Source organism: Aristolochia californica, unplaced genomic scaffold (assembly GCF_029961685.1).
Source record: "Aristolochia californica isolate CCGP_79_NKW_82.1479 unplaced genomic scaffold, dmAriCali1.0.hap1 SCAF_6, whole genome shotgun sequence".
NCBI classification, from domain to species: domain Eukaryota; kingdom Viridiplantae; phylum Streptophyta; class Magnoliopsida; order Piperales; family Aristolochiaceae; genus Aristolochia; species Aristolochia californica.
Genome location: NW_027182257.1, coordinates 36231317 through 36303405, shown reverse-complemented (window position 1 = coordinate 36303405; position 72089 = coordinate 36231317). Strand labels below are relative to the sequence as shown.

General features: G+C 39.3%; 4 protein-coding genes and 1 long non-coding RNA gene across 6 annotated transcripts in view; 3 read left to right on the top strand and 2 right to left on the bottom strand.

Moving 5' to 3' along the window:
* Positions 1-1554, bottom strand: part of LOC137967230 (LRR receptor kinase BAK1-like) — a 3162-nt gene extending 1608 nt beyond the window's left edge. Inside the window, exons 1-3 of the mRNA XM_068813748.1 lie at positions 889-1554; positions 307-567; positions 1-28 (exon numbers count right to left, since the gene is read on the bottom strand). The exon at positions 1-28 is cut by the window's left edge and continues 836 nt beyond it. Of these exons, the coding sequence (XP_068669849.1) occupies positions 1-28; positions 307-567; positions 889-1318 (719 nt within the window). The 5' untranslated portion in view covers positions 1319-1554. The remainder of the gene's footprint in view (positions 29-306; positions 568-888) is intronic.
* An 18963-nt stretch (positions 1555-20517) lies between these two features.
* Positions 20518-21343, bottom strand: LOC137934678 (probable calcium-binding protein CML13). Its single transcript, XM_068779156.1, has one exon. The coding sequence runs from the start codon at positions 21237-21239 to the stop codon at positions 20796-20798; it is 444 nt and encodes a 147-aa protein (XP_068635257.1). The 5' UTR covers positions 21240-21343; the 3' UTR covers positions 20518-20795.
* Positions 21344-27074: 5731 nt separating this feature from the next.
* Positions 27075-29978, top strand: LOC137967113 (uncharacterized). Its single transcript, XR_011116491.1, has 3 exons — positions 27075-27204; positions 28071-28152; positions 29551-29978. It is a non-coding gene; the product is annotated as an uncharacterized lncRNA (long non-coding RNA).
* Positions 29979-30632: 654 nt separating this feature from the next.
* LOC137934440 (uncharacterized) lies at positions 30633-66100 on the top strand. Of its 2 annotated transcripts, none has more exons than XM_068778770.1 (8): positions 30633-30747; positions 31939-32064; positions 42577-42675; positions 58008-58150; positions 59188-59296; positions 59556-59663; positions 64910-65050; positions 65614-66100. In XM_068778770.1, the coding sequence occupies exons 1-8, from the start codon at positions 30697-30699 to the stop codon at positions 66040-66042; spliced, it is 1206 nt and encodes a 401-aa protein (XP_068634871.1). In that variant the 5' UTR covers positions 30633-30696; the 3' UTR covers positions 66043-66100. The 2 variants fall into 2 exon arrangements, with proteins under 2 accessions (XP_068634871.1, XP_068634870.1); XM_068778769.1 differs by having other exon boundaries at positions 30633-30768.
* Positions 66101-70271: 4171 nt separating this feature from the next.
* LOC137935555 (uncharacterized) lies at positions 70272-71317 on the top strand. Its single transcript, XM_068780209.1, has one exon. The coding sequence runs from the start codon at positions 70440-70442 to the stop codon at positions 71076-71078; it is 639 nt and encodes a 212-aa protein (XP_068636310.1). The 5' UTR covers positions 70272-70439; the 3' UTR covers positions 71079-71317.
* The last annotated feature ends 772 nt before the right edge of the window (positions 71318-72089 follow it).

The window sequence follows — 72089 nt, the reverse complement described above, 5'->3', positions numbered from 1 at the left end:
CGAAACCCACCACTTAATCGCTTCAACCCTGGAGAAGAACCAAAATGAACCATTTGTTTTCATTTAAGCTCAATCGAATGAAAAAAAAAAAAAAACAGAACAACAAAAACAAAAAATAAAAATTTCTATATGAAGAAGATTTAGCAAAAAAAAAAAAAAAAGCGAAAACGAAGAAGAAGAATGAGCAGCAATGGGTTTTTACTTCGTTAATCTCAGGCCATGAAAAGGTAATTACAAGATGCTGCTTTGGATTTCTGAGATTTGCTTAGAATCATTGCCAAGAAAAAATCGATGGAAGAAAATCACCTGAAGGTACATTGCCAGAAAGAGTATTGTTTCTAACATCCAAAACTTCCAGTACAGGAATTTCCGTCAGCTTTGTAGGAATCGAACTGAAGAGCTGATTAAAGCTCAAGTCCAACCTCCGCAGCATACTCAAGCCTCCCAAGCTGGCGGGAATGGCTCCGGTCAAATGATTAAACTGAAGAGCAAGAACAGTCAGCTTCTTCAAGAGACCCAACTGGGTAGGTATGCTTCCAGTTAATTGATTATAACAAAGCTGCAACACTGCAAGAAAAGACCCCAAAATTATCAGCTTTCTAGAGCTATGAACCTTGACCAGCCAATCATACTACATCATAAAAACTCATAAAAATCATTTCTTTGAGCAAAATAACCATTGGAAGTTATGAAACCTCATTAAGTTGCGAGAAAACCAGAAGTGGAAAAAGAAAAACGTTCTTTTTGAAGCTTCTGCTTCGTTCAACCACTACTCCGGATAGAAAAACTCAACCAGAACGCCATCGACAAAAACTAGCAACTTGAAAACGAATGCACCTATTAAAGCAAAAATCACCATCACCTCCACCATTTCCCCGCTTCACCCACCTTGCAGACTGGCCATATTGCCTATCTCTTCAGGTATAGCACCAGAAAAGTTGTTCACGTTAAGGTAAAGTTCGGTCACTTCAGAGAGATTGGCGATTTCCTTTGGTATTTCGCCCGTCAGAAAATTGTAATGCAAGTAGATCCCCGTCAAGCACTTGAGCCCGGAAATAACCGCCGGGACGGAGCCGTAAAGTCCTTTACCCTGCAAGGAGATGTTAGCAACCTTCCCGTGCTCATTACACGCCACCCCGTCAAAACCGCCGCTACATGGATCACCATCACTGGACCACGACGACAGAAACCGGCCATCCGGGTCCAACGATGCTTTCAAATCCATAAGAACTTTCAGCTCCGCACTTCCGCAAACGGGGCTGAGAAAGAATAACCCCCAGACGAAGAGAGAGAAGAAATAGACCCAAACTAAACCCATCCTCTACCCAAACTTACCTCCTCCGCCCTCTTCCAAGCTCTCCCCTACTTCCTCTTTCTAGTTAAGATTTTCGTAAACTTTTTCTCACTCGCTTTCCCACTCTTCCCCTCGTAGAGAGGTCGGCAGAGAGAGGCCGCTTTGGATTTTGAAAGGTCGATGATTCAAGAAAACAGGATATTGCAGCGAGGTGAAAGTAACCGGTCACTGCGGTGGCGCTCGAGTCCCGGAGAGGGAGAGAACCCAGACAAGCGATATTGCTTTCCGACACTCGGCCCCCATATACGATACCCAGTCGGAAAAGTCAAGTAAAACATAAGACCATCTCCGCCGTTGGATTCTTCCGAACTTCGTGGTAGCATCTGGTGGGCCCATACGTCCTTCCCCCTTGATCCCCTATCGTGACGTTTAATTGAAAATAGAAATTTCTGAGTCATCAGGGAGGTTTCTCTTAAATATAACTTTTATTTTAAAATTTAAATAGGGTATATATTTTAATGTAATAACTAAAACAATGAATGTGTCGTGGCAACACGATAATTTGAATATTTATCAATTTCTCGCGCCAACTTCCTCGATCTGAGCCGTCCATCTCGGCGGTCCCACTTTCATTCATCTCAGAGCCACTTTTTTAGACTTTATGGTCCGATTACGAATCCGCATCCAAATCGAACTTTTTATTATCGGATAAAACCGGATCCGGTCATGTTTGTCCCTTTTCGGTTTCCGAACCCCGAAAAGTTTCGCGTGGCAACGAAATCGATTATATAATTATTATTATTTTTTCTTTTTCAAATTTGAACTCGACGAGGCTCCCGACTCCCGAGTTTCTTTATTATTATAAATTATTATTAATTTGTGATTCCCGCCACGTGTCGGTTGATTTCAAGAGGTTTCTTGTTTCTGTGCTTGACAAGTCAAGGAGCCGCTGCCTTCTTCTTCCCTTCTCACATGGCTTCGACGGCTAGGATTGGGATTCCGGAAGTGGGGACGATGACGGCCGATTGGAGTTGTTATCCTCGGACTCAGCAGTGACAGTGGAGAAGTCTGGAGACTGCTCTGTTGCCATTGATTTCAGGTACAAAGAATTCAAACATGGGTGATGACCATGATTAGGTCATCAGATCTATAATGCTGTCGACGGCCTTGATTGAGTTTTTTGTGTAAAGATGGTAACTGAAAGCCATGGAATCATGTTTCTTTGCTGTTAGGTGAGGGAGTAGGAGGAGATGTGAACCGAAACTTTGAAAAGAAGCTCTTTTTCCTTTTGTCTTTTTGGTTCACTTTCTTCTTGTCTTTCCTCATCTTGCTCATTTTAAAAACTCTGGTCTTACTCCTGGTTTTCTCCTTTGACAAAATGCATGTTAGGTAGGTCAAGGTCACTCTCTCTGTACTTCACCCTGTTTTTCTTTCATGGAAAGGGTATTCTTTTCACTTTCATTGATCCACAGTGGAAAACCCCCCCACCATCTGTCCATTCAACTCTCACTCACTCTTGAAAGAAATGTAATGCTGCACTTTGATAACCAAAAGCTGTCTCACTTATCTGGAATCCAGGGCTTATCTAATAATTTGAATCGATTTTTTTTTTTTGTGAAAATTATTATGCATGGATCATAACATCACCCGGCTGTCACGGGAGAAGGTACGAGTTTAGATAATTTGGGTCAATTCCAGAATCCATTCTTGTCTACCAACAAGCAGAAATCTGCAATGCAGGGACCCCATGAAGAAACAAGAACCAGCATTCAATGCAAACACTTACATTTCATAAAAACGCCTTTTTGTCAATAAGTCCATTTAAAGGCGCAGATGACAGATGCATCTGTGATCAAAAGTTGTTAAATCAGGGTTCTAAAATTCCCACTAGGAGAGTTCTTTACAGTGCTGGAGAACCCACAGCAGAAATGGGGCCAAATACAGGTTGGCACCTCAATAAAAGTAACTCAATAGTTTGTCCTTGTCTTCTTTTCTTCTTTTTCTGAGAATTCGTGTCAGTCTCCTTTGGAGAGAGACGAAGGCATCCTTGCTTTTTAACTCCACTTTGTAGGGTATCATATGCTATCATCACACAAGAAGATTGAACAACTTTTACTGCAATGAATGGGAAAATAAATTGAGGGGAAGAAGCAAACAAGGTTAAAGATCTGACAGATCTGTTTTACTGGAATCCATTGTCTTCAACCTCTGATTTTCTGTTTCTTTATAATCCTTATGCTTTGATGAAACAAAAGACAGAGAGAAGAAAACATGTGAAGGAGTGAGACAGCTAAAATTGGAACTACAGAAACAGAAAAATAAAAGAAACAAGGGTCTGGTAAGAGATTAAAGACCTATTTAGAAGATAATTAAATAGCTAGCAGGAACTGATTCTCCACTGTGCCTTTTGTCTTTTTGCTGCAAAATATATAAACAAAGAGGAATCATATTTTATACCTTTCGCATCAGAGCATCGAAAAATCTGCTGCAATAAAGGGCCACAATGTGCTGGGAAAGAAGAAGATACGTCAATGAAAGCGAACGAGTACCACTGAAAAGGTTTGTGTTCTGCTTCTAATTTCTCCCATTATAAAAATGGTTCTCTGTAACTAAATTTTTCAAGGGATGAAATTTTCATCTTACCTTGGGGAGTGGGAGTGTGGGAGAAAAAGTTTAAACCATACCCCAACAGCAACACCGTACAGGACGGAGACCCAGAATAGCAGAGCACGAGTGTTGATCGGCGGAAGAGTTATAGTGAGTTACTCCGGCCATTCAAATTTCAATTTTCAAAATTGTTACGGGACAAAGAACGATGGAGTGTGAACGTTACAGAATGCCTCCAGGTTTCCAAAAAGCGCAGAATGCCGCAGATCATGAATGATATTAGATGGTGGCCGTTGTGGGTTGAGCCCATGTCAAGGAATCAAAGTACTTGACAGCGAGAGCCGTCCAGTTGGTTCATAAATAAGGAGATGACAGCACCCAATAATTGCGATTTTGAACTGGCTTACACCATCGATGGAAGCGCAGAGCTCTGCCTCACTATTTCTTTCTTTCTTCGTGGAAAAGCGGCTGGACTTTACGAATCTCTCTCGAACTAATCAACCTTAATGTCCGAAGAGCCCAGTCAGTACATGCGACTAGATCCATCGCGACATTGAAGGAGCATATTACTCATGGAAGAGAGCTCCTCTATAAGCCTCCCTCAATATTAACTCAGATATAGAAGACGATGATGTTGAAATGAAAGTGATTTGTGTTAAAGCTTAGGATTCTATTAGTAATTCTATGAATTACTCTCTCATTACTCAGTTCATTCGATTAAGCCCTTAGTCCAAGATGATCTCGTCTTCATTTGAATAATGTCAAGTAAGTACTCAAGCAAAAATGGTGGAATTTGGTTTCATACTTATTTTGCGAATCATCAACATGAATCAGGTGCAAGATGCGTTTATCCCCCCAATTTTGTTAAATGCAATAACACCTTTAATTAGTGAATAATTAATCGACAAACTTAATAAAGTTGAATAATGTAATTAAGTAGTTAATTAACTAATTCTTGTTTAAATAAACCAAATAACCTATTTAATGTTATATATAATTATCCGATAGGAACAAATACTAGTTAACTAATTAGAAATTAATGTATTAAATAATTGAATAATTCATAATTAGGCAAGAAAATAATTACCTAATCATTCATGCTAACTAATCAATTAACCTTTTTTAATGTAATAACTATCAAATATTTAATCGAACAAGTAGTAATTATTTAATTATTTAATTAATAGAATACATATTCTAATTATATAATCAACTAATTAATTTGCTAAGTAGGATCAATGGAGTAGGTGCAAACAACTAGAATGACATACTATTTGACCACAACAAATACTAGTTAATTAATTAGCAAGTAATGTATTAACTAATTGAATAATTACTAATTAGGTAAGAAAATAGTTACTTACTCGATCCTTTGTACTAATTAACCAATTAACATCTTTAATGTAATAACTAATTAATTAATTAACTTGTTAATTGAATTCACATTCTAATTATATTAATGACTTAATTTATTTAGTTAATTTACTTATTAGGATTAATTGAGTCGGTGTGAATAATCAAAATGACATATATTTTTATCGCAACTAATATTAGTTAATTAATTAGCATTTAATGTATTAACTAATTGAATAATTACTAATCAGGTAAGAAAATAATCACTTACCCGATCATTTGTGCTAATTAACCTATTAACCTATTTAATGTAATAACTAATCAATTATTTAATCGAACAAGTAGTAGTTACTTAATTAACTAATAAATCAAAAACATTCTAATTATATAATTATATAATTAATCAATTCTATTAATTTGCTTAGTAGGATTAGTGGAGTTTGTGCAAACAACCTGAATGACATACTATTTGATCGCAACTAATACCAATTAATTAATTAGTAATTAGTGTATTAACTAATTGAATAATTTCTAATTAGGTAAGAAAACAATTACTTACTAGATCATTTGTGCAAATTAACCAATTAATCTATTTAATGTAATAACTAATCAATTATTTAATTGAACAAGTAGTAATTATTTATTTAACTAATTGATTGAACCCACATTCTAATTATACAATTAGGTAATTAAATGGACTAATTAATTGATGCAATTAATTTTCTTAGTAGGATCAATGGTTTAGGTGCTTTTAATCTTGTTCAATCATGCTTCTACTCATGTTTAATTATGCTTTTAAGGATTACCTATTATGATTTTTAATTATAATGCTTGAGATATTGAAGTGTTATGGAATGTTTTACCTGCGACGTGGAGAAAATACCCATTGTGAAGGAGGAGGAATACGATGGGACCGTTGCATGGATTTTATTGTTTAGGGTTTATATCTTCTAAGAAAAGTAATCATTTACTAGATTCTGTGGCCTGAGTGTGGAGTATTTAGACAAGTTTGATCGGGCATAAGTAAAACCGGCATAATGACATAATGCATTAAAAAACAAGCATAAAAAATAACATGTAAACTATAAGTTTAAGAATAATGACATAATTTTCTGAATAACTATAACATAATTACAACATAACTATGTAAGAAGATAATTCAATATAGAATAACAAACTTTGACATAATGCAATAAAAAAAGAGTGTAATACTAATTTTAGTTTTTGCAATATGAAGCTAAAAAAAGGCACAATTTGAAACTAATTGTAGGAGTAACATGAAAATTTGTGGAAAATATGAAACCATAAATCATAACAATGTGCATTACTTGTAAAATGCTCGATCAATCTTCAACTTAGGTAGTTAGGTATTGATATATATTTACACCCTTTGGTGGACAAGTTGAAACAGTTGTGGTGGGAAGGTGTGCAGACTTTTGATACACGTACAAAATAGGTGTTTAAAATGCATGATGCACTTCCTTAGACTATAAATGACTTTCCAACTTACAAATCACTTTTTGATTGAAGTACCATGAAAAAGATACCATGTTCAATGTGTATGAGAGAAACACACTTAGTGCAATTGAAACATGAAATATATATATATATATATATTTAGACCCTCATTTTTCAATGTAATGGCCCATCTAGCAATTCATTTACCTCAAGAGGCACTATTATGTGGCCTAGTACAATATCAATGGATGTACTTGATCGAGAGGTTCCTTCGTAAATTGAAAACATCGGTACGGAATAGAGCTAGTCCAGATGGTTCAATTGCAGAAACATATATTGACAACAAAACTTTGAGCCTTTGCTCACTATGCTTGGATGGTGTTGAGACAAAATTTAAATGGATAGATTGGAATTATGATGGACTTGTCGATTGCCAGAAGGACAAATTCTTAGTGTTTGCACCCACTGCTTGTGAACTAACTGGAAGAAAAAAATTGAACCTTGACACGAAGTTGTATGACAAAATATTGTGGATGGTACTTAACAATTGTGATGAGATCAAACAATACTATGAACAATAGATATGTCTCAATCTTTTAGTTATTTAACATTATTGATAAATTGTGTTGCATATTTTATTATATAGTGTTTAAAAAAGGAGTGTACAATTAACCTGAACCAAAGACATGAGAAAGAGTTTATCGTTTGGATTAAAGAAAAGGTTAGTTGTGTTGATTAATGGGTTTTCGATTTATAGGTTTATTCAATATTTATGTTGTTATCTAATTTATTATAGGTCGAAACTCTAGTTGAAGGCTAGTGATATATTTTGTCTTGGAATAGGTCATATATCAAGTAACAACTACTTAAGTTGTATTGTTAATGGCATGCACATCCACACCGAGCAATTTGAGGTAAATCTTAGGACTCAAAAAAATGACATTATTGTAAAGGGATACTATGAATATAATTGCCTTGATTATTATGGGGTCGTCACTGATATACCCAAAATTTGGTACTTGGGTACTAATTTAGTTTATGTGCTAAAGTGTAAGTGGCTCGATATAAGCAATAGTAGGCATGGTATTAAGACAGAGGATAGGTTTATCTATGTTAATATATAATGTACTTGGTGGAATGATGACCCTTTTGCATTAGCGTTTCAAACTTAACACATGGAAGACCCAAAATATAGTAGTTTGTGGTGCGTAGTTCAGAATGTGGTTATGATAAATGTGTTTGATGTATTAGAGCAACATTTATCTATAACTGATGATATAATTGTGTACCAATATGAGTTGTCAAATACTAATCGCTATGTTTACCTTATGGACAATGATGTTGGTGACTTGATTAGATCAGGTGTTCCTTCATATTGTATTGGAGTGTCAATCGTTTCGGATGAAGTCAACTAAGAAGATGAGGAGGAGGTTGACAGAGAAGCGGAAGAAAATAATAAAGATATATGATGTTCTTAAACAACAATAAATCAAAAAAATTATTTCATAGGTCGACAATGTTAGTTGTTTATAAAATTATTTATTTCAAACATCATTAGTGTTATTCTTTTTACTACAAATAAAATTATTAATGTTATAAAAATACTCTATATGCAGGTTCATCTGATATCTTTTCTCCTCGTCTACCAAAGCTTTGACATGCCACTCTCTTTGCATCATCTAAGATGGTGTTGACACCACCCCCACCCCCATATGAGATACATGATAGTAACTTATGCGAGAGGGATGATCATGTACTAGAGATAGAGTACAAAAGTCAACTAAACCTCTCTCATTTATGATAAATTATATTTTGCCCATGAAAATTTATGTTGTGCATATAGATACATCTACATCATCTTCATCCACACCAATGGGTCCATCTACATCAGCTCCATTTTCATTCTCGCATACGAGGCGATAACGAGGCCAAGGGCTCCAGAGTTGATGAGCTGGTGGCAGACCTCGACGAGAGAAAGATCCTAGTGGAGTTCCGAGATAGACACATGAAGGCATTGGGACTCCATAATGTCATTTTCACTCATTAGGTGGGCTATGTATAGTGGACATTATGGAGGTGCAGGTGGAAAAATTCAAATCCTACACTGAGGACCAAATAGCATGTGCCTATACTTATATTCTGGTAAAATATTACAAATTTTTCAATTAGATTTTATTTTTAGTTTTTCTAATTTACAATGTTAACGTTGTTAATATTTTGTGTTTACAATGAGATGTCTTGCATGCTGTATCAGGTGTTGCATTTCGACGACACTAGAATGTTATGCATGGGTGGTATAAGTAGCGTAGAGGCCACTTCGAGGCACTGTCTACTCCTTATAGAGGGGTTTCCCTCAAGGACTGGTAGTGGCTATGCATGAATGTGTTTGAGGGAGAGAGGTTCAAGGTAATTAGATTTGTATGACTTTTTTAAAAGTCAAAATATTTTTTATATTTCTTATATCTAATTTTCATTTACAAAGACATTTCCAAGTAAATGTTGAAAACTTTAGAAAATAAAATGTTTGACATACAAGGGGAACAAAGTCTTTTGTGTGTATTTGATACATTGAATGTATGTTTAATTTGAAGTATATTTTATTTCAAATTTACTACTATTCTAATATATTTACATTCATGTTTCCCCATAAATATGTAGGGTAAAAATTTCTCTTATATCGAGCAATTTTGGCTTACTCATCAATCAGATGAAGGTGGGTGGACAGACAGAATTGAAGAACAATATGTAAGTACGACTTTCTTATAAATATTATATTTTATTTTAAGCTTGAATAGTTATAAATTAGCTCATATTATTAGTCATAGGAGGAGATGCAACGGCTGTTCCGAAAGGCATAAAAGGCTAGAGAGCTAGTTGATTAAAGTGCCATTGTGAGACTGGATCGTGGATTTCGGTCTGGATACATTAAGGAGTTGTGTTTATCTCAACCATCTCTACCAAGGATGGCTCGACCATCTTCATCCTAGCTGCCTACACATTTAGAGTAGAAGTTGTTGGTAACTAGGGAGGTGCTAACCAAAACCAAGGAGGAGCAAAAGAATAGATGAACAACTTAGAGATGCAGATGCAATGGTTCATTCAATAGATGTAGACACAGAGCTAACAACCACCAAATCCTGCTCCCACAAATAGACTTTAGTTTTTGTATTATTTTTGTTAATTTTTTATTTTTTATTTTTTAAACAATTTTATATGTTAAGTAAATTTTTTATATTTGATAATAATTTTTTTGCTTATATATTGTTTCTTTTATTTTTAATGTTTTATTTTTATGAATCATTAAAAAGGTATAAATAAATAAAAAATTTCTAAAAATAATTATTTATGCTAAAATATTTACTATGTTGTTCCTCACAAGTAACCTTAGATCAAGTACCCTACCACATAATGCCAACTTCTTTAGGCGGTCAGAAACACAATCTACTATTGCAACAATATGAAAGATCAGAATGCAGCAGTCTTAAGCTAAAGCAGGCTCATTACCAAATACTATAAAAGGTAAATCCCATACCACCAGTACAGATCCTCGTTAAGCATATGGCACCTATCTGTTCGCATCAGTCAAACTTCATCTTGCATAAAATCTGCCATCTTCAATCTTCTCTGGATGAACTAATTACTACGTACTATCTCATGATGGCCTTCTCTACTGAGCATCTTCTACCTTTTTTAACATGTTCACACTCTACATAAGGCAGAGGAAGATCAGAAAACCAACCAAGTTTTTACTATTCTCTAGGTCCACCATGGGGGGTTGGTGAAAAAACCCACACCAGAGAACTTATTCTGATCCTGATTCCCAACAAGTCATCCTGATCTACACTGTCAATCACTCAATATCTTTCTTTCTTTTTTGAAAACAATTAGAATAGAGATATCATCAAAGAAGCTCAAAAAAAGGAAAAATTACATCAAAAGAAGAGGAAGCTAACCACAAGCCAAAACAAAGCAAAACCAGAAATACAATCAAATGGGAAAGCTTTTGATAACAACAAGATGTTGCCTAGTAGCACCCTCCCTGGCCAAAGAATCAACCAGCCATCAGCACTACTGGCAGTGTGACACCAAGAGATAGACATGGAGCTGGATAAGTCAAATATTTCATCAAAATACAATAAAAATCTTCCTGGAGGGATTTTCTTCCCCCAAGCCCAACTAATTGCAACCAAGGAATCTCCCTATATCTACAAAGGGTATTGAGAAATTAGTTGAGTATAATCGAAGTTCCTGAAGAAGGGTTCTTAGTTCTGCCATTGTGGAATCGCGCAAGTCAAAAGGAGCAGAAAAAAACAAGTTTGGATGGTACCTGAAGAGTCTCTAAAAGCTGTCTTGATTGTCAAGGAAAGATGGAAGAGCAAAGCAGTAAACGAGCAGGCAAATGAAGACTGCGACGAGCGAAGAAGGCAAGACGACCGAGGTGAGAGAAGAAAATACGCAGATAGAGGAAAATGGAAGGATGGAGACGGAGGAAGATGGAAGGCGGAAACAGAAGAAGGATGGACCGACGAGGGAGAGATAGAAGTGAGGACAGATCGGCGTTTCAAAAATGGCAATGGGTCCTACAAGGCAAGATAGAAGCAGAGATTCTTGCCAAGAGAGAGGCTGCTCGATGGCACAATGAACGGTAATCTTGCAGAAGATGAAGGATGAACAGACGAGGGAGAGATAGAAGTGAGGGCAGATCGGAGTTTCAAAAATGGCAATGGGTCCTACAAGGCAAGATAGAAGCAGAGATTCTTGCCAAGAGAGAGGCTGCTCGATGGCACAATGAACGGTAATCTTGTAGAAGATGAAGGTTGGACTTTGGTTCAAAACAAAAAGACCAGGAAATCAGTAAACACTGGAGTTGATGGTGGACAAAATGGTTTTCTGTTTAGATACGGGAGAACAAGACTTATTATCGCTCAGAAACTCCACAACATAGGAGAAATTATTCGTATGACCATCCAGAACATGACGGTCCTTCATCAATATCGTGAAGATGGCATGCACTAACTTCACCAAGCAACTGAGGAACGTCTGCTCTGATCAGAGCTTTGGACTCGCAATATGGTCTCCTACCTCTCTACTGCTCAATACAGAGGTATGTGGGAATGTAAGATTTTGCAATGCTGTGGCAGAATCACAATGGCCAGAATTTATATTCGGCAGGGTTCATCTTACGATTGGCTAAATTGCCTCCCCCTCTTCAATGCAAACCCCACGTTCAACCCCCTAAATTCCTACACACCCCCTCAACCCCTACATACCCCCACAACCCAACCCAAACAACTTCTCACCACTTCAGCACCCTCCCCTCCCCTCCTCTCCATTGCAACACCGTCTACCAATCACCCCATCCAAGCTAGCACCACCATGGCTAGATCCTTGGACAAACCCAATTCACCATTTTCTTACACCCATAGACCCTATCTGACGGCTGTGAAAAGCTATCTCAAGGAATCGTTGCTCGATCATCGTCAATGGACTCCACTAGTGAGGATATTTGTCACTGGTTCTCATCCCACCACACCCTATCCCAAAAACCAACTTGTTCACTATTTGGTACCCAAACCTGGTTCACATGGCCAGCTAGTGAGGAAGATAAAAATCTGATACTAAACACCACAGTCCCGTCCCACTACCCTATCTCTGAATTGTAAGAATGGAACCAAATGGATTCGGAGGAGCGCTCGGGGCAATGGATTTGCATATTTGGAATTTCAATAGAGCTTTGGCAATGTTCAGTTATCAAGAGGAGGCTCAACTGTTTGGTCGTTTGGTAAAGCAAGACAATAATATGTCAAACTTGAGCAGGCTCAACTATTTTAGAGTTTTTATCACTCCCTTGGAGATTTGGAACGACGCCCAATTGGTCAAGAAGCTATATGTTGGATCCGAGTATTTTTGGGTCCACATTTTATTTGAGGAGATCGACATTTACTCAAAAAATATATGAACCAAGCAAGCGTCTACGCCAACATCAAAAGCAAGGAAGAAGACAAGTTGTTAATAAGTGTGACTTGGCTTGCCAGCCCGCCTTTAATTCAAAATCGAATCCTAATGACTTCCTTGCCTCAGCAACTAATGGCTCTCCATTTCAAATAACAAATCCTGACCCCACTGTTTCCAAGACCCCAGGCCTAACACCCTGTTCCCCCTTTTTCACATGGAAGAAGACTCTTCTTTCAACCCAACTTGATAGGTTTCTCTCATCTACAAGACAAATCTCCACCCACCCCAATACCCATACCTAACATGGAAAGAGAACTCGTCCAACTTGTCAACCTCCCAAATTATGAACCCAACTCTAGCTTCAATCTTCTATCTTGACCAACCCGATTGTGGTCTCATTGACCCTACATTTGACACTTGGCGCCCAGACACTATCAACCCTCAGCAAGACACCATCCACCTCACCTCCACTCCTACTCATAACTCCCCTTCAATTGCCCATTCTATCCATATCAAATCTGACAAAAATATAAACCCTAATCAGCCTCATCCTTCCGAAGATGACAATAACTCCCATGCTAGCAATCCAAACCTAACCCTTTCTTGTCGACAACCAACCCCTCACCCTTCCTCTAAAATCCCTTCTCCGAGCGCCTAGTTACTTTGGCGAACTACTAGAGTCCACTAGAAGAAGTTCTAGAAGGCGTGGCTATTTGGAAATTGTTGGCCCCAATCAACCAGCTTACCCCACCGCTTGTGAAACAGGCCACCTATGCATCCCGCTACCTGACACTAGATCTCAGCAATTGATTGATGCTCTACAAATAGAAAGACAGGTATGATGAGGAAACCTGGTCTCAAACCTAGCATGGGTCACGGGTGCTGTATCCCAAGTAAACTCTTGGGTGTGAATGAAATTCAAGAATTTAGGAAACAAACAAGAAAGTATCAATGATTATCCTATCATGGAATGTCAGAGGAATTGCTACCTGGAAGAAGACAACCTCCATTTGGGCTTTACTAAACTTGTATAAACTACAACTCATTATCCTCCAAGAAACCAAAATGCAAGACATAACCCCTGGCTTTTGTTCGGGACATATGGAGCTGCCCATCTCTTGAGTCAAGGGTAGCCAATGCCACTAATCATGTTGGGGGTGTCCCTGCAATGTGGGATGACAATTTAATCAAGGTGGAAGATGTTTGTCCTTGGCAACTTCTCAATTGGATTTAAATTAGTTGATCGCAGCAATGGAAGCAGCTGGAGCTCTGCTGGTGTTAACGGCCCTGCTCAATACAAACAATGGCCTGAATTCTGGGATGATCTTCTCTGCCTCACACAATATTGGTCCTTATCGAGGCTCCTCGTTGGCGACTTTAATGCCATCAAATATTGTTCTGAGAAATCTCCTCCTGCCCCTAGAATCACCTTCTTGATGAGAAGATTTTCAGATTTCATTGGGAGTTGTGATTCGGAAAAATTCCTCTATGGGGCATTGCATACACTTGGAGTAATGGTCAATGCTCCCCTCAAAGCTGGACAGAACTTTTGCCACATCGAATTGGCTTCAACACTACAAATATACCACTGGCTGTGTCCTGAGTAAAGGCTGTTCAGATCACTGGCCTATCCAGATTGATACTAACTTGGGCCAATGGGGATCTCCTCCATTCTGATTCAAATTCCACCCTGGTTAATGAACGGTGGAAAGAGCTGTCAATTATGGGCCTGTTGACTAGAGGCTGTCTCTCAAACTTAGAGATTAAAAAGCCAAATCAAGTGCTGGTCAACTAGCCATTGTGCAGCCACATCTACTCAGAAGAACTCTCTTATTGTTCAAATCTCTGACCTTGATGCCATGAAGAACAAAGGCCTCTATCCCCCTTGAATTTGCTAATAGAATTACTCTTTTTAATCAATTTCAAGAAATGACTCATGTTGAGTGCATCCATTGGAAACAATGTGCAAGGTTTAAATGGTTGACCGAGGGTGATGGTAATACCAAATTTTTCATGTTGTCGCCTCGCTCCACCGTCTATCTAACCAAGTCAGCTCTCTATGCATCAATGACGAGCTCACCTCGGATAGGTCCCGTATTACTAATGAATTGTTGAGCTTCTTCACAGATTTATATAGGGTGATAAAACAATACGCCTAGTGGTCTTCGACCTTCAATTCCAGCAATCTAAACCCTTATATAGCCAGCCTCCCGAAGGTTCCCTTCTTTGTACTTGATATCGAGAAAGCGGTCCTGGTTTATCTTCTGATCGGGCCCTGAGATCTAACAATTTCAATGGGGAGTTCTACAAGAAATACTGGCCTATGCTGAAACCGGACATCTGCGGAAAGGTGAAGAGTTTATTCTATAAGGGCATTAATGCTGCAATGGGGTTGTCCTTTATTGCCTTGATTCCTAAAAAGGACAGACCCAATGCACCTCTGATTTTCGCCCAAATAGTCTTGTTAACAGCACCTACAAGATAATTGTTCAACTCATTGCCATAGACTGAAGGTTGTCATCCCCATGGTTATTCACCATGGCCAAAGTGCTTCATCAAAGGCCATTGTGTAATGGAAACTGCTATAACTGCTCTTGAAGTCATGGATTCTTTCAAGCACATAAGAAAGCAAAGGATTTTACTCAAGGTTGACCTTGAGAAAGCTTTTGATCGTGTCAATAGGAACCTTTTGGAGCATATTATGGATATGATGGGATTCAACGAGCCTTGGAAGTCCTGGATCATGGCCTGCATTACATCTGCAAGATACTCTCTCCTCTTTAATGGAACGGTCTGTGGCTTCTTCACAGGATCTAGAGGCTGAAGGGGATCCCCTATCTCCACTACTTTCTGATATCGTCGCCGAAAACCTATCAGCCTTGGTTTACGCTGCTCGGAGAAGAATTGATTGCCCCAATTACTGACTCATCGAACATGGACATTCCCCTCCTCTAATTCCAACAACACCATATGCTTTTGGGAAGGCCCAATTAATCAAGTCAAGCGGCTGAAGGCTCTCATGGGGCCATCTTCGGGACAAAAGATAAATTGGTGAAAATCATCCATTCTTGGCTTTCACATAGATGAAAATGATCTGAAAGGGAGTATTGCTTATATGGGTTGTTTGGTAGCCACTATGCCCGCTACTTATCTTGGTCTTCCCCTCTTTGATAAGAGACCTGATAAGAGCCATTAGGTACCCATTGTGGAGAAAATGGAAGCCCATTTCGCAACTTGGAAAGGGAAAATCTTATCTAAAGTTGGAAGATTAACCTTGTTGAATTCTTGCATTGTTGGGCTCCCTCACTACTTCATGTCTTTCCTCTCCAGCGGCCTCTCTCACAAGTCACATTGAGGGGTTCAAGAAGAGATTCTTATGGTGTGGTGCTAATGTTGGTTCAAATAACACCTTGTGAACTGGAAGGATGCATGTCTCCTAAATCCTTTGTTGGGTTGGGAATTCGATCTATAAAGGAAATGAACCATTCCATTCCCCCTCGAGTGGTTTTGGCATTTCAACACAAAAAACCTCATGTGGAGGCAAGCATTAATAACCACGCCAAACTGGAACTCGAGAGGGTGGATGGAAGGAGTCCAAGCATTAGACCCGACTTTTATGGAGTTGCCTGCTCGAGCTCTAAACCACATGCCTTCTTGAACTTCAGGCAAATACTTGAGAATCCTTTTCCAAAGGGGGGGGATGATCATTGACAGCCCGAGGAGAGAGTGGGCATCCAAGAAGTGTTATCATACATGTACTTTGCCACCAGAACTTTCGTTCAAAGATTTCTTTTTCATTTACAAAACGTTGATCCATTTTGCCAGCAAAAAATCATTAACTTTGTTGATGCTTCTAATGGCCCAGCTCCCCCATCTCCCTGGGGAGGCACACCTCCTCCCATCTCACCAAATGGTATTTGGCAGTGTTTGATGAGCCTCTCCAAAGGAAACAACACTCCAAAGCTTCAACTTTCTTGGGGATGCTGGCCAAGCATTTTAAAAGTGACAAGTAATAAAGAGGAAGACCTGTTGGAATTGACTTGATTAGAGTTAATCGACCAGCTTTTGATAGGGAGCTTACCTTTCCACATCAAACTTTCAAAAACACTTGCTCACAAGACTTTGGAAGGTTGCTTTAGAGAGAGAGGCAGCCTTAACATGACTTACTAAATCAAATAATAAGTAAAAAATAAAAATAAAATAGGAAACTAAAAGAAGGGAACTTAAATAAGATCATTCCTCCTCCACGTGCTTAAAGTAGGAGACCACTTTCTTTTTTTCTTCTATGAATTGCTTCCACTTGTGAGACTTGCTCTTCATGAAACTTGCCTTAGATTTCATGAGACCAACTTCTTTAACATTTGCCCTTTTTTCTTCTTTGAATTGCTTCCACTTGTGAGACTTGCTCTTCATGAAACTTGCCTTAGATTTTGTGAGACCGACTTTTTTAACATTTGCCCTCAAGCTAGAATCTGTAACTTTAGCTTGCAAAGAAAATCGTCTTGATTTTCAACTTCGAATGTTCTTGTCTTCAATACTTTCAGCTGAAAATTCTTTATTTTTCATTCTCCTCTTTACTTGGATGTTTAAAAAACTTTTACCACAACTTGTGAAATTCTTCATTGTAAGCTCTACCAAATGCCTCTTTTTTATTATACTTCTCCCCCTCAAGTTGGATATTATTTTTTTCTTTTTCCAAGAGACACAACTTGCTTAGAACTAATACCAGTGGAGAAACATCATTCCTAACCAAACAACAAAGCTCCATACACTGGAGAAAAAATAGGTCCAAGTCAAAAAGTTCCACTCAATTTCAAAGGCAAACCAACCCATTTTTAAGGGCATTAGTAAGACTTATTCACTTTTTAAGGGTAGCTCAAGATTCACCACTTTTAAGAGTGAAGAATAAACTATTACAACTTGACTTAAGGTGGATGTTGAGCACACTCCAATTCTTTTCAGGTAGTAGGTCTATAGACATTGCTCTAAAGCAATAAAAATAACTAATTAATGAATTACTTGATGGAATTTAGGGTGCCAAACACTTTTAAAAACATAACTTAATCTACACACATACGTGAGGACTAACCAAGAGAGGGATTGATTAAGGATTGACTTAACCACATGGTTGACCAGTTGACTCAAGCAATTAACCAAAACCTAAACAGTATGGATCATAATACTACGAAATTTGAAACATGGTTCAACCATCAAATTTAATGAGGAAATAAAATACCAATGGCCAGAAAGCTTGACTAACTATAAAGTAACCAACAAGTGGGACCAAAAAAATAACCACAATTGACCAGCAATTTGACTGATATGTGAACCACACACTTGACAATTAAAAATGACACAACTTTATCAAGAATCAGCTAAAAACTTAAAAACCAATGAAACCAGTGGAATAATGAAGGAGACTCATATTCGATCAACTTCCAGAGACAATCAAATGTGCCTCTGCTTCAAACCTGGGAACACATGAATCATGTCTAGGTGACTTCTCAAGACTTTCTTTCAGCTTGGGGTCGTGACTTCCATACTGTCCTAGCAAATCTCTCTGAACCATTCTTTCTCTTCTTCTGTAAGACTACAAGCCGCACCAATGAGTTCATCAAGCAAAACTCTCTCGGCATCCATAGCTAATTCCACTCAGCAGAAATTCTGTGCATCGGGTCTACAGCTCAAATGCAGACTGCTACATTAAATGTGCACGTGGGTCTAAGAATCAGATGAGGTTTATCACGTCAGATGAGAAGTTGTCTTCAACCTCTAGCCGGGTCCAAAAAATGGATTTCACAGTACGATTAAATTCGAGGTTCTAGCAGATGACCACTTGTATTATCTCGGAGTTGGACCCTCACAAACGGAAAGATAAAGCCATCAATTACTCTTGCTTCAAAAAAGTGTGCCACAAGCATTCCTTTTGTCACAGAAATGAGTTAAGGAAAATTGCTGAGACCCACAACCCTTTATTTAGGATTAGTCATGAACATCCAAATAGGAATTTTTGTGAATAGATGTATGGCTGCCATGGCTGCTTGTCCTCTATGCTGTTTTATTGAACTCTAAACCAGATGTGGTGCTGAAGGATGTAAAGGGCTGGCTTTTATTGAGATCTAATAATGCTGCCAAGGACTATCGTTGCTTCCTCAAAAAGAATAGGGGAGTTGGTAAACTTTGCCCAACAAAACAGCACAGCTGCACAACAAATCAGCAGAGTTTTTGAAAGTAATGACAGGGTCAAACTACGGAGTTAATGCAGGCCAAGACAAAATAGAAATGAAGTATAAAAAATTTGATCACAGAACCAAAACCTATCCATTTGCAGCAGACATGGCCAACATTGTGTGAAGAAAACAGACAATAATAATTTTCTTTCAAAACATATTCAAAACAGGAGGAAATAAAGATGTTGCTCATAAGATTACAGGGACGATCAGAAAAAAGACAAGTAATTAAACAAAGAAGCAAAAACACTGAAAACAAAGACTAAAACCACGATTAAGGGGGAAGACTAACAATGAAGTAACTTATCTTCTTCTTCATTTTAGGACTATAGCCACTCTAATACCATGTTAAGTTTTAGAGGATGAGCATGCAAGAGAGACAGGAGACAGAGAGAGAGAGAGAGAGAGAAAAGAGAAAGAGAGAGCATGTTCAATAAAAATAAAAATAAAATGGGAAGAGAGAATGAGTGTATTGATGAACAAAAGGAGAGTTGCATTGCTTGCTCTTTTTATATAATCTCTGTATATAATAATTCTACAATCATACCTAAAAAACTACCCAAGTCCCAATTACACCCATGCATGACTTACTAAATCAAAAAAAATGTAAGAAATATAACTAAAGCAAAATAATTTAAACAAGATCATTCCTCCTTCACATGCTTCAAGTAGGAGACCACTTTCTTTTTTCTTCTTTGAGTTATTTCACTTTGGAATATAAATATATATATATATATATATATATATATATATATATATATATATATATATATATATAGAGAGAGAGAGAGAGAGAGAGAGAGAAAGAGTTAAGACAGCAAAATAGATGGTTGTAGAACCCGCTGTCTGCTTTTCTTTCTTCAACAAAAAAAAAAAAAAATGGTTGTAGGTAGCATGACCCAACATCCCCTTCACTACTTGTTGGAGCATCATGAACAACAACCAACCTTTTCAAGTTTTGGGTCTGACTGCTTATGTTGGTTTTGCGACTCCTATACAAACACACAGATCATGGCAGACAATCAAATAGAACATAGATTGTTCTTTATAGGACAGTGAAGTTAGGGACACTTCTCTTATAATTAAACCTAAATGAACCTGTAAAAGTTTCTTATGATATCCATCCACAAATATTTATAAGCACAAGTTGAACCAAAGCTTGTAAAACAAAGTAGAACACAAACAACTGAAGAAATCGATCAAACTGCATTCTGATGGTTAAAAACATATTACCATACTTGCTTGCTTCAAATCCTTGAACTCATTAGACACTTCAAAATGAGGCTTGACCAGCATTTAAACTATTTCTCTTCTGCTAGCATAATTAATACCTATTTAAACAAGACACTGACTCTCACAGCATACAATTTGAGAATACTTAACGCAAATCAAATGTTAAAATGATAAAGATTACTATAAATTTTTCTGCGGGCTCTATTGTGTCACCAATCAAAAGCTGAACAGATATTACTCATAAGTGGGCGATCCTATCAGTGGAAGTCTTGGAATTCTTTGAGATTGACGCAAATGTTCTGATCAACTCACCAATCCAACATACAGTGCAAGCAATAACTAGTATACAACTCACCGAAAACACCAGATTTGCAGCCAGATAGAAACTTTAGATGGCTGATCAATGTAAGTCAAGTCGTAGAAGTTAAATAATTTTAATTCCATTCAACATGTATTCACACAATTCCAAATATAAGAACCACAACAACACATCTGAAGTTTCTAACTGCCAGCTCTCACGAAAACCAGCAAAATCACCTTACTCAAAAGCCCAAAAAAACAGAGAATCAACCCCGACAAAGAAAAAATATCAAATGGAAAACAAAAGAGATAACAAAACATCAGAAGATTTAGGGTCCTGATAAAAAAAAAAAGTAGGCATTGGCTCATTTAGCCACCATTCTGGCGATAAAATCCTCATACCGAATCCTTCCATCGGAGCCCACATCGATTTCTCGGATCCACTCGTCAAACTCAGCGGGATCGAGCTTTTCACCAATACTAGTCATGACGTGGCGGAGGGTATCAACGGAGACGTACCCAGAAGAGTCCTTGTCGAGAACCTTGAAGGCGTCGCGGAGCTGGCGGTCAAAGGGCTCGGGCTTCATGTGCTTCTTCATGAGTTCGACGAAGCGGGGAAAATCAAAGGGCGCGGTGAGATTCTCCTGAGCAACGATCTCCTTGAGCTGCGCTTGAGTGGGATTACCGCCCAAAGACCGCATCAAGATGCCAAGCTCCGAAGCGGCGATTCGGCCGTCGGCGTCCGTGTCGAAGAGGGTGAAAGCCTCCTTCATGGAGGCGACCTGATCGTCCGTGAGCTCTTTCCCCATGGCTCTCTCTCTCTCTCTCTCTCTCTCTCTCTCTCTATCTCTATCTCTCTCGTTTGCTCAAGGGTGCCTTTTTTCTCTCCTTCCTTTCGAGGGAGAGGGAAGAGTATTTGTGCTCGGTTTTAAGAGGGGATTTCTTGTTCGTAATTGGTATATCTTAATCACGCGAGTAGGTGTCATATTTCTTAAAATTTGCTCCCAAGTCCCAAAAATTTGTTACACTTTGGGGGATTAGTCAACTTCAAGTCCGAGATAAAAATCAACTGCATGATACCCTTCATCAGTTGAAGTCGTTAGTGGAGCGCATATGACATTTCATCTGGATGTTAGGGATGAAGCGGTCCTTCATCTCCACGTTTTAAAATACTTTATCTCGTTTAAGACCATTTTTTATCTTCTTCGAGATGAAAGACGCGCACGATTTGGTTTTTTTTCCCCCCTCTCTCGCGCGTCCTCATTTCCCTTTTTTCCTCCATCTCTCGTTTCCCTGCGCCCCCGATGTCGCTGCTCCCTCTCTTCTCTCGAACTCTCATCTCTCAGTCTTCTCTCGGACTCACCCTCTCTCTCGCACCCCCTCTCTTGTCTCCGTGCCTCCCTCTCTTCTCTCGAACTCGCTCTCCATTTTTCTCTCTCGCTTCTCTCTCTCTCTCTCTTATCCCTCTCGACCTCCCTTCTTCTCTCTCTTCTCCCTCTCTTCTCCCTTTCAACCTCCCACTCCCTTCTCTCTTTGGCTATTCTTCTTTCCCCCAAAATACCTTTCGATTTCGTTCGATTTCCCCATTTCGATTTCGAAGATGAAGATGAAGATGAACTTGTCCACACTAACACCCTATTTTGAAGATTTCGAACATGAACTTGTCCACACTAACACCCATTTCGAAGATGAAGATTATGTAGATGCATGAGATGAAGATCAAATTTCCAGTTTATTGACTAACCCCCCTTTGCTCGTTATATAAGAATCTACCCACTAGGTTAAACTTGTTCAGACCAGGTGCAGGGTTGACCTTGTCCAAAAAACTTATAAATAAGGAAAAAGGTGTGATCATACCCATGGAGGTAGAGAAATTGTTGAGCCACCTAAATTTATTATCTCTTATCTTTTCCGAGTTTGGTTATTATTTTTATTAGAGTAATTTTCTTAGGTACCCTATTTCCAAAAATGACTCACTAGATGTCATAATTTCTTATATTGTCAAATCCCATATTTGCTCAATAGATTTTGTAATATTTGAGGGTAAATTAGTAATTTAAAAAATAAAATAATGTTTTTGGGTTTGTACTCATACATGAACCCATTGAATTGGATTGTTTATGGATAACAAAGGTGAAGTGAGGGCTCAATCTTATTTGGTTCCATTTATGGAAAATATGGATCTTGTTAATACTAGCTGAATATCAATCTTTGAGGTTCATGGAAAATGGGAGGACGACCCTTATCAAGCTATTATAATCGAATCATTGGAATCAAAAACTAAAAATTGGACAATGATTGAACATCCAACAAGCAAGGTGGAGGAGATTCCATATTTTGAGTTACTTTTAGTTATGTTTAAGATCATTCAATACTTATTAGAAAGCCTAAGTCAATCAATGAAGTGAAATTTTGAAGCTTGAATAAAGGTCAATTTAGTAATCTAGAGATAATATAAGAAGATCCATTGTTGCACAGTATCACATAGAAGGGGGTCAAGATGAGCTCCACACTCCCATCCCTTGTCGTCCATCCCTTGCATGACAAGGCTTTTCCATTGTCCAAAAAAAAAAAACAAAAAAAGGGGAAGGGTGATTTGGTTTCTCTCTTCTCAACAAGAGAAGAGATTCGATTTTAAGTAATTTAAAATTTTTCATTTAGATTTACTAACAATGTTAAATTAATAGTCTATAGATTTGAATCACAAGGCCATATTTGGAATTATGACATCTAATTGTTTACATTTGGATTGTATTTAAAAATTTTATCTGTGCTACTATTTGTATTGTTCTATTATTTATAAGTCATATCAGTCATAACAATTGGTGTAAAAGCTTATGATTTCATTTATAGAGAAATTTGATTGTAATTATTTTTGTGCACAAATATCTTTGTAATGGCTATAAAGAGTACAAGTAAGTTTGAGACATTGCAGTTTTATGGGTATATGTTTGCATTATAAAGTTAAGGATGCATGAAATGCTAGTGAAAAATGTTTGTATGTAAGCTCTCATGAGAAATGATAGATAGCCCATCAAAGGCGAAAAAAAAGAATTCAACAAAAAAAATAGGAAAAGTTGATATATCTTTTAGCTTTGGATGACTTGATTCTATTCAAACATGAAATCAAGACTATTGCAAAAGGATTTTGGGACAAGCTAAAGAACATGTACAAAAGAAAGTCCTTGGCACATCTTATAGCAACAACTATATAACCTAAAGATGAAGGCAACATCTTATAGAACATCTTAAAGAATTCAACACTCTTTTTCGTAAGTTGATATTGTTTAACATAAAAATTGAATACAAACTAAAGGTCAATATTCTTCTTTGTTCAATGTTTGAAACTTGGGATGGTTTGATGATGAGCTTGAATCACATAAACACTCTTGCAAATGGATTCCATTGTTGCAACATTTTTGTTAGAGGAAATCAAAAGAAAGTTTGGTGAAAGTTCCTCCAATGACAAAAATGTTGGCAAGGAGGCAAATTAACTAAAAGAATATGATGGTGATAAATGAAAACGTCTTAGCACATGAAATATTTCTAACTATGCAAAGCGGAGTTGTTGCAAGCAACTTGTCGTATTGTTACGTCCTCCCTTCTCTAATAATGCACTAATAAAACACGAGGGTATTAAGATGTAGAATAGTTCTCCTATTCTCTTTCGGTCTCTTAAGATTTTGAATTCAACTCCCCATCCTCCTTTTAATTTCTCTCTCCTTTGATTCCGGTTTATCTTGAGACAGGAAGTAGCTTGTATAATTTTTATTTTTTTATTTGGAACTTAACTCATATCTATTGATGACTAAAACCTCCCCCTCCCCACTAGTGGAACAAGGTTTTCCTTTCTATTCAAATTTGGAATGGATCCGGGTTCCTCACTACTCAACCAAGATAAAAATCTACGGGGGGGGGATGGTTAGTCAATAAACATAAAATTTAATCTTGATCTTCATTTCATGCATCTACATGAACTTCATCTTCGAAATGGGTGTTAGTGTGGACAAGTTCATGTCCACTGGAAAACAATTTTCAGTGTTAGTGCCCCCAAATGAGGAAAACGCAGAAAATAAGAAAATTAGTAACTTGTAAAGTATACTTAATTAAAATATAATACTTAAATATTAAATTAGGTAAAATAAACATTATTACTACACGAAAAACTAATTTAATGTATAACTAAAATATATTAATGTACTAATTAATTTAATTATATATTATATTAGTTAAAGATTACTGTTTATTATACATTAATACAATAATTAGAGTCAATTAACTGTGCATATGATTAATCATAAAAAAAAAATAACGTTAAAAATAACATAAACGAATATAATACATTTAGTTATTAATTTATTGATAATATATGGTATTCTTTAACTTAAAAAAGTCATGATTAAATAGGAAAAATCTATCAAATACTAACTTTAACGCACTATATATTTTTACATATTATTAATTAAAATTATTTTTCCTTTAAATTTTAAACCATTGATTTTATTAATTATAAAAATGAGTTAAATAAACCAAGTGCTTGAGTTAACAATATTTTAATTACCACTATTAAATTACTAATACAATAGAGTAAATAAAAAATAAATATAATTAATAAATAAAAAAGTATTATATTAATAACATAAGATGGATTTTTACATGGTATTAATTAATAATATATTTTGACAAAATTTTAAATAATTAATTAATCAAATGCATACTTTAATTATATTTTATTTACCAGCGACTTAAATATGAAGTTTAATATAGTAATAAAATTTAACAAAATCGAAATGGGCAAAATCGAACGAAATTGGAAGGTATTTTGGGGAAAAAAGTGAATAGAGAGAGAGAAAAGGGAATGGGAGGCTGAAAGGGAGAAGAGAGAGAAGAAAGGGAGGTCAAGAGGGATCAGAGAGAGGGAGAAGCGAGAGAGAAAAACGGAGAGCGAGTCCAAGAGAAGAGAGGGAGGCACGAAGACGAGAGAGGGGGTGTGAGAGAGAGGGCGAGCTCAAGAGAAGACCGAGAAACGGAGGCCGGAGAAGAGAGGGAGCAGAGACGGAGAGGAGAGTCCGAGAGAAGAGAGCGAGAGAGGGGGGTGCGGGAGAGAGGGAGAAAAAAGTGAAAATGAAAAGAGAGCGAGAGACGGGGGTGCGGGGAGAGAGAGGGGAAAAAAATAAACGTTGCGGGTTTGAACCCCCTCGTTTCCTTCATTCGGATGATTGACAAAAAGGGTCGAAAACCGTATTCCATTTTTTATAACGTAGAGATGATGTTCCGCTTCATCTCCAACATCCAGATGATATGAAGTCTGATCCTCCACTAACGACGTAAATTGATGAACGACGTAATGTGGCTGATCTTCATCTTACCCTTCAAGTTGACAAACACCCACCTACCCCCCCCCCCCCCCCCGGGGGGGGGATAAAAAAGAAGGTAAAATGTTAGTCTCATTAAAAACAGATTACAAATTGAAGAATAGTGGAAAAGATGTCTCAAAGTCTTGATCACTAGGTAATCTAGAGGAAGAAAGTGTTTGACATATTGTGGGGGGGGGGGGGGGGGGGGGAGGAGCAAAATAAGGCTGAATCCAAATTCCCCATTTTTTGCTATAGTGAATGAATTGATGTGATTCACTTGAAGTGTAATTCATTGTACTAACTCCTTCATCTAATGAATTAAGTAATGCAGGAGTAATTTGTTGGGTATACGACCAAAGTCCCACATTTGTTACAAGTGGGGAAGATCTTGAATATATAAGTGTGGGCATTATCTCCATTGGTATGAGGCCTTTTGGGGTAAAACCCAAGAGCAAATCCATGAAGGTTTAGTCCCAAAGTGGACAATATCATACCAATGTAGAGATATGTTGTGTCTATAATCCTTACAAATGGTATTAGAGCTATGCCCCAGAGTTAGCCATGGTGGATGAATCCTCTAAATACCGAACGAAGGTGGTGGACCTAGAATTAGATTGTAAAGGGATCCGTAGATGTGTTCTATTAGACAGGTGGTGTGCTCCAGATTCTTCATGGACGTGTCCTGGTCCCAACATGGTAAAGAAGAGTTGATCTGGATAGAGTATGCTCTCGAGACAAGTGGTACTCCATGTAAGACATGTGCTTCTAACGCATTGGAGTGGAAAATCTGGGTTGGTAGAGAGTGGACGGATGGATGATTGTTTGAGGGGAGGCTCGGTGGTCCTTTGTTCGAGTGGAGGATTGTTGGGTATACAACAAAAGTCTCCCGTTGGTTAGAAGTAGTGAAGATCTTGGATATATAAGTGTGGACACTATCTCTATTGGTATGAGACCTTTTGGGGTAAAACCCAAGAACAAATCTATGAGAGTTTAGACCTAAAGTGGACAATTTCATACCAGTATGGAGATAGGTTGTGTCCATAGTCCTTACATAATTCATCTCTCTTGCGTCAAATTGATAACCCCCCGTTAGAAAACAAAGATAGTTTGGACTAGAAAGGTCAAATATGTTAATTCATTGGATACTTGATTTTGCCGCCTGATTTCCACTACAATTTCCATGACGGTGGAGTGTCTGGACTTTTCGCCGTTGCGTAGATTTTATGTTCAGCGGGAAATTCCTTATGAGTGATCTTGATGTGGCTACCTTAAAAACAAGAGAGAAAAGAGGCGGTTGAGAAAGAAAGAAAGAAAGGAATTCGCGTAGAGTTACAGAGAGAGAATGCCGATGAAGATTCGTTTGGCAAGGATGAGTTCGGCGAGGGACAGAGGGATAGAGTTCAAAAGCAAATCTTCGGTAAGTTCGAAGCAGGTCAAGGTCCGAGAGGAAAAGGGGAAGAACCAGATAAAATTCTCCCCTCTTTCTCTTGATTTTCTTTTCTTTGCTAATTCTATCTTTTATAGAGACAAAATCTTTTAACGAAGAGAGAAACTAGCTTTCTTTCTGAGTCTCTCCACGATTCTGCGCTTCCAAACAAGAGAAATGGCTTCTTCTTCAGGATTCTTTCTCTCTTGTTTTCTCTTTTTCTTTTTCTGTGCTGTCAAACGCAGCCTCCATGTTCAGCATTTTCTTCTTTGTGTGTATGATTTTCTCTATATAAGTTAGCGGTTATATTTTAGAGAACATAATTCAAATTTATTTTCTGGGTTGGGTTATACATAGAGGGAGATTGCAGACCAATGTGGTCTGTATAAGGCTCCGGCAATGATGGATGATATTGATGTCGATGATGTAGAGAGAGGTTGATCGATCTTGGATGATCAGATTGACAAGTCTCTTTGTTTCTCTCTCTCTCTCTCTCTCTCTCTCTCTCTCTCTTTTCTGATTGACGGGTACACAAGGACACTAGGCTGCATACGCCAATGAGAATCGAACCCAGGACCTTATATAATTTCATTCTTGTCTTTTCTAATTTCTCTTTCTGACTATTATGAGCTTCTCTTTCTACCGATTATTTTTCTCTTCTGAATCACTTGGTCACATTCAAAAATATTACCTGCTTACACAAAGATTTAATTTCTGGCTTAAAAAATAATTAGTTCCTGACTTGAAAAAGAATTAATTTCTTGGAAATATACTCAAGAGAATCTGTTACACTTTTTCATCATGTTTGGTATACAGTGCAATTCTTGATCTAGCTGAGTAATTCTGTGTAATTTCAGGGGTATTGAGTGATTTCAATTGATTTACCTAGGGTATGGAGCCATCTACAGGGGATTCAAGCATTCGATGATACTATTGATGGTGATCATTTAAGGAACTCACTTTTCTGATTAGTTAATTTGGTGCTGCTTTCTTTGTTCTATTGTTATTTGTTTATTTTTGTCATCTGCTTTGTGATCAATATTTATCTTTCTTACAGAGTGACCTACTCCATTTTTTTTTTTCAAATAAGAACAGAAGTAAACATAATTCATGTCTACACTTAGTAAACATACACTTGGCATGAACCTTTGAAGTTTTCATTTTCTATTTGGATTTCATGTCTACGGCAAATTTTGACTGATTGCTAACCTCATCACCATTCTAGTGAAACTTATACAGGTGCAGTGTTAGATTATTAATCTACTAATTATAATTCTCTTGCCCATGTTTTGGTAAAACCCTTGCAAGTTCTTTCTTTCTTTCCCTCTCTCTTTATTCCTTTGATTGCATATCCTTGAAGATTATGTGTTACATAATCTTACAGTAAATGAGCTTAACTATCATTTCAATTATGTAAATGAGCTTACAGTCATGTACTTTTAAAATAGTCGAGGAAGGTATAACTAACTAAAACAGGGAGCAGTTCATCACATCTTTCACATCTTTTTCATTGTTTGTTGATAGGGCCACATCTTTCCTTGATATGGCTTATTCAGTTTCCTTAGGCTCATAGTAGTGCCTGCCTCAAGAAACCTTGAATGGACAAATTTCTGTACTTGTGGTAACCATTTGGTCTCACGAAACTTTCTTGCCTAGGGAGGTATCTGTACAGTAGCTGCCCTTGCTAAGGTTAGACTCTTGAGGAAAATTTCTAGTTGTTGCTCTTTGTGTCAGAATTTGCTTGTTGCTTGTTCTATTTTTGCGTGTTTTATCATCTCTTTTGGATTTGGTTTTGCTTAATTCTCTCTCTTAGGCAGTAAGAAAACAGGAGCGCTACTTTTTGCGAGTTTGTACTGTCGAAAGAATTATTGACAGGAGCTTCGTATGCGGTGCTTTTAGTAAAATTTTTCAGCAATATTCTAATATTGTTTTTATCATTGGCTTTCTAATAACACTATCACTGTATGAAGGTCTCCTAGGGCCTTTGTTAACCCAAGTGTCTCATAAACTATCTTTCTTGCTGAAACTGAAAATTTCTAAAACAACAGCTTTTGGGGCCTAGTTTAACACTGTCATGCTGAGATGATATGTACAAAAATTTGATACTCTTTTAAGTTCATGACATTAATGGTGATATTGAGCCTTGAGGAGGAATGGGTCTGCTGTATATTCTTTGATATCATATTTATTTCAAATTAAAAAATGCCCCTAAAAGACTGTAGGGGCAAAGTAACTTTTATGTGGGATGTAAATAGAATTTTCATGAATTACTTGCATTCTCAGACTAAATGGTGATTAGCTGATGTTGAGCTAAATATCAAGGATCCCATGTGACAGGTACATGCATGGAATAGTAAATGGAGTTTGTGTTGCTCACTTTCACTGGGCCTCTGGTCATTTCAGATTCAACCAATGCTGAAGTCCTAGCTATCCTCCACGGTGTGAAGGTTTACAGCAACATCTCCTCAGATCCCTTTCAAATTGCTGCTTATAAATGATGAGCCCGTGAAGAAGGCCAGTGACTTAGCGTTGGTTGAATCTGTAATGCCCAATAGGCCACAGTAAGAGAGGTGGATGCGTCCGAAATATAAGCAATAACTGCTTCAGATTCAAGACTTTTACAATGACTTGTTGATCAGGTAAGTGATTCTGAGTATAGCTAACTCTAGTATGCAGCTTTAAGACAAAAAAGAACACTGAAGAGTAACTGCTCAAATCTCGTATTTTCTATCTAGAATATGATCATGTGGATGGATGGGATAGATTTTTACAAGATCTGTGTATTTGTTGTTTTTAGATGTTACTGCCAATCATCTTATTGTGATTGGTGTCTGTATCATTTCTTGCTTATATATAAGCTCTGAAATAAATTCTGAGCCAGTTCATATGATTATTTAAGTTATGGTACATCCCTTGGTGACCTCCTTGCACAAGTCTTTGCAATTTTTTTACATAATAATATTTAATATATATGGATATATATGTTTTATTTATGATTCTATAATTATTCAACTATAAGATCCATCTCCTCTATCTACTCCCTCACATAGGTTTAGATCCTTCTCATGGTTGTTATCTGCCCCAGCCACTGGTTAATAATCTCAATATTAGTTCACATAGTCCACGCGCGTAAAGCCGTAAACGGCTCTCTAGTTACCAAAGAAAAAGGAAATGTTGCGCTGAAATGAAAATGGTTAACAATCATGGCCACTGATTCCGTAACTGCGAACAGATAAAATTCACGCAGACACCAGATTAGTGGGAACTCGACAGTCATCGTAGCGTCAGCAACCTTGCCTTTCCTGCATCGATTCTCCCTTCTTAGCTGTTGGCCGGTTGCTGACTCGCACGTGTCTTCTCCATCCTCTGCTCCTCGCCAACCAGCCTCCGCTTAAAAAAAAAAAAAGGTTGAACACAATTTGGGAGTTGATCAAAACTCGTCTTTGGTTTTCCTTTCTTGATGGGCGATTTCAGACACTAGTCATGAAACGCGTCTATTCGACGCCTGGAGACTACGTCTACTTCAAATCTCAGGTTCCTCTGCACAAGATCTCTGTATGTACACCTCTAGCTCTGTTGATCTTGATCTTTAATTGTGATTATTGTGCCGATCGCTTTTGGTTGTCATGACTCCAACTGGAAATGTCTCTCTCTCTCTCTCTCTCTCTCTCTCTCTCTCTTTCTTTCTTTCATTTAATAATTTGTTAATTTATTCATTTTCCTGTTGCATTTGATGCATTTTGATTACCCTTAGGTGGAAGTAGTTCTCCGATCTTGTTCCGTTCTTTTGGTCGATTTAATGCTGTGTCTTCTGCTCTGAACTGTTGGTGAATCAAAGATGGGCAGCTTTCTTGGTGGGCTCTGTGTACTATGTATTTTGTTACGCAACCTTCAGAATTCGCTTTCTGATTCGGGATCCTGAACTCTTAGTTTAAGTTCTTGGGTCTGTGATTTCGTAACACTGTATGGTTCTGTGATATTTCGTTCCCAACTCAGACTGTTCATTGATGTGTCAGAAGTGCATGCCGTCTATTTACTCTGTGGTTTGTTCTTCTCGGCTTGGAGCTATTAGACAAAGCTATTGATAAATTTTGTCGCGTGAATCGAATTCTCTTATTGAAATGTAGTTAGTGAAATTGGTCATTATGCTGGCTTAATGTATTTGCTTTCAACATAAATTTGAAATTATAGTCTTGTCTTTCCTTGGATTTCTATAAATCACCGTTAACTGTCTTGCATATTTGCAACTTGCGAGTCATTTTGCAGTTTGTGCGAATTTTCAGTGGTGGGAATCCTTTTTATCAACTTGTGTAATGTAAAAACTTTGTGGCAATATCTCATTTTATCTTAAACATAAATCACAATTAACATTTCTCTTTTACTAAATCATTCATTGTAGTTAAACATGTTATCTTACTGATGATGCAATTGGTGACAGACATAGAGGTTTCTGTTATTCAACTTAAATACAAGAGTATGTAGTTCATTAGCTTCTTTTTCTGTTAACAAAATTAGCAGCAAAGTCAATATTCTTATTGGGAACTAGCAGCAGTTATTCACTGCTTATAGGATGAGAAAAGAAATGGTTCAGACATCATAAGCGTACCAAACATTTTCTAAGAAGGTTGCTCTGTTATAAGAATGATGTACCAGAGAATAACTTATGCTGTATTTTCCTTCAAGTCTTATAGTTGCTTATGAGTAAACTGTATTTTTTTCTTTCAGATTGGATCCAAACAATGGAGATATTATGATTTTGGACCAAAGGTAGTTCCTCCCCTTATCTGTATACCAGGAACAGCAGGAACTGCTGATGTCTACTACAAGCAAGTCATGTCTTTGTCGATGAAGGTGATAAATGGCTAAACATAATGGCATCTCTTGTCAAAATATATGACAGCTTAAATTGACCACCTTTAGAGTTGGATGACAAAGAAATCAAGCATCTTCTTCTAGTTAACTTTTAAATTGAAAATAGTGAACTGAGGAGCTGGTCCTCATGGAATCTGTGCCTGCCTTTAACTTTTTCCTAAGATTTGACATGCTTCCACGAGAGATGCAACGATATACTTTTGGCATTTTTTTATTGTATGATATTCTCTTGAAAATAGTGAAGTGAGGGACTGGTTCTCATGAAATCCATGCCTGCCTTCAACTAATTCTATGATTTGGCAAGCTCCACAGGAAATGCAACAGTACATGTTCAGCATTTTTTTCTTTGTTCTGTATGATATTCTCTCCAACAGTTAGCAGTTATATATTTAGAGGACATAATCCAAATTTATTTTCTTGGTGGGAATGAAAGTGGCGGAAGGGGATCAGACATTAGAGTGTCGCCATACTATAATTGGTAGTCTATCATAGAGGGAGGTTGCAGACCAACATAGTCTGTATAAGGCTCCATCAATGATGGATGATATTGATGTCCATGTTGTGAAGTGAGGTTGATCAATCTTGGATTGTCAGGTTGACAAGTCTCTTTGTTTCTCTCTGATTGACAAGTACACAAGCAGACTAGGCTGCATACCCAGTGAGAACTAAATTCAAGACCTTACTCTACAAATTTACCATGACCTGATCCATGTTTCTCTTGGAATTCCTATAATTTCATTCTTGTGTTTTCATAATTCTCTTTCTGATTTATGAGCTTCTCTCTGTCTACTGATTCTTTTTCTCTTCCTCATCACTTTGTCACATTTAATAAAATATTAACTTCTTTCCTAAAATAAAAAAAAGTATTATACTTTGGAATTCAGAATTAATTTTTGGTATTCTTTGTTTCCTTCTTAATAAAATTCCCATCATTTGCAAAACACAAAGAATTAATTTCTTGGAAAAATTCTCGAGAATATGTTACTCTTTCTATGATATTTGTTAAAGTACCACTTCAGGGGTATTTTGGTCATTTCATAGGCTCAGATTATTCTCTGCTTGACGTTATTAGATAGACGCCTTCATTCAGTTTTTTTTTTCTGAGGAAAAGGTTTGAAATTAATTCAATGAAAAGGAAGAAAATACAACCTAGCACGGTGGTCCATCCTCCACAACGAGGTATTGGAGGGATGAGCCCTTTTAGCATGAAAGTCCGCCAAAGACGGTCTGGGGGGGGGGGACCACATAGTCATAATTGGGGTGTGCAAGGGCCTAGTCATGTCCTTTATCTCGTTGATCCCCAAGAAGAAAAATGTTGAGACCCTTGGTGACTTTCGTTCTATTAGCCTGATATCAAGTTCGTACAAGATTATTGCTAGACTCCTTGTAAATAGGCTCAAAATTGTTCTCCCCCTTGTCATCAGTCATGACCAGAGTGCTTTTTTGAAGGGTAGAAACATCTTGGACTCAGCTATGGCAGCACATGAGTTGTTTGATCAATTTTCCTACTCGAATGATCCAATTTTTACACTTAAGTTGGATTTAGAAAAAGCCTTCGATCGGGTAAATTAGATTCTTTTGGATGACATCATGATCTGGATGGGCTTCAGAGATCGTTGGAGATATTGGAATAGGAGCTGCCTGTCCTCCGCTATGTACTCTCTGGTCTTGAATGGTACAATTTGTGGATGTTTCAATGGATCTAGAGGTTTAAGACAGGGAGATCCTCTTTCCCCTCTTCTCTTCAACATTGTGGCAGAATTCCTCTCTGCTATGCTATTTTTGGCCAAAGAATGTGGATGGCTTCATCCTTCCTGCAACTCCTCGGCTTTCAAATTCCTGTCCTTCAATATGCGGATGACACTTTGATCTTCGGAGCAGGAACAATGGACAACATAAAAAATTAAAGGTAGTTTTGGGGCTCTTCGTAATTTGCTCAGGTCAGAAAGTCAACTAGAGAAAAATTTCCTTGATTGGGTTCAATACCAACCCAAACTCTCTCTCAAAAATGGCGGAAGTGCTAGGTTACGTAATCTCATTCACCCCCTATACCTATCTCGGCCTTCTTCTGTTCACTGGGTGTATTTGCAAAGATCTTTGGATTCCAGTTATTGAGAAGATGGAATTGCGACTTGCTTCATGGAAGGGTCGGTTGCTTAGCAAGGCAGGAAGGTTGACTCTTTTGAAATCATGTATCGATGGCATTCCAAACTATTATTTATCCTTCATGCCTTGTCCAACCTCTGTTTGTCTGGGTTCAATATCAACCCAAACTCCCTCTCAAAAATGGCGGAAGTGCTAGGTTGCGTAATCTCATCCACCCCCTGTACCTATCTCGGCCTTCTTCTGTTCACTGGGTGTATTTGCAAAGATCTTTGGATTCCAGTTATTGAGAAGATGGAATTGCAACTTGCTTCATGGAAGGGTCGGTTGTTTAGCAAGGCAGGAAGGTTGACTCTTTTGAAATCATGTATCGCTGGCATTCCAAACTATTATTTATCCTTCATGCCTTCTCCAGCTTCTGTTTGTCAATAGCTGGATAAAATAATGAAGCACTTTCTTTGGAGAGTGAAAAATAGGTTATTTGGGGAGAAAATGGATTTTTGGAAGAGAGGCAGCTTTGCTAATTTGGAATCCGAGCCAAAAAGGCCCTTCCTGCTTCTTTATAATCAGGGTTTAAGTGAAATTTTAAAATAGGACAAAAATGCCCCTCAATACTCAAAATTACATATCTCCTAAAATAAATGTCTAAATTGATTGAAAATTTATCTAGCGATAAAATAAGAAATTCTCTATTTAATAGCTATACTATAAGAGAAAAATGTAATATTGAAAATCTAAGAAATGACCAAAATACCCCCGCACTTGTATTTTAGCACTCCCCCTCAAGCTAGAGAGTAGATATCAAACAATCTTAGCTTGTCACTAAAGGATACATGTTCACGTGTCCCCAAAGGCTCGGTAAATATATCTCCCAACTGGTCTGAAGACTTTACATAAGGAGTTACCACCTTCCCCTGCATAATTGCATCTCTAATGAAGTGGCAATCAACCTCTATATGTTTCGTTATCTCATGGAATAGGGGTTGCTGACAGTAAAAATGGCTGCCTGGTTATCACAATTCATAACCATAGGGTCAGGTAACATAAAACCACACTCAAGAAGCACAGACTTAATCCGCATAAGCTCACTAACTGTATGAGCCATTGCTCTATACTCGGCCTCTGCACTGGACCTAGCCACAATTGTCTGTTTCTTACTTGTCTAACTTATCAGGTTGCCTCCAACAAAACAACAATAGCCTGATGTAGAACGTCTATCCATCTTACACCCAACATAATCGACATCAGAATACCCAAGTACATCAATTTTCCCATTATGAGTATACCAAAGACCTTTTCCAGGTGCACCCTTCAAGTACTTCAAAATCCTCTGACCAGCTTCTAAATGGACTTTTTGAGGATTTTCCATGAACTGGCTCACAACTCGCACAACAAATGAAATATCCGGCTTGGTAATTGTAGCATAGATCAGTTTACCTACTAACCGTCGGTATTGAGTTTTATCCTTGAGTGTAGGATCCTGGGTGTCATGTAGATTATGATTAACTTCCATGGCGGTGTCTATAGGTTTAACACCTAATACACCATACTCCTTTAACATATCTAATATGTATTTTCTTTGAGAAAGAACAATACCTCGCTTGCTACGAGCGACTTCAATGCCAAGGAAGTACTTGAGAGAGCCCAAATCCTTTGTCTGAAAATGTGTGGCTAGATATTGTTTAACTTCTGTAATACCATCAAGATCATCACCAGATAACACAATGTCATCTACATAGACAACCAAAACCACCATACCAGTCTTCCTTTTAAGTAGGAACATAGAATGATCACAATGATTCCTATAGAACCCAAATTGTAGTACTACATCACTAAACTTTTCAAACCAGACCCGTGGACTTTGTTTAAGTCCATAAATAGCCTTCTGCAGTTTACACACACCTTTTCTGTCTCCCCCTGAGCACAACATACCTAGGAGGTTGCTCCATATACAATTCCTCATGTAGATCACCATATAAAAAGGCATTCTTCACATCGAGTTGAAAGAGAGGCCAAACCTTATTAACAACCATAGATATTAAGATACGTACCCAAGTAAGTCGGGCCGCAGGAGAGAATGTCTCAAAGACATCAACTCCAAAAGTTTGCGTATACCCTTTCGCTACCAGTCGAGCTTTGTACCATTCAATATAACCATCAACATTATATTTGATAATATAAACCCAACGACACCCCACAATAGCTGCTCCTGCAGGTGGATCACATAGATTCCATGTTCCCCGAGACACCAAAGCACTCATCCATAACTTGTTTTTATTATGGAGAGCACAAGGCTTCTTGCACTGAACGAGGTATATGAGAAGTAGACAATGACATAGCAAAGGACTTGAAGGATGGGGACAAAAAATCAAGTGACACATATTTGGATATCGGATGAGAAGTACAAGACCTTTTACCTTTTCGTAGACTAATAGGCAGGTCCAAATCAGAGACAACAGGATCTGCAGGCAATGAGGAAGTTGGTGGATCATGAGAAGAGAGCTCTGTAGAGGTAACTACAGGAGTACGAGAGCGACGGTTGTAAACACGAAGAGGCAATGAAGAACTCAATGATGTTGGTACATCCAAAACTGTAATAGGAACAAGACAGTCTGAAGGAGATTCAGGTGATACAGGAAGCTCAGTAGATGATGAAAAATATGGAGTATGTTCAAAAAATGTCACGTCGGCTGACACATGTTTTTCGTCGAATAGGATCATAACATTTGTACCCTTTTTGTTGACGGGAATATCCCAAAAAAACGCATTTGATAGACCGAGGTGACAACATATCGACCGAAGTTCCAAGCATATGAACAAATAGGTATTTCCAAAAATACGAGGAACCACACCAAATAGTTTACAATTGGGTTTTACAACCTGAAGTGGGACTTGACCACTCAAAACAGTTGAGGGCATACGATTAACCAAGTAGCACGAAGTTAAACATTCATATGCAATAATAATGTCCTTGTAACCTCAAGGAGATGTCTATTTTTACGTTCAACCACCCCATTTTGTTGTGGTGTATAAGGGTAGGATGTTTGCTGGGTAATACCATGAGAATCACAAAATACTGAAAATTTATGGTTAAGATATTCCAAACCATTGTCAGTACGAAGTACATGAACACATACACCAAATTGATTTTTTATTTCATTAAAAAAATTGAAGAATACATCAAATACCTTGGACTTCTCCCGTGGGAGATACACCCTAGTGACTCTACTGAAATCATTAATGAATGACACAAAATACTTAAAACCAAATGGGCTAGGAACCCGACATGGACCCCATACATCAGAGTGGGCTAATTTAAACAACTTGTGCTTTGATTAGAACTAACTGGGAAATTGGAGCGACGATGCTTTCCCAACTGACAGGATTCGCAATCAAATGAAATATCGGTTGGCAGAGAAGGAAAAAACTGACGCAATTTAGCTGGTGAGGGATGTTCCAAGCACATATGTCACAAGTAAGAAGAATATGTAGTAGTGAGAGCTACAACTTGAGAAACGGATACATCATCCAGCATGTAGAGCCCTCCCTTCTCGTGTCTTGAACCAATCGTCCTCTTCGTCTGCAAGTCTTGGAAAACACAAGAAGTAGGATAAAAGGTTACTGAATAGTTTAAGGATTTAGTTATATGATTCACAGACAAGAGATTAACTGGAAACTTTGGTACAAATAAAACAAAATCTAAGGATATTTGTGGAGTAGTGCGAACTATACCCTCCCCCTGAATGGGAGAGGTGGATCCATCGGCTAAAGTAACTCGACGATATGAATGAGATGGACTAATGGACTGAAATAAAGAGGGCATACCTGACATGTGTGTAGAGGCTCTTGAATCAATGAGCCAAGAGGGGGAATGATACATATTTAGTGCATTCATACCTGTACTAGCCATTGCGGCACTCGCTGAGGAAGAAGAAGGAGTCTTAGTAGTCTGAGAAGCAATAGATGAAGCAGTCAGTTGACCCAGTCTCTGTAATAAGTGCTGAATTTCCTCACACGGCCCAGGTAGGTTTACAAAATTTCTGCCAGCATTTCTCAGAAATATGATTAGTCCTACCACAATAAACACATTTTCGATCCCCTCGATCATTTCGGCCACGACCACGGGTTGTGTAAGAGTGATCTCTACCTCTATTATTACCACCATGAAATTAACTGTCGGGTCTTACCAGTAGAAGATTGAAGGTTAAGAGTAGCTGCTTCTAAGAGGGCTCCACCTGACTCATTCTTATTTACAACTGCATCTTCAACTCGAAGAACTCTGTTAAAAGCTTACTCAAGAGTGGTCACATCCTCGTCAATCAACAATTGGGCTCTAATAGCATCATACTCATGCCCCAAACCATCCAAAAAAAATTGGGCTACTTGAATTTGATTTTCTTTCTTACGGATGTCTTCAACATTCGTAGTAAAACGATGAAAAGTACTAATCTCCTGTAGTACTCCCCTCGTCTCAGTGAAATAATCTGTCACTGATCTACCTCTAAGCTTCATATTAAAGAACTTCACATATAACTCATAACTCATATATCCTTGATAAATTACTTTCTTGAGACAAAATGGAAGCCAATGTAGTCCACATTGTTTTAGCAGTATTGCAACTCAAACTCTGATCACTAAATCTGGATTCCATATTATTGACCAACCAGGTCAGTACTAAATCATCTTCTGCCACTCAATCTTCAGTAACAGGTACAGGGGGATCATCATTTATATATTTTTCCATTCTTCTAGCCTTTAAATACATCAAAACTAATCTAGACCAGTTTACGTAATTCGATCCATTCAACTGGATCGTAGTTATCTGAATAAACTGAGAGAATTTCACATCTGACCTCTCAGCAGTCCTTTGGATAGCAACCCGTGTGCAATCAGCCATTAAATATCACCAAACACCACAATTCAGTACACTGGAGCGTCAATTAACCAAAAGGAAGCACTTTCCCCAAATTTCAATATTTGCGTAGTCAAGTGGGCCCCACACCGAATTCAATTAGGGCAATGCAGCACCCAATTCATTCAATTTAGAACCAATAGTGATCAATTCCAGCAATTGAGACCATAAATCAATGAAAGAATGACCTAACTGCAAGAAATCAAGAAGGCGTAAGCTATATGGATGATGACGCAAACATTAGGTTGACGATGCAGCCAGATTTGAGAAATTTTCTCAAATTGGGAGCATTAAACACTTCTAAATCCTAACATTCAGTCAAATAGAAGCAGTAATCATTAGCCAATAGGCTAAGATAGTTAGAAAAAGGGAAAAAATGAAAATTTTACCCTACCAGTCCAGAAATGTGGGGAAAACCTTCAAGGCGATTGCTAAAAATGGAGAGAAGATCCACAAAATCCAAAGAAACTTGCCCAAGACTACCAAACCTGGCTCTGATACCATGAAAAATAGGTGATTTGGGGAGAAAATAGAAGAGAAAATGGATTTCTGGAAGGAAGGCAGTTGGAATCCGAGCCAGAAAGACCCTTCCTGCTTCTTTATAATCAGGGTTTAAGTGAAATTTTACAATAGGATAAAAATGCCCCTCAATACTCAAAATTACTTATCTCCTAAAATACATGTCTAAATTGAATGAAAATTTAATTAGAGATAAAATAAGATATTCTCTATCTAATAGCCATACTATAAGAGAAAAATGTAATATTGAAAATCTAAAAAATGACCAAAATACCCCTGAACTTGTATTTTAATAGAGAGGAAACAGCCCTGATTTCAAGTACCGTTTGGTCAATTGGGAGGAAGTCTACCTCCCAAAGAGCTTCGGAGGTTTCGGAATCTGGTTCTCCAAAGATATGAACCAGGCCTTGCTCCTTAAATGGATTTGGAGACTCAACTCATTTGCTCCAAACCTTTGGAAATATATGGTGCTGTCAAAGCTTGACATTTCCCCAAATTGGTGGATTGAAAGGGGAAACAGAAGGAATTTATCTCCTATATGGAGGTCTCTCTATCTCCTTACCCCAACTTTCTCAACGGCAGTTCGATTCTATGTGGGTGATGGCCATCATATCAGATTCTGGGAAGACTGGTGGTTGGGTGATATGCCACTTCAGAATTTCAAGATTGAGGAATAGTACCATTGCTGAAGTCGTTGATAATGGGGGAAGGAGCATTCAGCCTTGTCGTGGTCTATCTGAGCTAGAAGGTCTTGAAGCCAGTCGCCTTTTGGATGCTTTGCAGCCAGCCAGAATTCAAGCTAACAAAACAGATAAATTAATCTGGTGGCCAGATAAAAGCGGCTCCTTCTTAGTCTCCTCCGCTTATTTTGTTATTCGAGGCGGGATCACTCGTGGTCCGAAGCATGCAGTGGAATTCACATGGCATCTCAGTACCCCCCCCCCCCCCCCCCCCCCCAAAAAAAAAAAATAAAAAAATAAAATTCTTCATGTGGAGTTGTGGAGTGCTTGCCGCAATAAGATTCTCTCTGCTGACAATCTCAAAATTCGTGGCCAACTCAGAGTTGACCCCATCTACTCTTTTTGCCATGCAAATGAAGAAACTGGTTAGCCACCTGCTTCTATTGTGCCCTTTCTCTTGGGGGATACGTCGATACTTAGCAGAATTGAGCTCCATCTCTACTTCCCTAAAGATTTGGCTGCCACCTGCCGAATTCTTGCAGGGACTCCTATCCCCGGTCTTGGGAAATTGATGATCTTTGCTTTATCTGCATTCATCCCCTGGGGTCTCTAGCTTGAGGGCAATCAAAGAAGATTCAATGCCATATTCAACACTCAAGATAGAGTCATTGAATCCATCTCAGGCAACATTGTTACTTGGCTTCACTCTCGAAAAGCCTTCTCCCCCTTCTCGGGATCATCCATTAGAAATAATTGGAGGTGCCTTGCCCAACTCCACATTTCTTCGAAGCCCCCAGTCATTTGCGAGTGGACCCTGCCTCCTGCCGGAGTCCTTAAGTTGAATTTTGACGGATCCTCTCTCAATAACCCTGGCTTACCCGGTTTCGGTGGCATGATAAGTGATTCTCTTGGGTACCAGATCGTCTCCTTCTTCGGGCCTCTCGGTATTGCGGACTCCACGATGGCTGAGCTTCAAAGTCTTCTTAATGGGCTTCGTGTTTGTGTGATCATTGCTCCGGGCCGATCCTGATCGAGGGAGACTCTAAGGTGATGATTGGCTGGTGCGAGAATGCCTCCTCACCTCCATGGCGCCATTGGGATGCCTTTTTTGAAATTTTGGATACTGTCAATCTTTTTATTGTTTTTGGTCTTTCATTCTGAGATCAGCAAATTCTATGGCCGATGCTTTGGCCAAGCAAGGAGCTTCCTTGCAATCTCTTGTTTTTAGGAGTTAGCTCCTTTTTTGTTCTCTTAATAAAATCACATTTCATAAAAAAAAAGGGCCCAGTCATGCCGGCAATCGGATGCCAATTCCTCCTGAAATCGGTGCTGCTAAGGTGAATGGATTCTTTCCTAGTTAGAAGCCAGTGCAGACCTGACCCACAGTTTTATTAGAAATCACCTCAATCGGAGCTGTTTTAAAACGAAATTTTTGGTTGTTCCTTTCTTTCCAAAGGGTCCAGGGAATGTGTCCTGCACAACTAGAAATGGGCATTTTACCAAGCTTTGGCATTTGAGAGTTGGTGATGGAGTGGAGCATGGATGGCAGGTTGTGGGGGATGCAAAAGCCTTCATTCAGTTCTTATGTTTCAAGTTTCATTCAATTCCGAGTTATATTATATGAGTTATAGTTGATTTTGTAATTAGGGGTATTTCTGTCCTTTTATGTAAATATCTCTTAAACGAGTTATAAATCCACTGAGAAAACACGAACATTTGGTAAGCTGGGATTGTTTAGTATTTACCAGTTTAGGGGGAGTGCTAGAATACCAGTTTAGGGGTCTTTTGATCATTTCACATTACAAGTTCAGCTTAGTCTTATTAGATTGATGCCTTCTCTTATGTTTCAAGTTTCATTCAATTCTGAGTTGTTTTATACAAGTTATAGTTGATTTTGTAATTGGGGGGCATTTTTGTCTTTATATGTAGATATCACTTAAGTGAGTAATTAAAAGAGGGAAGCTCGTACTTTTCAGGCATGCATTCCAATGCAGCCTTGGCTGCTTTTCCCTTTCTCAATTTCTCTCAATTTCTTCTCTCTTTCTCTCAAATCTTCTCTAGTTTCTTTCTTTACAAGCTTCTTTACTAAAATTAAAAAAGTATCATGCTTTGGAATTCAGCATTAGTTTGTTGTTTTCTTTTTTCCCTTCTTAATAAAATTCCCATAATTTTTAAAACACAAAAAATTAATTTCTTGAGAATCTGTACTTTTTCTTTTGACATTGTTTATATTTGGTGGAATTCTGGATCTAGCTGACTAAGTCTGTGTAATTTCAGGGGTATCGAGTGATTTCAATCGATATACCAAGGGTCTGGAGCCATGTAGAGTGGATTCAAGCATTTGAGAAATTTTTGGATACTATTGATGTTCATCATGTAAGTAACTCTCTTTTTTGATTTGTTATTTTTGTTCTCGCTTTCTGCATTCTATTGTTATTCTTTTATTTTTTTCATCTGCTCTGTCATTGATTTTTATCTTTCTTACTGTGACCTACTCCATTCTTTTTGAATAAGAGCAGTAGTCAAATCTTGAAAATGTGCACTCGGCATGTAACTAATGGAGTTTTCATTTCCTGCTAAAAATGTCTTGGCAAATTTTGATGATTGCTAACCTTATCACCATTCCCTAGAGACTTATGCAGTTGGTATGTCATACTGTTAATCTAGTAATCATAATTCTCTTGCACCTTATCTTGGTAAAAACCTAGCAAATTCTCTCTCTTCTTTTGATTACATATTCTTGAAAATTGTGTTTTTTTATGCCTCTGTAGACAGCTGTTATTTACCATGCCATTCAATTATGTAAATAAACTTAAAGTTGTGCACTTTTAAAATAGGTGAGGAAGGTATAACTAACTATAATGGAGAGCAGTTCATCACATCTTTCACATCTTTTTCATCTTTTGTTGATTAAGATCACTTCTTCCCATGTATGGTTTCTTTGGGTTCTTTAGGTTCATTGTAGTGCCTGTCTCAAGAAACCTTGAAATGGACAAATTTGTGTACATGTGGAAACCATTTGGTCTGCTGAAAACTTCTTGCCTTGGGGGGTATCTTTACGGTAGCTGCCTCTGCTAATGTTAGTGTCGTGAGAAAAATTTCTAGTAATTTCTTCTTGTTCTCAACTCCTTTGGATTTGATTGTGCATGTCTTTCTATGAGCCAGTAAGAGAGTGCGGCTGCTGTTTTTTTTTTGCAAGTTTGCACTATAGAAAGAATGATTGAATTATACATTGCATTTTTTTTGTGAATTTTCCCTAATATTTCAATATTGTTTGTTCATTGGTTTTCAAATAAGAATAGGGCCTTCTTTAGCCCAAGTGTCTTACAAAGTCTCTTTTTAGCTGAAACTGGAAATTGCTATAACAACATATTTTTTGCCCCAGTTAACACTGTCATACTGAGATGATATATGCAGATTCTCTACTCTACTACTCAGTTCATAACATTAATATTGATATTGCGCTTTGAGGAGAAATAAGTCTACTGTACATTCTGTAATATTACATCAAATCTTTGTTTACATTCGGCGATTCGATTCTAAAGATTGGTCGCACAGGGATCACACAAGACTTTTAATCCGAATCACCATCAGTAACGCTAGGAAACGAGCTTTCGTCTCCTCTCCGGCAACTGCGTGTGCAACCTTCCTCGGCCAGTTCGATGCTGCCATTCCAATGGAGGACGCAAAACTCGGTCCAAGGAGCTCCAAATTAGAAAGATTACCTTCTGTTTCTCTGTTTTCTGCTACCATGAACGATCGGAGTGTACAATCGTGCAGACGCGTGGAGAATTGGTTACGACAAGAGTCTATTTCCCAGAACAGGCGGGATCCATCGGCTGGTCAGCATTCCGAGCGGCATTCAGGGATTACATTCTAATCGAACAAGACCTTCCGACAACCCCGGCTCCGACCAACCAGCACCCACCCATACCCCGACCAGAGCATTTCCCCTATTACCGATCCTTGCTCCCCTTTCGAACACTGCTCCACCACCACCCAACCCTCCCAAAATGCCCCTTCTCCCCCATCACCTGTCCTTGGAGGTCCTTCCCCCCCCCATTTCCTTGTTGCGTGGGAGACAACTTTGTGCAAATGATAATTTGGTCACCATGATCGACCCCAACTGGATCTGTTCTAGCCTTGCAACCTGGTTCTGTGCTCGACTATGGCTGGGATATCTTCCAAAAGTGTCATACCTTGGGCCCCTCGTATGGTTGATCTCTTTCCTCTCCATCGTCGATAAGACCTTCGCATTGAACACCTTATCCTACTGTTGCGCCCCTTGCGAGGTTCACGGATTGGGACCCCTCGATTCCTACTACCCAATTCGGGCAATGGATTTCGATTTGGGAAATTCCGGTCGAACTCCGGTCTGATGACATTTTGTGTCGAATTGTGGCTACTTTTGGAAGGATTCTCATACAGGTGCCAGATTCTGCCTTTTTGTCTCGCATGGACGTTGCGAGACTCTTTGTTATCCCGAAACAACATTGGACTAGATTCTCCTTCCTCAAGCTTTCAGTTGGTGAGGAATGCTTCTGGACAAAGATTGTATTTGATGATTTGTCCACCGTCAACGGCACCGACCACCGGCGGGGGGAACGAAGTCCTTCATTGCGGCAACTCTCTCCACCGACTCACATTGACCGAGTCATGTTACTCAACCCGGTGGTTGGCCACCTAGCCCTAGGCCTTTGACAGTATCTTGAACTTGCCTATTCACACTGACATACCTGCTCCTGTCATCTCTTTCCCCAACTTTCCATCAGACTTGCCCTCTCCCCCAACCTTCAGTGTGTCAAGCCTCCCACTGCAACCTGTCATCACTACCATCACTGCTCCCCCTCTCAGACCCTCATCGATCCCACTGCCTCTTCTTGACCTCCCTTGTACATCGACCTTCTTTGACAACACCATTTGTACCCGATACAACCAACTGATTTACAATGGCCTTGTGCTAGGTTGGATTGGCATGCCATTGATGCGGTGGACCACTTGGGTGGTCTGGTTATCCTTTGGAACTTCAGCAGTGTGGACCTTCTTGATCTCTACCTTGACCAGTTTTCTATTGGTTTGCAGGTTCGTGATTGTTACTCGGGTGGCATCTGGGGGCTGGCTGGGGTTTATAGCCCTACCAGCTATCGTTAGCGCAATCTTTTTTGGGAGGAGCTCTATGTCCTTCTCCAGCTCTGGTCAGTGCCTTGGCTGATTTTGGGGGATTTCAATGGAATCAGATTCTCTAATGGGAATCTCCACCAGCCACCCATATATCTTCTTCCATGCGAAGCTTTGCAGATTTTATCAGCAGTTGTGAACTTGTGGGCATTCCGATGTCGGGAAAGACCTTCACTTGGTCAAATGGGCAAAGGCAACCCATCCTTTTAAAGCTTGACCGGTTCCTTACGAGTATTAATTGGCTTCAACTTTATGACAATGCATCGGGCAAAGTTTTTAACTGTGGAATCAGACCATTAGCCAATCCTTTTGTCTACTGCATTTGGAAGATGGGGACCGACTTCGTTCTATTTTGAAAACTCTTGGTTGTTGGATGTTAATTTTGATCGCCTTTTGGTAGAGTGGTGGTCAAGTTTTAATGTTGTTGGCATACCTGATTGGTTCCTCCCCCATAAATTGAATCTCCTCGAAATCAAATTGAAGACTTGAGCTTCTAATCTGATCTCCTCTCTTTGTGTTGAGAAAAATTCCCTCCTTTTCCAAATCGGGATCCTGGACCAGACCGAAGAACAAAGGTACCTCTCAACTACTGAATTTTCTTCTCGGATTGACCTTCAGATTCGTCTCCAATCTATTCTTCAATTGGAGAAAGTGCGTTGGAAGCAACGTACCCGGTTCCGATGGTTGACGGAAGGGGATGCCAACATAAAATTCTTTCATGTCGTCAATTCGGTGAGGCGGAGGACTAACCGAGTTACCTCATTATGTATTGACAATGAGGTTACCTCGTATAGATCCTCCATTACTGATGCGTTGATCAAGTTTTATGCAGACCTCTACATTTAGGAGTGCCTGTGTAGACCAATATTTCACCACCTTCACTTTGCCAAAATCTCTACTGCTGTTGCATCCTTTCTAGAGCTTCCTTTTTCTTACTTGGAGATTGAGACCGTTGTTCAGGGCATGGCTTGTGATCGTGTGCCTGACCCTGATGGATTTGATGGTGACTTCCATCGTAGGGCTTAGCCCATTATAAAGCAGGACATTACTGCCATGGCTCGGGGTTTTCACAGAGAGGGCATCACATATTAGAGTATGGGGGTCTCCTTTATTGTGTTGGTCCCGAAGAAGGCTAATGTTGAGTAGCTGGGTGATTTCCTTCCCATTTGCCTCATCTCTAGCTCATACAAAATTATTGCTAGGCTCCTGGCTCGTAAACTGACCTTCCTTCCCCTAGTGATTCATCCTGGTCAAGGTGCCTTCCTTTGGGGAAGGAATATATTCTTACTCCACCATGGCGGTTCATGAGCTATATTTGATCACTTCTCCTATTCCAATGCCCCTCGCTTTGCTTTGAAGCTGGATCTTGAAAAGGCCTTTAACAGGGTGAAATGGGATCTTCTGGCTGACCTATTGAGTTGGATGGGATTTGATGACCGATGGCGATTATGGATTAGGAGCTGTACCTCTTTGGCCTCCTCTCTCCATCTTAGTGACTATTTTGATTTTTCTGTTTTCTCAGCTAATTTTCATCGGTAGTAAACGGATGATATACATTGTTCTCTTGCCATATGCCTAAGAATACACTATAATATTCTGTAACAATTCGATTTCCTCTTTTCAACCCCAAAATGTCTGTATACAACTCATAAATTCGAGAGGGATTACTCTCCTGTGCATGTAAAGATTTTTTGTAACAATTCGATTTTCTCTTTTCAACCCAAAAATGTCTGTATACAGCTCATAAATTTGAGAGGGATTACTCTCCTGTGCATGTAAAGATTCTAGTGACAGCCACATTGTCTTTGTTGTCTCACAGTTCATCACCTGATTTCCAAGAGTAGAACCAATATTATTGTTAATCTAGGTCATAACCTGATTGTCCTCTACCTCCCAATCACCATCTAGAGGCACTGGAGGATCATCTCGGATAAACTTCAACTTCTTTATACCCTTAAGATTCATTTTGACAGACTTAACCCAATTAAGATAATTAGGCCCTATCAATTTTTTTGAAGTAATCGTGATGGTATCCTTTCCATTAAACCCAAAATTTACTCTAGTCGGAGTATAAACTTCTCCTATCTTAGCCATAATACTGATATTTGATCACAAAATAACCAATTTAAGCTTCCAAACAATTTCTAGATTTATCATCATGATGGGCCCCACTCATAAAATTAGGGTTAGGGCACAACAACAGGATATGCGCACTTCAACAATCTATAACCAGCAATTCACAGCTATTTCAATCAATATCATGCAAAAGTGGTAGCTATTAGGGCTGGTGTCATCAATTGGGTGATGATGCTGGCATTCAACATTGGTTTGGGTGACACAAATCTCAAATAACCCAATTAGGGCAATCAAAGTGTAGAAAATTCTTCAATGATTCATAAAGACCAGTAATGCTAAGGTTATGGTAGAGAAAGGAAGAAAAAAACTTAACTTTGATGAACCAGCATCAAAACCTTGTAATTTTTCTCCTTCTAGCAGGTTGTCCTCTTAAACAATGGCAAAGATCTGTTGTAGAATGCACTCAGCATTTTACTGCTTTGATACCATGTAAAAATCCAGATTTGGGTGATGGAAGAGGAGAAAATTGAGAGAAAAAAGAGAAAGAAGAAGAAAAAATTTATGAAGAGCCCGGGAGGCTTTGTTCAGAATTGTTCATGAATTCCCAAATTTCTTAAATAGGTGTTGAGGTAAAAATTATAAAAATGCCCCTATACACTTAATAAACCTTAAATCTCCTTAACTACACATCGTATGTACATATCAATATAAGTTAACATAAGTTAATATGCATAACAAGATTACACAAAGAATATTAATCACTGAAGTGGTAAAATAATCAAAATACCCCTAGATATATTTTCTAACACATTTATTTGTTTACCCATTGGTAATTAGGTGAACGGATAAAACAAAAAATAAAGATCACATTTATTTACCCCCCCACAACTCATCTTCCTCAAGCATTGTCGCCTGAGGAAGTTTTCGACCCACCACTACCCCCGCCTACTGGTGCGAAGGTAGGGCTCGAGTCGACGATAGTGACCACGACGACGAAGCACTCCAAATCTTCCGGCGCTGTTGAGGAGACCCCTATCGCGAAATCGAATGACAATCTTTTCGACCTCGACCAAGCTATGCCGGAGGAAGACGAGCGTTGGGTTACAGCAAAAGGAAGAAATTCGTAGAAGAAAGGTAAACGGAAAGAAGGGGAAACATCATGGGTCTGTGGAGACTCAAAAATCTCGCTAGAGCTGAAACCAAGGAGATTTGACAAGGTTATACGCTTAACAATCAGAAATGGAAGAAGACGATCTTTCATCTCGATTCCTCTGGCTGCAGTCTCCGATTTCGCGCGATGTTTCAAGGATGGGGAAGCAGCGAGAGTACCTCGATTCTGGGAGATTAGAATAGGAGAAATCTCTTTCTCCCTCTCGGTGTTTTGAAACAAGGGGATACGGGAGCTCAAAATTGTCCAGAGAAGAGGGAATCATGGCTCGAATCTACCTCCCAGAGTTTTTTGGAACTTCGTCCTGTTGGAAACTATTGCTAGAGATGATCCTTAACATCAGAGAGAAACATGCTGTGGCACCACCGAAGAATGGCTCACAATATTCGACCACCCCTCCCTCCCCCCCCTCTACCAAATAGAAGCCAAAAAATTGATAAATCTAACACCAGTTGCCTACCCCCATCCCCTTAGAAAATCCCCCTTCCCACTGCCTAGAACCCTACCATCCATTTACCCCCCGACATTTTCTCAGCCGAAAAGATGACGCTGAAATCAGTCTTCACGGTGGTGACGAAGTCCGATGTTTGGTCCAACGAATCTCTCGCATTTTGGATCCGCGACAAGATACAGTTTGATTATCTACCCAAAACATCTTGGTTGGGCCCTCGGAAGTTGTTGGTATCTCTCAACTCGAGGGAAGAGGCAGAGGCAGTCCTGGAAGCTAGGATATAGGAACAAGAAACGGAGGTGGAAGTGTCAGAATGGGAGGAGACTCCACTGTGTCGTCCTCTCGGCCAATGGATCTCAGTCAGAGGCCTGCCGATTGAGCTCTGGTCGGAGGAGGTGCTACGTCGCGTCTTCTGTGCTTTTGGAAATATACTACAGTGGGCGGAAGACACGTCGGAGAGAAGAAAGCTCGACATTGCCATGGCTTTTGTTGCCCCAACCTCACAATGATCCGAGACTCTTTTCTTGGAACTAATTTTTGGCAGAACATTCGTATGGATTGAGGTCTCTTTCGGAGACATTAGTATTTTGCGATCGCCGGACACGAATGGGACGATCCTTCCCTGAGTCCGCGTCACCTCCCAACTGGGTCAACATAGTGTTTACCCCTTCATGCTCAAGGAAGTCTACATCGTTACCGAGTTCCGACTCTTAATTCATTCTCAAATTTGAATTTTCTGGGGAGTCTTTCTAGACTTGTCATGTCTGGCGCCATCCCGGTTTTCGAAGCCACTATATAGTGAATTCCAATTCAAATCACGAACCCCAAAAAGGAATAGCTGGCTCCTTGTCAGGCTCAACTTCCATCCCCTCTTCCACGTATTCCAAAGCTGGACCATCTTGCACTTCGAGCCAAAGCTTTAAAAGTTCGTTAGAAAAATCAATGTCCTCTCCCATACCTCTGTCAGAAACCCCTTCAAATGCTACTTTTCCAAATCCCGAAATTCTATCTTCCCTCATGTCCTCCTCTACTTTTCCGAATCCCGAAACACCACCCTCCCCAACGTCCTCCTCTCACTTTTCAAACTTCCAAAATTGCCCCCGTCCTATCACGAACCTTTTTCTAATTCCCTCTTCCAGAAAAGTCCTTTCACCTCCCCATTTTCCCCCTTGTCCCGAGAAACTCTTTGGTGTCCGTGACCTCGAGACCCCCGCACCATTTGTATGCTGATCTCCAACACATTGATTGTCTCGAGAAGACAAATTTTGTCAAGCCGATTCTCAAGGCAAGTCTTTCTTCCATGCCTCTTCTCGAGGTCCAATCCAACCGAGAGTGCCAGCCCATGTATCCCAATACCTCGAGATCCGTAAATACCGGGAATCCCCCTAACCCAAACCCTCCTACCAATTCTTGTAATGGCCCGGCCTGACATCATTACCGGGCCACATCTCATTGGCGTGTGTGCAGAGGAAATTAACAAAAATTTTGCCGATGGAGTCTTCTTCCCCAGTACTGCTTCTTTCGGGGAATGGAATCCCCATCTGTATGCAAACGCTTTTGGTACATCCAACCTCCCTCTTACCCCTGTTGAGCAAGTCTCCCCTCATCCGAGATCAAGAAAGCTGTCGCCACCTACCTCGCCCTTTCACCCCCGCATGGAGCCCGAAAATCCTGATCCTGAACCACATTTAAACCTAGCAACCCCCTGTCATCGCTACTTACCAAAGAAGAAGACGGCGCCAGGATATTCCTATCACTCTGGGAAATTCTAGCCCAACAAATCTCCATATACCTGAGAGATAGGACAGCAATCAGCCCCCCCTCCCTTAACTGATAGATCTACTCGTTTAGTGGAGGAACTCCAAGTTGAGCATAATAGATATGATGACGAGACATGGTAGCAAATGATGAATCTGGCGTGTCTTATGGAAGTTGTATATAGGGGTTAGTTGCCTGGAGACAACACCACATCGGGAGTCCAGAAACATGGTAACAAATGGTTTTGTTATCCTGGAATGTTAGGGGAATTGGTGCCGTTCGGAAGCGGGGAATGATTTCAAGCTTCCTCTCTCAATTCAAACTCTCTTATTGTTATCGTCCAAGAGACCAAATGTCAAGAGATGTCTGATGCCATTGCCATGGAGCTCTGGTCGAATCCCTCTATAAAGTGGGTGGTGGTTAATGCTATTGGACACTCAGGGGGCATCTTTGTCACTTGGGATTCTACATATTTTGACTCCCTTCATGTGTCTGAAGGTCATCGCAATCTAGTTCAGTGATCTTTCTTCCGACAGAATATGGTGTGTGACGGTAGTTTATGGCCCGACTAGATATCGTGAGCTCAGTGAGCTCTATCAGTCTTGGAGACACCCCTGGCTTTTTGTGGGTGATTTCAATACTATCCGATACTGCAATGAGAAGAAGCTGCTGGCAAACCGCATATCTGCCCGTATGCGTGGTTTCTCAGATTTCATTGGCGGATGTGAGCTGGATGAGATATCACTTTCCGAAAAGAACTATATATGGTTGAATGGCCAACAACAACCAATTCTATCAAACCTAGACCGTTTTCTAGCATGTCTAAACTGGTTGCAGCTCTTTGGGAATGTCTCTGGTCGTGTTCTTAACAAGGTGGGTTCAAATCATTGGCCTATCATGTAGACAACCTCTTTCGAGAAATGGGGACCCTCTCCTTTTCGTTTCGAAAACTCATGGCTATTTGTGAAATTTTTTGATGCTCTTATTGATGGATGGTGGATTGAAGGTCCAAGTCTGGGTAGATGGGAGTGGACCTTCCCTCTGAAGCTTCGATTCTTAAAAGGGAAAATCAAGGAATGGGCCACAAGACATCTTACCTCTTTGGTTGTCGAGAAGGCTTCTCTCCTTTCTTAGATTGCAGACTTGGATTTGGCGAAAGAACAAAGGTATTTAATTTCGGCGGAGTTTTCTTCCCGAGTTTCTCTTAACTCTAATCTCAATACTATCCTGCATTAAGAGAAGATACGTTGGAAGTAAAGAGTCAGATTTAAATGGCTGAAGGAAGGAGATGCAAATACAAAATTCTTCCATGCCGTAGCATCGACAAAACGGAGGTCGAACCGAATTACCTCATTATGTATCAATAATGAGGTAACCTCGTGTCAGACTTCGATTACTATTGTGTTGCTTAAGTTTTTTATAGACTTATATTCGGAGGAATGCCCTAACAGGCCAAAGCTTCAACACATTAGTTTATCTCGTCTCTCTTCAATAGCTGCCTCTTTATTAGAACTACCTTTCTTTGTTGGAAAAATTGAGTGTGCCGTTTTAGGAATGGAAAGTGATAGGGCGCCGGGCCCTGATGGTTTCAACGGTGATTTTTTAAAAAGATTTTGGCCTCGGCTCAAGGAGGATATCATAGCAATGATCCACGACTTCTTCAGAAATAGTATCACCTTTTGCAGTATTGGTGCATCTTTTATTGCCTTGGTTCCGAAGAAAGCTAGTGTTGAGGAGCCAGAGGACTTCCGGCCAATCAGTCTTGTCACAAGTGCTAACAAGATCATAGCTAGAATTTTGGCTCACCGTTTAAAGGTTCTTCTCCCAACCGTTATTCACAGAGGGCAAGGTGCTTTCCTTAAGGGAAGAGAAATTTTGGACTCCACTATGGCAGCACATGAGCTTATTGATCATTTTCGTCGTAACAAGGATCCAAGAGTTGCCCTAAAGCTTGATCTCAAAAAGGCCTTCGTCAGAGTCAATTGGATCCTGCTTGATGAGATTATGGAAAAAATGGGTTTTGGCAAAAAATGGAGATTTTGGATCAGAAGTTGTGTGGGCTCGACCTCTTATTCTCGCATCCTCAATGGCTCAGTTTGTGGGTATTTCAAAGGGACTAGAGGGATCAGACAGGGTGATCCGCTTTCCCCGCTTCTATTCAACATGGTTGCTGAATTCCTCTCTGCAATGCTTTACTTGGCGGTCAATCTTGGGTGGCTTCCTCCTACTAGTACCCAACAGGCCTTTAATGCTCCTATCCTCCAGTATGCGGATGATACCATCATATTTGGAATCGGTAACATTGATGGAGCTAGAAGGATTAAAGCGGTTTTGGGTCTCTTCGAATTAGCCTCTGGACAGAAAGTCAATTCGGAAAAACCCTCTCTCATGGGTTTAAATGTTAGCCCTGAGCTCCTTGCAGAGATGACAAGTATATTTGGTTGCACAACAAGCCACCTACCAACAACCTATCTCGGCCTGTCATTATTCAATGGCCGCATATGCAAAAGTCTTTGGAATCCGGTGGTTGAGAAAATTGAATCCCGGCTAGCAACCTGGGAAGGGGCATTTACTCAGTAAGGCTGGGAGGCTCATCCTTCTCAAGTCTTGCATTGCAGGCATTCCAAACTATGCACTATCTTTTATGCCCTAGCCTACATCCATATGTAAGACTATGGATAAGCTCAAACAAAAATTTCTATGGAGGGGATCGAGTGATGCCTTTAAATATCATCTAGTCAGATGGGATGATTTTTGTTTGCCAAAAAATATGGGTGGCTTGGGGATTCGGAAATCCAAGGATATGAACCAAGCGTTGCTCCTAAAATGGTTATGGAAGTTCAATACACATTCTTCAAATCTTTGGAAGGAAATGGTACTTGTCAAGGTTAGTGGTGACGCTCATTAGTGGATTTCAGGAGGTAATCGGAGAGGTCTATCTTCAATTTGGAGAGCATTATACCTACTTCTTCCAAAATTTTCCTCTGCCAGTAGATTCTTTGTTGGAAACGGCAGATCCCTCAAGTTTTGGGATGATTTGTGGATGGGGCAGGAGCCGCCATAGAATGCCTTCAGAAGTCTTTTTCTCCTCTCTACACATAGAGACATATCAGTAGCTGATGCTTTTGAGGGGGGAGGTCCGACCTTCCATCCTAGAAGGGATCTTTCTGATTCAGAGGTTTTGGAAGCCAACCGCTTGATGGATTCTGTAAACTCGGTAAAAATTCGACCTTCAGAGGCCAGACAAAAGAGGTACTTTCTCTGTATCATTTGCATTCAGATACATTAATAACTGGAATCCGTCTCAAAGGGAGCATGAGATCTATTTTGTATGGCGTCTTTGTGCACCTCCTAAGATAAAATTCTTCATGTGGAGTGCGTGTCAAAGCAAGATTCTCTCGGTAGACGTTAGAAAAGAGGTCACCCCTCAATCGACTCCCTGTGCCTTTTTTGCAACACTGAAGCTGAAACCCCAAGCTACATGCTGCTACAATGCATCTTCTCATGGAAGGTGTGGGCTTCCATTCTTAGTATGTTGGGGTTACAATTCTGCATGGCGGCTGATCTAATCTCTTTCAGCAAGTCGCTCATTGGTACTCCCCTTCTTGGTCTCGGAAAAGTGATGCTCTCTTCTTGTGCTAGTTTCAGTCCGTGGGGGCTTTGGAATAAACGCAATAGAAGGCGGTTCGATGCAAAAAGTGAATCAGTAGATCGTGTCGCGGATCGAGTGGTGGGACATATTTCTTCTTGGCTTTTGACTAAGAAGTCTTTCTCCACCTTTGTGGGTACCCCTATCCGTGAAAACTGGAGAAATTTGGCAATGATGCACTCTGGGACAAAGGTCCAAGTTATGCAGGAATGGACCCTTCTTGAACCCAGTTACCTTAAGTTGAACTTTGATGGCTCTTCTCTTGGTAATCCCGGGATTTCTGGCTTTGGAGGGGTTATTTTGGATCATTCCAGTAATCAGCTTTTCTCATATGCCGGCCCTTTAGGCATATCCGATTCTACATCAGCTGAGCTTCATAGCCTCCTCATCGGGCTCCGTGTTTTCAAATACAAGTGCAGCGGTCCCCTTCATATTGAAGGGGACTTGAAGGTGGTAATTGGATGGTGTGAGTGTGCATCCCCTCTTCCATTACGCCATTGGGACATCTTTCGGGAGATACTAGAAATTACCTCAATTTAATTTTGAATTTGGTTTCACATTCCGAGATCCGCAAATTCGGTAGCAAATGTGCTTGCCAAGCTGGGAGCTATCCTACAATCGCTTGTTGTCAGGGATCTGCTCCCTCCACTTTTGTAATTTGTTTTGTTAATATAAATATATCTTTATATAAAAAAAAAAGATAACATAAAACCTGAAAACTTCAGAAAACAATTTTAATTACTTTCGTTCTATTTTACATAAAAATCACAAAACATTGTAGAAAGTACTAATAAATTGTAAGTCTACGGCAAATTACATAACCTTTTAGATCAAGAATTTGAACTTTTTTTTGTGGTTGAGTCCCTTTCACTGAATCCTCCTTGGCGCCTTCAACCAGCTTTCACCTCCTACTTTTTGCTTCCATTTTGTTTTTGTGATGGATGATCCACTTGCATCATCAAAGCTTTCACAATCACAAAACACGAACATTACAGATTCAACAAAAAAAATGAAGAAATCCATGTACTCTAAAGCATCAATTAGCAAAAACAGTTTATAAATCAAGAAAAATGATGTTTTTATTCACGACACCTCAAAATTATACTAGATCTATTTTCACAATCTAAATCTAATAGGAATCCAGGTGAGGCACAAACCCGAGCACTTCAACAGAAACACATTACGACAAGAAAAATAAAATTAAGAATTATGAAAACCATCGCTTGTTGTTGTTTCCTACCTAGGAAAAAAACATTAATAAAAAATAAAGAATCTTGTTGAATCATTGATGAGAGGGAGCATTGTAAGGGTAAAAATTTGTTATCGATGTAGAGAGGAACTGAGGAAGAGAACCATGAGGAAGGTAGTCTTCTTTTAGAGGAAGGAATTTGCTTGATGAGAGGAGATTTTCAGTTGAGTTGCAGATGTTGGAGAGATTAGGGTTTGGGAAAGAGAAGTTCAATTTATATGTAAATTTTTTTACAAAAATTGTAAATACTCCTTACATGATCTTACCAAAGTGCCACCACCTCAAACTATTACAATAATTCTGTCGTGGAAACAGGTAAATGGGTAATCAGGTACGAAATGGTTCTTACTTGTTTTCGTTCTGTTTAATAAATAGTATATAGTTAAGCAGGCAATTTTATCTGAATTCATAAATGGGGAAATAAATTGATTCTATATCCGTCTAAAATCAGGCGGGTAAATAAAAAAAAGGGGTAATCGGATAAAGTTGTCATCGTACATGGTACACACACATCTGAATGGATAACAAAAACATAGAGGCCACATAGAACATAGACACAAGTTTGGGTTGATTCTGATACCATGTTAACATTGTTGGGAGGCTTCTTCCCCTCTAATTTGCATGTGATCTTTCATGTCCAAACCAATGTTGCTCTAACACAGAACTATTCTCACTTTTAGAAAACTAGTTTGAGACGTGGAACATATGCACAACTAAAGACTGATTGACTTTTAACATAAGTCTAAACCAATATGTCCTAAAGCTCTACTTGCATGGAAACAAAAAACTTGTTGTCTTTTTTTCGTTTTCTTTTTTGAAAAGCGATTGAAGCAAAAGCAAAGAGGCTGAGCCCTTAACAAGGAAAAACAACAAGCAGAAAAAAAAAACATAAACACAAGAAATAAAAAAATTAAAATAAACTAGTATTTAAAAAAAGAATTTAAAAAATTAAATCAAGTGGAATGCGAGTTGCCCACTCTAGCAAAATGATCAGCTTCCGAATTAGCTTTTGGGGGATATGCGAGCAAGAAATTTAAAGAGATCTGGCAATGTCGTCAATCTGCATGAAGTGCTGATCAAAGCAATGAGAAAACTTGCTATCACTCTTAGCCTATGAAATTACTATCTTTGAGTTGCTTTCAGCAATTCCCAAGAAGGAAAAATGCTGCTTATAAATGTTAAGTGCATGGAGAAGGCATAAGACTTCAGCATTGGTTGAATCAGAAATGCCCAAGGGGCCATAGTAAGGGAGGAAAATGTGCCCCAAATAGAAACAACAACTGATTCAAGACTTTACGGTGTCTTGTTGATCAGGTAACTGACATCTGAGCTTAACTAATTCTAGTATGCAGTTTTAAGACAAAACAAAACTAAATGGACTCATGTTCAAACTATTTAAAGATAAGACTTGCAATTGGAGCTATTTTCTATAGAATGAAACTCTGAAGTTATATATCTAAAGGGAACACTGTAGGTTACCTACGCATTCGTCATATCTTCTATCTAGAGTATGATCATGTGGATGGATGGGACGTATCCTAAATGTTAAGTTGGGTCCGAAGCCCATCTCAAAATGACCAGCCAACTTAGGGAAACCTCTTTCCTAACTAATAAACTCAAGATCTTTATACTCACTAATCCATGTGGGAATATGCCTTAACACTCCCCCTCACGTGTAGGCCCTCTTTTGTGGCTCTACAAGTGGATACTTTAGGTGTAGGCTCTCTTTTGTGTCTCTACGTGGATAATTTTAGGTGTAGGCCCTCTTTTGTGGCTCTACAAGTGGATAGTTTAGGTGTAGGCCCTCTTTTGTGGCTCTACAAGTGGATAGTTTTGGTGTAGGCCCTCTTTTGTGGCTCTACAAGTGGATAGTTTAGGTGTATGCCCACACATGAGTACCTGCTTTGATACCATGTTAAGTTCGGTCCAAGACCCATCCCAAAATGACTAGTCCACTTAGGAAACCTCTTTCCCAATTAATAAACTCAAGATCATTGTACTCACTAATCCATGTGGGACTATTCCTTAAAACTAAAGATATTGCATTTTGATTGTTTTAAATATTATTTTAATCTTTTTATTACCATTCATATTATTGTGATTGATGTCTATGTCATTTATTGCTTATCTGTGAACTCTGAAGTAAATTCTGAGCCAGTTCATGATTCTTTAAGCTCAGGTACACCTTTATGGCACATCCCTTGGAGGCTTCCTTGCACAACTCTTTGCTCAACATCGTCCAAGGCGTGTGAGATCATTGGTCCTCTCAAATTCATTTTTGGATACTCAGACATTTGCGGCTGCAATGCCTTGGGCACCCATGTATGTTTTCATGTGATTCTGATCTTCTACTTTTAAAGAAAAAAAGAAGAAGAATAATTCATCACATAGATGCTGTTAAATCTCTAATATTAGCTATTGTGTCATCATTTTATGACTATTGATGGAATATATTAGATTTGTTTTTAGTAGATAGTTTAACTTATGGAATTCCCTTTTCCTCCCTAGAGTGCCTACTCCTGGTTTTTTTCCATATATGAGTGTGTTTGTTTAGGCACCTCTCTCCTTCCGTGGGTGGACATGGCAGATCCTGTAGTTTCTTTTTTGTGTGGCCATCTTATTATTGGTCTGGAGATATATGACAGAACATCTTGACATTTGTGATTACTCATATTTCAAATGTTAAATTGGATATCTAGAACTTTGCAACTGTTAAGGGTTTTGAATCATGGACCATCAAAATAAGGATCCTTTAGGTTGTCTACTCGGGCTCCGTCACATACTAGTTGCAAGAAATTTGGTTCCTTTGCAGAGATCTTGCCATAGGAGGTTTGGGCCTAAACTGAGGTGTGGTATCTCATTTTTCTGTGGGCAAACTTATCTCCTTGGTTATTCAAGTGAGGTCCTACGCTTCTTTCTTTTACATTTGTCCCTTCTAGTTGGTCTGGGGATGGTAAGTTGATGCTCCAATATGTCCAACCATGATTTATGTTTTCGGGGGCCTACAACTGTCTCATGATTTTGGTCGCAGTATTATTGAGTGCTCTCACAATATCATAGCACTGTATTCAAATGTCCTTAAATGATGATTACAGACGATAGGTGAGTCTGGGTGTCAAAACAATAAACTCCAACTGACTGGTTGAAATAAATGTTTACAGTTACCAGTATAGCCCACTTGGTTTGAATTGGGCAGTGACCTATTACCAGTGCTGTAAATGAAATACTTAACGCTAATATTCTGTGGCATCTTTCATTGGGTGCTTTTGATTATACTCTGTCAAGGTTTATTCTTGGACCTATAAAATATATTTTGACCAAGTTGTTTGCCCCATCATGGATGTTGCCTTTTGGTGCAGTGTTAGTTGGACCCCTTCATTTTTGCTGAAGCGATACATCTTGACAGGGATTCCTGGAGGTCCACATGAGCCGTTGATTGCAGACTCTGTAGACTTCGTTGTTTCTCAGGTGAAGGTTACAAACAGCCATGTCAATAATTGTGAAATAATATTATTTGATAATTCTGTTAATGCTAACAAAACCAACCTGAATGAATCTACTTGCTTCCCTATTTAATGCTTTTCTATTTCTGTTCTTTTCTATTTTTAGAAGTTCATCCTGTGTACTGCAAGCTTCCTCCATTTTATGCCATTTACTCCTTTTGGTTTTTTCTTTTTTTTTAATCTTTTTTCTAAGAAAGTCATTCTAAACCTCATAAGTGATGCAGGTTGAGAAGATATCGCAAGAGGACCTCGCTTCAAGGTTAACCCTGAACGTGGACTCAGTTTCCATTGGATCTCTCTTACTTCCAGACACATCAATTACAATAATGGATGTACGTCATCAATTACTTGCAGTTATTATGAGTTAAACTTGGGATGCAATCCTGACAAAATCTCACCATTTACTCTAGAAGAATTCATACATTTATTACTATTTGTAATCTCAATTTGCAATTAGCTGGAAAAGGATAGTTGTTGAATAACACAAAGATATCAGTTAGTTATGGACACTATTCTTGAATATTCTCATCCTTTTGAGAAGGGACAAGAAAAATATAAATGGGCAAATAGCTATAACATCTGTTCTTAGTGTGAGAGGCTGTTTTGTCCTTCAACTTATATGTCTACTTAATTTTGTGTCTGAGTAAATAATTAAAAGTTCTTATAAAATTAATGTGTACGACTCTTTTGTGAGGGATAGGTTACTCTATCAATGCCATTTGTAGCAGACTCCATTCCTCTTATTGATGGAGCTCATTTGGTATCTTTGTATATTGGATGTGCCTTTGGCTGTATTTTGGATGTTTTTTTTTCTCATTTGATTTTTATGTTTTTTAATTTTTGGTCTGTAATTCCTTGTCCTAGGTCTCTTCATAATAAAAATTCTCTTCTTTAATTGTTTTTTGAAATAGTGAAGGCTTTTATTGACTTAAGATAAAAATCAATAGATTACAAGGGGCAAGCTTCCAGTCAATTTCTACTCTCCCACCAAAACCTGCTACCTGCCTGAAAACCTCCTCCGACCATTGATGCAGAGGGAGATTTCATATTGTTACCTAGGTAGGCTCTCCTCCCCTTTGTCTCTTGTGATCATTGCTCGATTCGCACCATATGGTCACCCAATGCTCTTTCTCCATCTGAAGTATCTGTTCCTTTTCTTCCTGAGACGATAAGGATACTGGCCAGGGGCCATCTCTGAAATAATATACCCCAGTTACCAATATTTTCCTCCATACATTATCAGTTTTTTCTTTTACCCATGCTTTATTCAAACTATTATCCTTCACCTTTAGGATAAGGCATCTTTTCAACATTTCCAATTTTCTTTTGTAGAATCCAGATTGATGTTTCTCATTTTTTTTTTCATTGGTGGATTAACCATTTTCCATTCCTGAATTTGGGAGCCAATTTAGGAGCTGACGGTTACCACTTGACTGTATGATAAGGTAGTGTGCCTCTGGTGGACATTACAGTTTGGGATGGTGTGCAAGGGGTATTGCAATGGTGGTGGCTGTGGTAAAGGGTTCGGCAGTTAGACTGTGGTTGCATGGATGCTTCCTCTAAAATCACTAAAGGAGGTCTAGTATTCAGCACCTTGACTTGAACTTCTGACATTCTCCTACCATTTCCACCCATTCTCTGTGGCGGTTCATTGTGGAAGTGAGAACTCACCTGAATTGTTCCCCATAAGACACTCCACAATTCAGCAAACCAAAGCTTCTGCCCAAAATGATTTTTATCAGTTTTTTTGATCTTTTACAACTGCGTTTGATAACTCATGAAGATCCTTTAGTGGAACTCAAATGAATGACCAGTAGCTTTTGGACTCCATTGCAAGTCTCACTGCAAAACCAGCATTGGATGGTATCACATCCATATAGAGCCTACATGCTCAGTTCCATAGAAATGCTGAGAATTTCAGTGATGCCGGAATCTCCTTTGGTGGTTGCTGACCAGCAGTCATCGAAATTGGGGGTGACAAATCCCCCTGAGCTACTGCCCTCTTATTTGGTTTCTCACTCATCTAGCCCTCTACTAATTTCTCATCTTTATAAATAAAATCTAAAGTGGAGATAGATTTTAAGGCTATGGAAGCTTAGGCACAGATAACTGTTGAACGTCCTTTTCCTTTTTTCTTCTCGTTCCTTATGGCTCTTGAACCTCCTCTACCTCTTGTCTTTTCTGCCTTTTATGGCTGTTGAACTTCCTTTTATTCTTTCTTGTCGTTTATCTTCTTAATCATTATTGGTTGGGTTAATCTAGTATTTCTCTTTTTTTTTTCTTCATGATTTTACACTTTTAATATAAGAAATCATCCTTTAATCTTTCTTTCGTTACTCCACTGGCACGGAAAATAGTTTCTTCTACACATTCCCTACCAATGTCCATTCGATATGGTTTTCTTCTCTTTTTCTATTTCTTTATCATTTTTTTCTGTTTCTTCCTTTTGTCCATGGAAGGGGAGGAATACCAAGTGTGGAAGTATGCAGGGCACAGTTGCCATTATTGTCTTCCTCAATCGAGATAACCATCAGGCACAGAAATCCCTATATTTTGAGCTCACTCCTTTTTCGTGAAATTGGGTTTGAGCAGGAGTAACCTTGACTTTCCCCTTTCAAACCTGGAGCCATTAATGGAATCATCTTCTATCTCCAAGACATGCCCCATAGTGCTGGCAATACCTCTAAATGGTCTCTGCGCACCTAATGTTGAGAGGGATGCCTGAAATTAGAATCCAGATTGGTTCAATAGGAAGAAGGGTGATGCGTGACCATGGTTTCAGATCAACAAAGGCATCCCCGAAAGCCCTTGTTCCCCTTAGAGAGACCATGCCACGAGTTGTCTCCGAAGTGAGGGAGGTGAGCCGGACTTGCTCACCCAGCTGGGCCACCTAAACCAGGTAGCCGGAGCCCTTGTTATCTGAAATCCACCGAGTAAGGTTCTCTTTGTTCCATGCAGGTAATGAGGTTTTTCTAACAAGGCAGCAAAGGACAGAATGCCTATTGTTGAGGAGCATGTGAGTATCAATTGCCACCATTGGGCCTTGTGATGATGGAGGAAAGCTGAGCTGAGGCACTTCCCCATCACCACCCTTTGCCAGTCAGCCAAGGAAGGATCCTAGCTACTTTCTTGAGAGACTCTACAAGTTGAGTTCGTAATGCGATAAATCCCGAGGCAAAAGCATGTATCTCCTTCATAGATTGAGTCTTTCCATTCAGGAAAAATCTTGCCAGGTGCACTTGTCATCTTGGATCATAAAATTATTCGGAGCTACAAATGGATTCGAATAAATATTCTTCGGTCACTGATATTCTCTGTAAGTTTAATGGTATGAGATGAGCTAGCAGAAATGGTGTCAATGAAGATGGTCGTATCTCCTCACATGAAAGCTCTCTGGATGCCTTGATTCTTCATGTTCTTGGTTGACATAACTCCCAGTGATGCCCATGCCTCGTCTCTGTCATTCTCTATGGACCACTAACCACCTGTAGTGATGATAAACCTGTTCTTCTTCCAATCCTGATTTCTTCCTTCTGCTGAATCATGAACCCTTCTTCTCCATCTTGCGCTGTTGCTGATCTGCCATATATAGTGGCCTCCTGTGAGTGCTTCATTGCTTTCGTCCACTGTCTTCTCACCATCGTTGTTGCTGTGCTCGCCATCCTTGTTACTGCATTTGCATCCTCATCCCCCACCCTGGTTGAACTATTTGTTCAATACCACCATAATACTGCATACTATAGAAATCAGAATAAAGGTGGGTCTTTTCTCGGTTAATAAGTTGAGGACCTTCCAAGCCAAACAGATGTTGGGGTATTTCCCCGTTACAGCGCATGTTATGCCCAATCAATCATCTTGAGATGTTGTTTACATGTACGTGAGCCAGAAAGATGAGACTTTTGTCTACCAAATGCTACCATTGGTAAAAAACATAACTTCGAGTTCTGGATATCAATAGCAGTAGAGTAGTTAACAATCAGGTAGTTTAGATATCTCTCAGCTGTCTTTGTTTATCTTGTTGAGGATGGAGGAGCTTGACCTGTACAAATCAGTATTTTATCTCAGAAACAGCAAGCCCACATGGACTTAGAGGGGAACTGATGAAGAGATGGGCATGGATTTGTGGAGAATAGCTTAAAATCACAATATGTTGACCCTTCCTCAGCAAAATCTGATGGTCATTTCAAGCCCTCAGCAGAGCCAAGACTTATAAGAGCAACTTCTATCAACAAGCTTTAGAAGAAAAATTGATTTTTTTTCCTTATTCAACTTTCAGTATTGTTGTTGCAGGATATTAAAATATTTTGCAGACTTCTGAGGTCTGTTAGATTAAAATGGAATTGCTGTCATGTGATCAGCACTCTACAACGTACTGCCTAGACACCTCTTAAGAAGCTTATTTCTATCTCAGTCTCTCGAGATCCCCTGGCCCCCACAGCTTCGAAGATATTGGTCCCCAGATTAATTGAAATTCTGTTAGAAAAATAAATAAATTTATTCCAGATTATTTAGATTGTAGAGATTAATTAGTCAATTTATGTTAAAGTCATGTTTGGTGGTCAAAACTGGATTAATCAGTATTTAGGAAGGTAGCTCAGTTTGGGTCCAGCCATTAACTGGGTGACGTTTTTTCTGCTTCACAAGATACCAGTTTTTCTCTTCATCTTGTTTGGCGTTTTGTTTGATTGCAAGACTAGAGGAGGGGCGAAAATTACTCTTGTTTGAATCACATTTCTTGCATCCAACTGGATGAAGTGATTTCTTGCATCAAGTTTCGTTTGAGCTGCTAAGAAGTTCATAAAGTGGGGAGTAGTGTATATCAGTAAGAAGAACCTTAGCCTGTTCTGGATGAATTTTCGTTTGGATCAAGGAAAACCTTTTGATCAGAGAAGGAAAAGAACATAAACTACATGGAGCAGTACCAGGTGCTGGTTATTCTTGTACTGCATATCCAACATCTCACACCACTGACAGAAGCTCCAAAGTAGGTTATACAAATTGCTTGTTCATCTTTCATGTTTATATGCTCTTGCTTCAAGAAAACATGTGGAAATGTTGGGAAACATTCTCCAGAATCATGGTTATGAATGTAATTCTGATTGAGTGTTTTTTCCTGCTTAGCAGTGAAACTATTAACATTTTGTTGCCAGTGGTAGCCATGATCAACCAAATTAGGAATGAGACTATTTAATGCTTGGATTCCTTTACTAGAAGACCACAATTAAAATAGAAAACAGGCTTATCCAAGAAACTGGAGAAAGCTGACTGATGAAAGGAAGGAGTATTTATTCAAAAGTAGGATATTCAAGATGTTGAATTGTTTACTAACAATTTTTAATAGCAATTGTCAAAGAAGGTGTTAAAAGTAGGATATTTTGTTTTTTAGTAGGGCAGTGAAAGAAAAATTACTGCACTGTTTTTTCTGATATAAAAGAAAATTACTGTACTTGTTTTTTCTGATATAAATTTTTCTGGGAGGAGGGTTTTACATCATGAAAACTGAGTCAAAGGATGACTTTTATGTTTGCGTATTTTATTCATGTTTTGCTTTTGTTAATATGAATGTCACGTCATGCAGACAACTGACTACTGTGCTATTCCTCAACAACTGAAGGACCAATTAAGTGAAAGGTATGCTGGTGCAAGAAAGGCCCTCTTGAAGACTGGTGGAGATTTTCCTTTTCTTTCACGTCCAGATGAGGTTAACCTACACCTGCAGGTAGATGTAACCATCTCTTCTTATCATTATCTATTGCAGTCCTGAAATCCAGGATACAATATGAGTTGAAAGTGAATAAAATTGCAGCATGACCATTATCATTACTCAGTCACTTTCACCCTCTGGTAGAACTGTGTTATAGTTGCAAAAGTTGAACCTGTGGTGTGATTCGGAAATGTATATTAGTGCATTGTGATTCTCTGAATGAGATCTTCATTTAAATACTCTTATGGCTGAATGATCAATAAGATCCCGTGCCGAAGTTGAATACAGAAATTAAAGAGGTTAGTTGCTAGACCATTGTTCTAGTTCTTTCTAGCAACTCCAAGCAAATACGTCATAAGGCAAATCTTTTTGGAAGTAGACGGGTCTTCAAATAATTTCACCAGATTCTATATCTGAAACTTAGCATCTCACAAGACGTTAGTACTGATCAGCTTGTTGGACTGCCAAATTTCTGTCTGAATGGTCATCTGAGTAGAACCTTCTGGTCGTTCCCTGTTCTGACATTCAATGACAATTGCTATCTGATGGTGTGATCTGTTCAATTTGGCATGTGGCAGTTACATCTGAGACGGGTGGGTGTTGAAGGTCGACCAGACTTGGTTCCGGGCTATTCAAGGGGTGGTGGTAGTGCTGGCAGTTCAGGTGACAACAACCAGGAAGGTCAAGAAGAAGTAGATGACCCTCCTCCAAAGGATGGTGGAGATGCTACCTCTCAATCTGATGGTCCAGTGCCTCCAGATTCAGATTCTGGGTCTCACAGTTTGGATGATGTGATGCTGAACGGTGCAAATGCTAGCTCGGTGGATCATGATCATTATGGTTTCACTAATTCACCACTTCCATCTTCCACAATTTATGGGAGGAAACAAACGGTTGTACTGCTTGAAACTCTATTTATCCATGCTCAGCTTTTATCCGTCCTCTCTCTGTTGTCCTGCCTGAACATGTTGTACACTACACAGAACACCTTGTTTAAAGTCGGATAAGAAGTTTTTTGTGGAACCTGTAAATGTAAACGTAACAATTTGAATGATTTTTTTTTTTTATCATTGATGATGATGGACAATGATCTCCAGAATTGTTGGATTTCTGCCTTGATTGTCTGTAATCTGGATAGTCAAAGGTCTTTTAGACGAGCACTCATCACAATCTGATCCATATGAGCTTTTCCACAAAGAAGTTGCCTCTTCAGGACAGGATTTGGCTGAGAGTGCAGGTTTATAAAGAGGCTCTTTGTCTGAGGCAAGTTTTCAGTCAGCCATACTAATGGGCAAGTCCGGAAATCCTTATCTGCATAGGCAACCGGATCAGAGTAGTTTTTCACAATCTTGTTTTTTTATTTTTATGGAGTCTCTCTCCCCCTCTCTCCTGTCCTCTTCTGTAACTATTTGACCCCATCTTATGGCAGAGAAGGGCAATTGAGACGTGAAGGGAAGGAACATGGGAAAGAGGTTGGGTGAAAATAAAAGAACAAGATAGGGCGGCATAGAAAGAGAACCTTATAGCTACCGTGGGTCAACAAAGCTACAATTATCATAATGGTTACAAAAAGCTTGGCTCAACTTTTTGACTTTGAACCCTTCATTTTTGGGTTCTTAGGAAATGTTTTGAAGAGCTAAAACTGACCAAACAATGTCCAAAACAATGGGTTTAGGTTGGATTTACTATGGACATTGAGCAGCAAAATTTGCTGGCAGAGAAGAGAGGATGGGAGGGGTGGGTGGGACTAGTCATTCCATGGAACAATATGTCTCAGGAAATCTATACCAAGTACCAAGTGATTTGGTCGGTAGTACTATGTGCTTATTCATGTTTACAAAGGTTACAAGAGCTGTAAAGGAATATCCATTAGAAGAAGTTTTTTGTGTCATTTTCTAATGATTCTATGCCTGATCCAACCTGTCTAGCAGAAAGCCTATGCGACACTGTTCTCAGCCCTCGAGGTTGAAGACAACCTCCATGTCTATCATATCATGTCTCTACACGTTCTTAGCAGTGCTCTTTTGGGACAGAAGGGGCCGTAGTAAGCTGGCGAGTTGTAATGGGTCAATGCTTTCAGCTGTGAAGAACATCAGTAGGGAACATCGTCTTATCAAGGAGGGTTGCCGACAAGCCTCACGAGCTGGAGAACTGATAAAGAAATTCGCATTTAATGGATGTTCTTTGGCTTCCTTAAACGAAGAAACATGGAAACCAATCAGCACTGAGCGAAAACCAGACAAGGGATCTTCTACGTGAAAACCGAGTTTTTTTTTTGTTTTGTTTGAAGCTTTGATGATTCACTGGCTTCACGGGAGGAGCAATGAAAGTACCAATCAATGCGTTGTCATCTGCTTGCCCACCACGAACTCTTCTTCTGCTGGAACCTCACTGGGATGATCATGGAAAGGAAGTAAATCTGACACTTGGTTAATGTCACAGTGTATAATTCTTTATAACTTTCACATGATAGAACCTGTATACTTTTTGCTTTTTTTTTTTTCTGACTAACCAAAACTGTGAGACCTCGTTCCAAGTAATAAGAGTAAGATTTTTCTGATGTTGGTTCTATGTTATACTCTTTTAATAAAACCAGTCGGTGACATACGAACAAAGAAGGATGACATTAATAAAACCAGTCGGTGACAAACAACAAAATCCTAATTCACTCTAAATGCATTACATGATCAAATTCAAGCCACTTATGATGAGATGAGCAACAACAAATCGTGGACTAATGCTTTCAAAAAGAAGGAAAGGCACGTTATGTGGGTCATGAACTCCATACCTTTCCCCCTTTTCTAATCAACAGACCCATTATTATGCTTCCACTACTAGCCACCAACCATTTCACCAACTGAGCAAGTGCTCCTATGTAATCTCACATGTTTCTTCTCTGCTAATGCAATGGAGACATCTTGCGAAGCTTTCTCACTCTCTTTTGCCAGTGGATTCGTCTCTTTTCCTTATCATCGTAGCACTTCATGTGAAAAAAATTCAAAGTTCTTAGTCACTTTCAGATTCTTTTTTCTTCTTTCTTGCATTAGAGATTTGAAATGAGGAGATATCCTTCACGTTTGAGTATGTCCACTTGAAGCCTGACCACATCTTATTAGGGTTTTTAAACAATGGAAAATATGATGCCATTGAAAGAAGAAAAAGAAGAAGAGTCACTATTTGCTCTTGCTTAGTAGGTCATGGTTCCTCGCCTTTGTCGGGAACCGTCGGGAATCGCCAAAAGATGCGCTCTTGGCTGACGATGGACTCGAAAGAGATGGTCTGTCTTCACATTAACTTAAAAAACCCAAAAACCTAAGTGAGGACCTGAACATGATATTAATTAAGGAGAGTTGTCTTAAAATAACACATCTGATCACATCTTGACTTTACCTGATTCTTAAACTACACATTTTATTGGATATTTGGATAAGAAGAATGTCAAGTTGATGATCTTTCTACAACAAATCCCAGCTTCTTTAACCACTTGAAGTGCAACAGACAAGGTTAGGATGCTCTATGATTTTATATACAAATAACTCAAACTCGACAAGTTAAGAGAACATTTAAAACAAATTGCCTCAACAACTTGCTCGCCCAAGAGAGGCATTGATCACCTTCTACCGGAGATCAGATCATATTAGTTTAAAGCCCTTCCTAAACTTTCATTTCATTAAAGCTCTTGAAGGCTGAGCAAACATCCTTATAGCTAAGTTTACTTCATTTTAAGTGATTACAACTCTATTCTACACTTGGGTTTTTTTTTTTTTTTTTTTATTCCCACGTTCAGTCTACAAAGATTTGAATACTCAGACAACAGAAGATACAACTGATCAGACCTAAGAAAAGCACTGGATTTATACAACAATAAATAAAGAAAAAAAAAGAATAGAAATATGTCTCATAGACAAGGACATAATCAAAATCTAAGAACTTGCTCCAACTCTTCTTTTATCACTTCCATAGATTATCCTTAAATTAGCCAAACTAATCTATCATGCACATGATCTAACTCATTATTTAATGCAGCATATTCGGATATGAAACCAAATTCACTCATTCGACGCTGAGTAAAAAACTAGTCAGCTAAAGAGCATCAATGCCTGTAGAAAATGGTCGATCAGGCGCTTCCTAATCGCTTGCAGACTTCATATAGCTCCAGTATCAAAAGAACCCACTTGAACATCTTCTTGTAGAGTTGGGAACGATGATAAATTACGATAAAAAAAAAGCTAAACGGTTTTGCTGTTTAAATAAGGTTGGAAAACCATGGCCTTAACGACAAATCTTAATATTTATATCAGTAGAATGATAAAGACAAGTAAGCGATGAGTTTGCGTTGATATTGTAGAGTTTTTGACCTGGCCGTCAGAGAGAGAGAGAGAGAGAGTTATCTCACATGGCCGAAATGTTATCGCTGTTGTCGCTCTACCAAACAATCCTTAGTGAGAAGTACAGCTTGTCCTATCAAGTTCATTAAAATCTTTGACAAAACAGAGCCGTACATCACCCATTTATTTAAAATCACACTTGCAGACTGCGTCGTTAAAAGATCAAACCCAACTCTTCTTAGTCAAGCGACTTCTTCTCCAGAAAACGAAGAAGAGAAAACGATGAAGCATATACTGGATTAGAACGCGGCTTTGGTGCTCCACCCGGAGCAGCAAAAGAAATACAGATATTTAAAATAAAAAAAAGGATGAAAATTACAGCACTAGAGGACAATATTGCCTTTTTTAGGGGTATTCTTGTAATTGTACTCTATTTTCCTCCGTTTTTTTCCCTTCTGGAAACTCTTGAATTCGAAATTTGGAATGATGTAAAAGGCGAAACGGCCGCTGGGTCCCACGCGACCGAGTTGACACGTCCCCGCGGAAGCGTTGACGTTGTCAATCAATGACGTGGCGTCGTTGGCGGCGAATGGGGACATTCCAGCCTGTTCTGACATCACCCTACACGTCGGATAACGATCCGGCTTCGTACTTAGCCGATCCCACGTTCCAATAGAAGGCTAGTCAAAGTAAAATAATGGAAATTTATTGCCTTCGCCAAATCGGGTGCCGCAAAGAAAGGAGGGTAATAGCCAAAACGTACGATGGCGTTTATGTAAATAAATATAAATTAGAGGGTATTCTTTTTAGCCGCAGTTAAACGCGTCGGCTGCGTATCAGTTTTTGTTTCTCTATAAATTTCTAGAACTTATCCTTCAGGGGCTGTGAGCAGTCCACAAAATCGGAATCAACGTCCGGGATTATCTCTGTGTGGAGGCGGATTTCAGAAACCAGGGAAAAGCCACTCTGCTTTTCGATTCTTTCTCGTATAAATTAACCATCAATAGCTCCCGACAGCTTCGAAACATCATATTCCTTCATTTCGTCTCAAGGAGGAAGAAGCAGAGAGGGAGAAGATGAAGACGCTTTGGTGTGCAGAAACGGCAACGATGGCGTACGTTGACACCGTGAAGGCGGTGAAACCCATCGGTTTTCCCACTAACGCGGCGGAGCTGTTGTCCGCCATGGCCGCAGGCTCCAGGGCACAGGTTATCGTGGAGGCGTGGGCGCGTGGGGGCGGGGTGGCGACAAGCATCGGGTTGGCGATAGCCAGCCGGCACACGGGGGGGCGGCATGTATGCGTGGTGCCGGACGAGCGGACGCGGGTGGAGTACGAGGAGGGAGCGCAGCGCGCGGGGGTTGAGGCGGAGGTGTTGGTGGGAGAGGCGGAGGAACTGATGAGGTCGCTGCCGGAGGTTGATTTCGTGGTGGTGGATTGCCGACGGAAAGATTTCGCCAAGGTGCTAAAATTCGCCAAGATTGGGAGCAAGGGGGCGTTCTTGGTGGGCAAGCACGCGGGACTGAGGGGATTCCGGTGGCGCGGGGTGGTCGGGAAGGGGACGCGGATCGTGAGGTCGGCGTTTCTTCCGGCTGGAAAAGGAATGGAGATAGCACAAGTCGTCGTGGGCGGGGATCTCACTCAAAGTACGGGGAAGAGTCGTTGGATCAAGCACGTTGATCACTGTACAGGGGAGGAGCATGTGTTCCGACGATGATTTGTTACACGAATCAAAGAAGAAAAATAACATAAACCCTTTCCACTTACAACTCACATAATCAGGAGAACGACGGAAGAAGTTGTAAAGATGAAGAAAAGTAAATGGTGGACGACGATGGTTGAATCTGCAGCTTCTTGTTATTACCTCTCCTATTTTTCTTCGTTTTGTAGCTGTTTACGGTTTTCACCTTTTTTTAGCTGTACGAAAAACCTGCCGAAATGCATAGATATTGGATGCTTTGTCTGATCAAAAGTGACGAATCTGATGTCAGATGAGTTGAGAGAGAGGAAGGAGGAGAAGAAGCTTTCCAGGTGATTCTCAGGGGCTGGCGGGACCAACAGAGCTTTCTTTTGGGACAAGCAAGGTTCTAAAAGTCGGTTTTGTTGGCCACCTTTGTTCCAACGGAAGCATCCAGGATTAAAATATAACTCCAATGTGAAATTGTAAATTAGGTTTTGTGAGAGAGAGAGAGAGAGAAGACTTGAATGGTTTTGTGTGTGTGTGTGTGTGTGTGAGAGAGAGAGAGAGAGAGAGAGAGAGAGAGAGAGAGAGAGAGAGAGAGAGAGAGAGAGCAACATGCTAATACACTCTTTTCATCATTTACTAGTTATGTAGGAGCAACATTGCTCGTTTAGGTACTAATAATCAATTAAAATATTAAAAAAAATACAAAAAAAAAAACGTGTTAGAGCCACTTAGCTATTATGAATACGATCTATCAAAATCACCCAAAGGATGTAGGATGCCATGACAAACCAATATAACCCATCATCTGAGTCATTTGAGTATGAACCTGACTCATAGTAGTTTGTTGTTTTGTTAACTACTACGTCTACTTCTACCTCTTTCGTATGTGCAAGTTCCTCATTTTCTTCTCCAAGTTACTCGTGGCACCTAAACTTTAGTTGTAGGACGGGGGTGCAATAAGATTCATCCTATTCTTATAGCAAATTCAAGTATCACCCTATCGATTATGGCATTATAAGCTCCATCCATGTAGTATGAGCC

Coding starts and splice junctions, on each gene's coding strand:
- LOC137934678 (XM_068779156.1), bottom strand. CDS start 21,239: ATGGGGAAAGAGCTCACGGACGATCAGGTCGCCTCCATGAAGGAGGCT.
- LOC137935555 (XM_068780209.1), top strand. CDS start 70,440: ATGAAGACGCTTTGGTGTGCAGAAACGGCAACGATGGCGTACGTTGAC.
- LOC137934440 (XM_068778769.1), top strand. CDS start 30,697: ATGAAACGCGTCTATTCGACGCCTGGAGACTACGTCTACTTCAAATCT. Junction 30,769..31,938: donor TTCCTCTGCACAAGATCTCT/GTATGTACACCT, acceptor TTTTTCTTTCAG/ATTGGATCCAAACAATGGAG. Junction 59,664..64,909: donor CATCAATTACAATAATGGAT/GTACGTCATCAA, acceptor CACGTCATGCAG/ACAACTGACTACTGTGCTAT.